The 72089-nt window shown below is 36.3% G+C and overlaps 2 protein-coding genes across 4 annotated transcripts; both read left to right on the top strand.

The window, feature by feature from the left end:
• The first annotated feature begins 8463 nt into the window (after nt 1–8463).
• On the top strand, nt 8464–27028 carry LOC135693410 (high-affinity choline transporter 1). Of its 2 annotated transcripts, none has more exons than XM_065211889.2 (7): nt 8464–8791; nt 19809–19916; nt 20342–20646; nt 21934–22059; nt 23115–23268; nt 25127–25353; nt 25881–27028. In XM_065211889.2, exons 1-7 carry the CDS (start codon nt 8611–8613, stop codon nt 26406–26408), a joined length of 1629 nt encoding a protein of 542 aa, XP_065067961.2. In that variant the 5' UTR covers nt 8464–8610; the 3' UTR covers nt 26409–27028. The 2 variants fall into 2 exon arrangements, with proteins under 2 accessions (XP_065067961.2, XP_065067962.2); XM_065211890.2 differs by lacking the exon at nt 8464–8791 and adding an exon at nt 14974–15060.
• Nucleotides 27029–45872: 18844 nt separating this feature from the next.
• On the top strand, nt 45873–65749 carry LOC135693680 (pancreatic secretory granule membrane major glycoprotein GP2). 2 transcript variants are annotated; one of them, XM_065212220.2, is made up of 8 exons: nt 45873–46118; nt 46444–46470; nt 52070–52543; nt 53530–54421; nt 54889–55242; nt 57053–57275; nt 60599–60912; nt 62422–65749. In XM_065212220.2, exons 1-8 carry the CDS (start codon nt 46056–46058, stop codon nt 62646–62648), a joined length of 2574 nt encoding a protein of 857 aa, XP_065068292.2. In that variant the 5' UTR covers nt 45873–46055; the 3' UTR covers nt 62649–65749. The 2 variants fall into 2 exon arrangements, with proteins under 2 accessions (XP_065068292.2, XP_065068293.2); XM_065212221.2 differs by lacking the exon at nt 52070–52543 and having other exon boundaries at nt 45877–46118.
• Nucleotides 65750–72089: the final 6340 nt, after the last annotated feature.

Genomic DNA, 72089 nt, shown 5'->3' with positions numbered 1-72089 from the left:
ACACGTTACACACAAAACGCTACATATGACATTGTATAAAGGGAAATTGCCACGTAAAAATTTTATAGCTTTTCCAAATGCATTTCCAAAATGGGTGTTTTCCCAAATTCTTAGAGATCTGGTCAGCAAAAATTGTCTACTCTTTGCCCTAATCAATCTTCCAACCCTGGCTACGCCACTGTTTTTGTCATCTTTACCTTAAAGTTGAAAACCAAATTTTAAAAATGGGCGTTTTCATCATTAACAAGTGATCTGAAGGGTGTGGAACCAAAATTAGTGTCTAATACCACCCCCCCCCCCAATCATTGTTGCTTAAATCCGCCCCTGACTCTATTTACAGATTTCTTAATAAAGTTTCAGGTACGTTTTGAGCCTTTGACAGGTGATGTTAATGAGAGAGGAATTCTGAAATATTTTGTAGAAATTTGAAAGAGGATATAGAATTGGTAAGAAATGAACGGTTGTTCCCCAGCCTTGTGAATTGCGTCATTTTCTTTTTAAAATGCAGGCTATCATCCATTAGAGCATTTTATTCAAGAAAACATGGGAATCCTTAACCCAACACCTGTACCTGAATCCTGTACCCTAAAGATAGCACAGCTGTCTTCTGAATCAACCTGGAAAAGAAATGCATGCTGCAAACTTTGGTGTAAATCTTTTTTTGGCTTTATATACTTTGTGACAGTTGAAAGCTTTTAGTCCCCCTCCCCCAGAAAAGTTACCCCTTGCATTGGCATGTAAATCCGTCGGGTATTGCACATTGAGCCAATTCCTCTAACATCAAGCCAGCATCATGTTCCTAAATGTTATCATCATCGCCCTCCCTTTTTCTCTCCTCTCATCCACAATTCCAAAATTTATTTCATGAAAATAAGCGCACTTCATAGATTTTATGAATATAGAATCTAACAAGAAATAATAGGCCTGTTTATCTTATCTCTAAATTAGCCTGGTAAGTATGAGATCCGAACTTCATTTTGCGCAACTTTTTTGACACAAGCTATGTAAAAGTCGAAAACTCATTGGCCCCGGAGAAAATCCATATGTTCTGGCCCGGAACTTAAAACAATTAAGAACCCCTGGTCTAGAGTGTGTGTGAGAGGGTGTCGTGTAGCTAGGGCAGAGTGACCAAAACGTTCAGCAACTTCGAAGCTAGTGTAGCAAAGACAAAGTAAAGTCAAAGTCAAGACAAAGACCAAATTGTGGCTGGTGAGTCCCTTGATTATTTGCGAAAGGCACTTTAAGCTCTTGTTGCAGTTGGGATCATTATAAGAATCATTACAGATTGAAGCGCAAGTACGAAGTGGACACTTCTAAGATATATCGAGAACTATACTACGTTGTTCTATTTGACATTGAATAAGTTTACTCTGTATTTACGCATTGATTTATTGCATTGTTGTTTATATTGTATTGCTTTGATTTTGTGCAGTAGCAATTGTTAGGTAACGCCCACAGTGTCCACTCGTGTTACCCCGTTGACCTTGCGTTAAGTAAGCGTTTAAGTAATCTCCGTAACATCGCGCAGTTTGGTAGAAGTCGTCTCCAACCTATTAGGAGACCACCCGCTCTTAAGTTTACGTCCTTAAGACGAGTTTTCGCTAAGTAGCATTACTTAGGCATTGCTATATATTTAGTAATTGATTTTGTGTATTTTGATATCTTGTTGTAGTTAATATCAGTAGTTCTGTTAAGACATTAATTGAACCTTACGTTCAAGTTTACCATCTCGTTCTTAAAGTCTTTTCTTGCGGTTCGGACTAAGGTCGGCGAGTAGGTCTTTGCGCCAAGGGTAGCGATTTTTATTGTTTGTTAAGTTACAGTCATCTTATTAGGCTATCGGTTCGAAGTGTCACAGATTTCCGACAGCCCAGCACTCAAAACAATTAAGAACCCCTGGTTTAGATATTTGTTAAGTTTAAAAATCTCTTGCGTCTTCATTCTTGGGGGGGTAAACTAAGCCTAATTTTTGACGGGGACGTGCCATTTTGGTTAAAAATTTGAACCCATAATTCCGCTCTTATAATCGTGCGCCCCTTTTAAGCAACTTGTTTAAAGATCACTGGGACATAATTTTGAAAGAGAAAAAACTAAGCAAGTATGGAAACAGCCCCCTATACTAGCATTAAAAAGACATAAAAACATTGGAGATCTAATAACCAACACTTTGGGAAACATTGGTGGCACCAACCCCCTCCCCTCCCCAGGAGTTCTGAATCTTTTCTTAAGTTGGCAGACTCGGCATTTTCGGTGTTTACTCGGCAGATTTGGCGGTTGCATCAACTAAAGAATCAATGATAGTCGATGGTATATTTGATTGTTTTTTTTCTATTTCGATTTGATCCTCTTCACACCTTGACACGTCAATATTTAAATGGCAAACCGAAGCCAGTGAGTACTCCACATTACAATGTTTCAGGGCTGGGTGCGCGAATGACGAGAATAGCGTTCCGCCTCAGGCCCGTAAGCAGCTAAATTGGATTCGGGGGGGAGGGGGGCATGGATAGAAATATAGCTTTTTGTAAAACCTCTTAAAAAGGGGGTTTTACAAATTTGAGTTCGTAGGTCATTCGCAGAAACGTACACGATAAATACGGCAAAAAATATTATCCAATTCTCTTTACACTTCTTCTAATTCATCAGTTCACGGCAAACGACTAAAAATATCTTAAACGGCTAACGGCGACAATGTAACGGCAAACACAATTCTGCAAGCTAGCGACAAGGTACACGGAGTTCGTCAATCTTACGGCAAGACTGAACCTAACTATAAAGCCACCCCTTATATACCTTATGAATAATACAATTAACAGAAGCTGATGCAATTGCAGCGCAATGATGCAATTGTCATGTGATGTCCTGCAATGAATGGGAACCCTGTGTTCTAACATAGCCCCCTCCTTTGAAAACAAGCCTCCTGGCTTGGTCTTCTTGTGGCGTTTCTTCTTCGCATTTATACAACATGCCTTGAAACTCTTTCGTTTTTGGTAATGAGAATAATGGTGATGTTGATCTGCACTGATGTGATGGGGCTAACAGTAAATCGGTGATTGACGTCATTCCTTTGAATATCGTTGTCAGGGGCGTTTTGAAAATACATGCCTCGTCGAACTCTATTGTTTGGCCCAATTGCTCTTTCATCAAGTTAGCAAGCTCCTTTGTTATCTCTTCTAACTTGCAGAACAACTTGCACAGAGCAACGTAGGGTTCAGTTGTGGTTTGGGTTGTCATTCTCGTCCAAATTTCGGCTTCAAAAACTGGGCTCATTTTTGCATTCACAGGCACAGAAGCTTTTCCTTGCAATGGTTGCTGCTTCAACGGGCGTCTTCTGCAATATTTGTCCATGTGTCCCACTCTTTTGCAGTAATTGCAAATCGGCTGGTCGTCTGTGGTTCGCAGGTATCGATAAGTGCTCATCTTCTGAGACTGGCTTCACGAAGGCGATCAAAAACGAGACTGAGGCGAGACAGATGTTCCTCGAATGTCTTTGTAAACATGATAATATCATCGATGTAGATCAAACAGATCTTCCACTCTAAACCGTGAAGAAGTCTTGACATTAGACGCTGAAAGTTTGGGGGAGCATTTGTTAACCCAAAACTCATGTCGTTAAACTCATACAGTCCTGCATGACTTATAAACGCCGTTTTCTCCTTAGATGAGGGGTGCATGGCTACCTGGTGATAAACAGATTGCAAGTCTAGAGTAGTGAAATAAATAGAGCCAGCTAGAGAATCCAGGGCATCATCTATCCTGGGCAAAGGAAAGCTGTCTTTACGTGTTACTGCATTCAGTTTACGGTAGTCTATACAAAAACGGGTTGTACCATCTTTTTTCTTCTTAACCAAGACTACAGGTGAACTCCATGGGCTAGAAGAAACACTGATTACGTTCTGTTCCAGCATTTTAGAAATGTGACTTTCAATTTCGTCTCGCTGGTTTTGTGAAACCCTGTATGGTGCTTGCTTAATAGGCTTGGAATTACCAGTGTCTATTTCATGCTGAATTATGGAAGTGTGACCTAGATCAAGGGAGGATGATGCAAATATTTCTCCATAGGCTTCAAGTAAACCGTTGAGCTGAGAGTTTTCTGAAAAGGTCAAAGCTGGACTTGGCAAACAGTCAAAAAAGGACAAAAGATCTTTTTTTTCTTTGCATTTGATCGCATCAATAGGTGCAATGAACGGCTTTGACTCAAGTGATACAACAACGTCGTCTGGGTGCATTTCCTCAAACTGGCCAACCACAGTACCCTTATGAAGCAAAACTGGCTCGTCGGATGGATTCAAAAGACGAAAGGAGACAAAGCCCTCCTCTGAAGAACGTGACAAAGATGAAGCACCAAGCAGATGGTACCTGTCTGAAAGTTTTGACGTAGTTTCAAGAAGACAAATTACTGGTTGAGAAAAAAATGTCGCCAGAGAAACTGGAATAATAACCTCGCTCTGAGCATCAATAATATGAGTTTCAGAAACCTTGACCTCTGATACAAAAGGTGGAACATCACCAACGGCAAAATACACAGTGTTAATTTCTTCAAATGTAACAAAACAACCCTTTACGTCAATAACAGCGCTAAATTGATGAAGAAAATCTCATCCCAACACAACATCATAAGACAAACCAGGAACGACAGATGCATCACATTGATACTCCTTTTTCCCAATAAAAACAGGGAAAGAAACGAAACCACAAACAAAAACTACGTGTCCATTAGCAGTTTTAACACTGTCAATTGTTCCTTTGTGCAGCAGGCTGTGACTTGCGCGCAAAATACTTTCGTAAAAGTTTTCACTAACTACAGAGACCTCTGCGCCCGTGTCTACTAAAAGTTTAACCGGCTGCTTAGCAACAGTACCCCATATTAACACGTTAGTAGGGGAAGACAAAGGAGCTGACATGGCTGACTGCATACAAGTGACCTCAACGACGGCTGAATTCTTAGGGTCACTTTCCGGCTCTGGAGTTGGTTTTGAAACACCAGGTTCCTTGCACCGTTCCGTTTTATCAGAAAGAAAGTTTTGGCTGCTCATTCTTTGCTGTCCCCATTTACCTAATTCATTGTCCATTAGGGGAGGTTGTTCATTTTTAACTGTTTGGGTCTTCAGTTCCCCAGACGTGAAGACCCGTTCCCGTTTAAATTTTGCTGAAAGGATGATTGACTTTGCTGAAAACGAGGCGAACCATATCGTGTTTGCTGATAACGAGATTTGGTCAAATCGGTCGTTTTCAAAATTAGATTGGCGCTGCCAAAAGTTGAATTGACGCTGGTTTTGACTAGGAGCAGGATATTGTTGCCTCAGATTGCAATAACGAGAAACATGCCCGACTCTTTGACAAGAATTGCATATGGGCTGACCATCAGTGGTACGAAGATTGCGACCCCTTGCACCGTTTTGGAATGAGCGCCTGGAAATTTGAGGATTTTTGTGAACTGGCTGTTGGAAACGATTATCGATGGCAGCCAAATTTATGTTTTGCAATTCGTTTTTGCCGTAAGGAACGCTGTTAAAGGCATTCGAAAAGCCATGAAGACCATTTTGAAGAGGCAAACTGGATTGAAACGCAGTGTCGATAGCATGGACTGGTTTTTGTTCCTGTTTTTGAGAGGCATATGTCATCAGCAAATTAACTTGGCCTTCAAGTTCTTTTATTCGTTGCTCCTGCAGGGTGTTACTTAAACTCGGAAAAAGGTTTTCAGATACGAAAGTGGAGGAAACTGTTGATCGGAGCCTGGCTAAATTATCAGCTTCTGCGAACGTTTTAGGCTGGTTCAAAATAACATGACTTTCAATTTCGTTTTTTAGACCATTGATAAATAAGTTCATCATCTCCATGTCCGAAAGAGAAAGACGTTGGCACTTTCTTATCACTTCCGTGTAGACTGATAAAGGCTCGTTTGGTCCTTGCTTACGTGCATAAAGTTCCTGTCTTAAAATGAAGTCCAAATTTTGGGCTCCAAACCTGCCTTTCAGGGCCTCGATCAAAGCTTGATAATCATTGGCAGTTTCATTAGTCAATGTTTGAAACCAGGCCAGTGCAGGGCCACCCAACATTAACGGAAGTGCACCGAGTTTTTTTGCGTTTGACCAACTGTAAAATTTCGAAAGTCTATCGAATTTTGCCAGCCACTCGTTTACATCTTCGTTTGGGAGGCCATTAAACGGGGGTTGTTTAAACAAACTAGAATTTGTGTTACCATCTATTGCAGCCTGCCAACACTTAATTGCGTTTGTAAATTGTCTACTGTTATCTGGAGTTGCTCAGCCATTTCGAAACGATTACCAATAAAGTTAACTACGTTAAAACACTATTCAGCAAAATTGAGTCAGTCAAAGAAAAGAAATTGCAGCGATTACGCACACACTGGACGTCCAATAAAATCTTGTATATCTCACAAAAAGAGATCTTGCAGATAAAGTCGTTCTATTTAAACCAAACGATGCAACGCAAATAAACAAAGTTCACTCTTTGCAAGGATAATAAACTGAATTTACTCGTTGTAAGGCAAATACACAAAGTTCACTCTTTGTAAGGAATTCTCTCTACTTGAAGAAAAACGGCTTTGATCTTCGAAAAGACGTGAAAACTGATCATCAAACGGCTAAAAATAATTTCTAACGTGCGGAGAATCTTAAAAAAGTTATTGCATTCAAAAAGTTTTCTCGTTCAATCGTCTTCCTCACACGGGGCACCAATGTAAAACCACTTAAAAGGGGGTTTTACAAATGTGAGTTCGTAGGTCGTTCGCAGAAACGTACACGATAAATACGGCAAAAACTGTTATCCAATTCTCTATACACTTCTTCTAATTCATCAGTTCACGGCAAACGACTAAAAATATCTTAAACGGCTAACGGCGACAATGTAACGGCATACACAATTCTGCAAGCTAGCGACAAGGTACACGGAGTTCATCAATCTTACGGCAGGACTGAACCTAACTATAAAGCCACCCCTTATATACCATAAGAATAATACAATTTACAGAAGCTGATGCAATTGCAGCGCAATGATGCAATTGTCATGTGATGTCCTGCAATGAATGGGAACCCTGTGTTCTAACATTTTTCTATACCTGCCTTACGTAATACTGTCAGATCAAGCTGTGCTTATAAGATCTTAAGTAATATGAAGAGCCGGACTCGCAAAAGCTATCGGGTTCCTTTAAAAAAGGTGTAAGGGAGATGCTATTGAAAATGTGCAAATATTTATTTTAATGTACCAAGACTTATTGTTGTGATGTGTTCACGATTCTAAACGCAGCCTAATGCGACCCCTATCTGCTTAACGGTTTATAATCTGCTGCAAAATATTCATCTCCCTTCAGGTAATAGAATAATAAAAGGATTTCAATACAGTCATGTAGAGAATGGTAGAAAAACAATTATCATAGACAAAGGAACCGGAGGGCACAGGGGGCACTACCCTGGGTGCCAGAGCCTACTCTCTGAGGCTCTGGCACCCACGGTAAGGAGGCAGATGCCCTTCCACGTTTTATAAATAGTGGTTTAGTACTTTGCAGGTCACCGATGTACCTCGTTTCTAAATTCGCCCCCCCCCTTTGAAATGCTTTCAACGTTTGTGTTCCCAAATTAGAGTTGAAGAAAAGCAACTAAATACTGTTGAGGACAGTGGCAAATCTAGCAGTGGTGGTGCTAGAAAATCTCCGGCAGAGGGGCTTGGCTTTCCGACAGGGGGGCTCGGCAATCGGAGTGAAAACATGGAATCCCAGTTGAAAAGGATGCACAAACATTAAGATTATGACAGGACATGAATCTAACAAACAAGAAAGAGCAGCTACTTAGAGCAGGATTATTATTCTTTGTGGGGACTCACTTTTTTAACAAAATGTCCCTACAAGAAAACAGACATATTAAGAAAGCTCTTTGTAGATCTTTGTTCTTGATTTTTCAATATTCCCAACGCTCTATATTTTTCTGGGTAAAAAAAAATACATCATTTAATCATTAAACAGAATAGGGACCAATTTTACTTAGGTAGGTTAGGTCTTTGCCAGCTTGCAGATGCTCGTGTCGCAATAAACAAGTACACGAAAGTTACTACCTGAGGGAACACCATGGTTGCCGCAGAAGGTGAGAAGGTGAGAAACTTTTCGAATTTTGATGTATCTACTTCGCTGGAAAATGTCTCATTGGAGCAATATTTTCTACCTTAACCATGAGGCCCGTAGGCACTGGGGGCAGGGGGGCAATAATTTGCGAAATTGGTGTCTGAATACTTTTTTCATTGAACGTTGATTTTTGTACAACTACGGTTTTGGGAAATTGGTTTTATGAATGTTGTAACCACAATCATACTTTTCCAACGAACGATTGTGGCATTTTGAATTATCTTTCCGTAGTTTGTGGTCTCTTTATATGACGTCACAGAATGTGATGACGCGTTGGTGCAAGGTGAATTCGATATTTTACAAAACAAACTCTGTCGATACGTCATAGGTCAGGCAGGGACTGCTGGGGCGACTGGGGCAAGCGTGGCTCATCAACTCTGACCTTTGAGCTCTTTGAATCGGAGCAAAGTGCAGAATTGAAAGCAGAAACACAGAACGTCGGTTGTTGCTGCTCAGAATGGTTGTTGCATTTTAGCATGGCAGTCAACATACCTGGGCTTATCGCAGTGATCGTATTTTACATCATAATATTCCTGGTTGGTTTATTAGCTGCTCGAAAAAAGAAATCCGGAGATGAAGCTGAGGGAGGGGAGGGAGAAGAGGTCATGTTGGCCGGAAGAAGTATTGGACTTTTCGTCGGAACATTTACCATGACAGGTAAGTTGCCTTAGATTTAGTAAAGCAATCACAATGTCTTTATCTTTGTAGGACACCAAATATGGCGGCAAGACATCAGCCTTTGAGCGAAGTATGGAGAAGGGGCTTACTGACGATGCCCTGGAGACTGAAAATAGGCGTTTGTTTAGCGCCACCTTGTAAAACTCAGTGTTTCGCGTCACATCTCCTGCTGGACCTTTAATGTGCATTTGCTCTACTTCATTTTTCTGCGACTAATCTGTGCAAACAAGGGAACTGAAATGATAAAGTACCATCTTTATAACCAACAAAGCCAAGTTCAATCAATTTTACATTCCAAAACAACTTTTTGATATCGAGATGGACTTTGCACGTCACGCCAGCCCTCAGAAGAAAAACAAGAAACGGTCCTCTTTGATTTAATCCCTTAACAAAAGGAATGCCAATCGCACGCAATTTTAAACAAATAAATTCAAAATTTTGAGTTGGCAGGTCATCAGCCTGATTAGTTCAGCCATCAATCAGATCAGTTTTTTTATTGGGTCCCAGCTGTGTGTAGAAAAATAATTGGGGATTTTTCCATGCTTTTGCGAGTGAACTGATAGACACAATCGTACAATTTATTCATCCATTGAAATCTGTTTGTGGTTTTCTTGTCAGAAGTTTTAGATAAATAGTAGGTGACAATCTGGCAAGTTTGGAAAACAGGTTTGAAAAATGCATGTTTGATTTTTGCCAAGCATAGATGTGAGCATGAATAGTGATACCAACACCACAGTGGCAGTAGGGGAATGCCCCACTGCCCCCATGAAATGTAAATTTTCTTCACTGTCCTATTGTTTTACCCTTATTATTGGCACTTTGCCTGACCTGTCCATGTCTTTATTGCAAAATCCTTGACTGTGAGCACTTTGTGTTTGCTATGTTTATGAGCTGTGAGTGGAACTTTAAAGAATATGACAACAGGGTGCTTTGATCCCAGGCAAAATATTTTGGAAGGGGGGTATTGGCATTGAGAAAAAAAGGGGCTGTCAAAAAAAACAATAGCCAAAGTAGAAATACTCTACTTTTGGGCCCTCTGACCCTACTAGTTCTATACCCAGTATTTTAGTTTGTCTATAACCTAAAAAATTTCTTGAGATACCATTGAGAATGATTTCAAGCTGCATGCCAGTACAAGGCAAGTATCCTTAGCCTTACTTGTAACTGCAAGTGATTGCAAATTTTCTAATGTGTGTTGCTTGTATATTATTTTCCCAGCACATTTTAATCCCATTCGCTCCTCAGAAACTCATATTGCTTTTTGATACATATACTCAGAATCATATATGTTTTCAAGCCAGTAAGTTGATACAACCATTTTGTTTTGGTAAAAAGCTGTTTCAGGAAAGACTTGCTGTTTCAGTTTGATAGTAATTTCTTAGAAATGTGCTACAAAAAGGCTGCAATATGCTATAAATAATACGCAAACATTACCACAGGCTGCATTGTATCATTGAAAATGAACTATGCATTGTTTAGAACCAGATGGATTAAGATCTTGTAGATTTTTACAATCAAGAGTTTGAGCCAGTTATTGATTTCTGCAGACTCTTTCAATAATCTTCCCAAATACACCGATTCAACTTTTTGTCTCATTTTTGAAAATTCTTCAATTTTTTACAAACCTTTTCCTCAGATTTAGATTGACAGCAATGTTTTTAATCTACCTGGAAGTTTTCATTATGGTATTGCTCACGATATTGATTTTACAATGGCATAAGGATAAAGATTTTATAAGGAATTTGACCTTGACTGAGAGTTTCCACAAAATGATTTTTGCAGTCAAGTCCCTTACAAGTTTTCAAACTTCATTTCTCTATAAAATCTAAAATGCAAGCGCAAACAATGCAAAGAATTGTAACCAGTCTAAATTTATGACGATTAAACTAAATCTGAGCTTAAAAAGTCATATAATAAAATTTGAAGAAATTCACAAATCGAGGCCATAAGTCGAAGTGGTTATGTGTTTATTGCAAAGGCTTTAAAATAATTTCAAAATAGGTAAGCTGCAGAGAAAGAAAGATTGTGGTTTTTAATCTCAAAACCTTAAATCTTTTACCCAAGAACCACTCCACCTTTTACTTAGTGTTTAATTGGGTCTACTCTCAAAGCAGGGGTGAATTAAGGGTTTGGGATGCCCTAAGCATTCACTGATCTTTTTGTGGATGCCCCTAGCCCTCTATTAACACTGTTTACCTGCTGACCAGGTCTACAATGTAGGTTGTAGCAGAACAGAAATGTCTTCATATGCACGCTGCCGTTGTGCTAACCATCATTCACCTGAAATCCCCTAGGGATATAATTGCATATGACATTTTTCTTGCAAAATTTTAGGTTATTAATGATAGATTTAAGCAGGCCTGGCCATTTGAGGAGAGCCATAGCTCTTGCTCCTCTCCAGGCTCTCCTCAAACACTGGAGGGGAGCTAGAGATTGCTCTCCTAAATTGTTCTAACAAGCAAATTTGCTCTCCTTGAAATCAATTTTTCCTTTGTTTCTACTCTTATAGCTCACCTGAATACTACTAGGAGAGCTGTTTACCGCTCCCCTGTTAAATGTCTTACAGCCAGGCCTGTTTAAGCAGACAATGATAACAGAAAAATTGTTGACACAACAATGATAACTTCAATAATTTTGATGACATTTTATTTGCTAAATTCTTAAAATAACTATTTGAAACAAAAAGCGTGTTATGTCTCAAGTCTTGAGCAAGTTTCTACACAAGTATAAACTGAACTTGTTTAATATTTCAACAAAAATGGCACTAGAAGTACAAGAAAATGTTTGCCATGTCATAAGCAGCAGTTTTCATCAACTTCAATAACGAATCCTTCGAAGAGACATTGAGGGCTGAATTCAAAAATTATTAATGGTTAGTGATCGTTAATGTCAAATTGTATCTTGTTCACAGCATTTTATGTTCCTCTTGAAATTCTAGGGCAAAAAGTTGTTGTAGTCTTCTGTGTTTTGGATTTTTTATGAAATTCCATAAAGCCATAAAAAAGGTGTAAACCTTTGGACTCATCTTTTCTTTAATTTCAGCATCATAAAAAGTGCATGACAATAACTTTCCCCCGCAAAGTAGAGATAAATGAACATCAGGAATAAATTTAGTCAAAATAATGGTGAAGATTTTTAGAAAAGTTTGTTTTGTCAAGGAAAATTATGATGAAGGGACCCACAATTAAGTTAATAATAATGAGGGTTTGTTATATCTGGGATTCTCTATTCCAAAGGAATTTATAGCAGTTGATAGGCAATTCAAGCCTGACATGAAAGTACAGTAAGTGGGTGGCAGAACGAGCTGTGGGGCAACTGCATCCCTAACTTTTTCTGACTAAAAACTTGTGCACTTTATTGATGAACATGGAACAGGGGCGGACACTTGGCCAAATATTGGGGGGGGGGCAAGCCTATTGTTTTAATAAAATGACATCACATTTCCCATTGGTTTAGAACAAAAGACCATTGTCCTCTAAAATATTGGGAGGCAGTCGCCCCCCCCCTTGCCCCCCCAAGTGTCTGTCACTGACATGGAAGTTTTCAATGGCACCCCCCCTCTCAAAAACAAATTCTTTTCACCAGACAAAATACTGTACAAACTAAGCCAAGCTTGGGCAGCATTAACAAATACAAAAAGTGCACTCATCTTATGTTTCACAAGCTTAGTGTAGCAAAGTCTGTTGAATGTTTCCAATATTCATGATCTGAAAGGCATTTTCTACACTTAATTCTCCCTACCTTACTGTTAACCATCAGTAGAGCCTTTCTTGAAGCATACTGATCTTTTTGGGCTTTTGACACATTTCTGCTTCAAGCGTTTGCCTTCATTGTCTATAGGCAATTTCAACATTTGGTACTTTCTGTTTTCTCTACTGTTATTGTATAATAAAGTTGGTTGTGGGAAAAAGCTGTTTCCTTAAATTCTGTAAGCTTAATGAAATGGTTAGTTTTTAGATTTTTGTAGATGTAATTGAAAGCATTCCAAAGCAGATCTTTGCTGGATGCAGATGTTTCCAATCACTTGCATAAATACCCATAAAATTTTATGTAACTGGGATTTATACGCAAATAGGATGTGGGGGTTGCAAGGGCAAATTAAGGGGTCATGCGTCGGATTAGGTTTTGCAAAAAAGGGGGTCATGTGTCGAAACCCATTTACCTCCTTGTCAGAGGCCATGTGTACTTAGTGAATGATTCAAGCTGTTATAACAATCAGTATTACTGAAATTATTTGCCATTAAAAGAAATGATTCTAATACCTGTACATTAAACTCACTTTTGTTGTGTTTTATTTTCATTAAGATTTTCCAAAATTTCTTGAAAATGTAAATTAAATCATTTGGACCACTACTGTCCAATCTGGAATTGAACAATTTATTAGAAATTCACTTGCAGTGATTGACATGGCTAAAGTGGTTTGAAATTATGAACCTGAGTACCAATGAATTTAGGTGGAGAACTTTAAACTCTATCACCACCCCAGTAAGGTTTTGTTGGTTGTTAGATGCCAGAACCAGCTGATAATTTGCAAAAAGGGGACAAACAGCAGGCCTGACCATTTGAGCAGAGCCATAGCTCTTGTTCACTTCCAGGCTTCCCTCAAATGCTAGAGGGGGGCTGCTGATGCTCTCCTAAACTGTTCAGAAAACCAAATTGCCCTCTTTAAAAATAATTTTCCCCACATTTCTATTTTTGTGTATTTATGAATAGCTCACCTGGATATTACAAGCAGAGCTGTTTGATAATCCCCTGCTAAAACTCTTATGGCCAGGCCTGAAGCAAAGAGAAAGGAAAGAAACAGATAGTTTTGAAGCAGACTAAGAATTTGAACATATTAAAAAGTGCAGCCATTTCACAAGAAATCGAAAGCCATACAAATGTGATGAAACACCAGTTGCTTATGTATCTAACAAACATACAGAGGCCAAAAGATGATCTGGAGTATTAAGAAAGTGCAGAGAGGAATGAAATGGAGGCAAAAAGGAACAGCAAGGATAATTATTGTGCAGGTGTATTTTTTTGCCTGTTTGGCATCAGCAACATCTATTAAGTACTCTGCCACTTGCACAATCAGTTATTGCTTTGGCGCGTATCTACGGCATACCTTTTTTAACTGTAATTACAAAAACACTGACATCAGCAACTAACGAATATGTAATAATCAAAAGATTTGAAGCTGTATTTTATATGGTCATCTGATAAATAATAATCATGTGAAGTTATGATCATGGAGACATTAAAAATTTTCAAAGTCACATGATTGCAAAATTTGGACATCATCAAACACTTACTGTGTACAGAACAATAAAAAAGCATTTTATTTAATGTAAGTTTTGTCCTCATTTGACGAATACTGACCAAATTCGACCCATTCGAAAACTGAAATTATAGCAGAATGAAGTTATTGATCACGTAACATGTGACAATAAGGGATATTCTGAAAAATTTCACATCGAAATATTCATGTTCAGAGTTGTATCTAACAGGTTCCGTCGTGGAAAATATAAGTCAGCCTGTTTGCTAGACTGATAGTAGCACTGGTGTAGTGCTATCAGAAAAACAAGGGGGGCTCTTGCACAAAATATTGCAAAAAAACCATAGCAAAAGTAGAAATTTGCCAATTTTGGCATTAACAAAGGGGACTCAGCTCCCTGAGCCCTCTATCATTACACCCCTGGTTAGGAGATATGTTCTGTTTTTAAATGCTAATATCTTACTAATTAAAAAAGATATTGAAGAAGCAAAAAATTACTGTCGTTCTCTCACTGTGCTTCCCTCACTTAGAAGTTTGAAATTTGTTGTCTCTCTTACTTACCGCATACACAGGTTTTTGTGATTCATGCTGTGGTTTCGACCCACAGATGCCTTTGTTTGCGGCAACCTCTGTTTTTGTCCCCTGGCCAAGGCCGACAAACTGATAAAGTTCCCAATAAAACGGCCAATAAAGAATGAGTACATAGTTTAAGATAACAATTTAAAGCTAGAAAGAGACATTCTTGGCGGGACTGAGATGTTTTTGGACCATTATTGCTATCGTTTTGATTGTGAATCGAAACTGAGGAGGCAAGATTCGACAAAGAAATATTATTTAAATATTCCCAGACCTAAATTATAAAATTCAAAATTTCATATCTTGAAATATGAAATTCTTGCTTTCAGACAAGATGTTGCTGGAATATTCATGCTGATACGGACAGAACGTCGTAGGCTTTGACCTATCGCCTTGATTATTATATATGAAAATAGTAAGTCAAGTTTATCTTCATAACAATAAAATCCAAGCTTTCAACAAATCGGCGGTTAAATTGGTTCTACGGAATATCTATAAAATTTTCTTTTGTTGCTGTCAAACCATTGACACATGATCCTGAATTCATGGAACATGGTAACCTCTAGAATACGAGTTAAAATCTTCATATCAAAAGTTAACTGCTGTTGTACTTTATTAGTCATCAGCCTATCATGCTATAAGCTAGTTCTTTCTTTAACGCTGCGGCAGTTGACAATAAATTAGATACAAAATTAAAAATTTCCAGTTAATAAACATAGATTTCACGTCAGACACTACATTTTTGGTCAAATCCTACGCAAGAAAGAAAAAGCGCGAGAAACTAGCAGATTTCATTTTCTTGAGAACACCATTCAACGCCTTTTGGTTTTAAATTTAGAAATACACCAACTTACCTAGTAAACAATGTTCTCATAGTTTTCATTTCTTTGCTCGAATGCTACCACCACGATATTTTTTAGAGAATATCCCGATAATAATAATAAAACCATATTTATACAGGTAAACTTGTTCAGCAAAATAAATTTGCAGTTGTCAACCAAGGACCTGTTAACCTAGTGCTCCTAAAATATTTGTTTTCCGTCCTGTTTCAAATTTCACTTTAGGGTCATTCCATATCAAATCATCAGATATTTTTAAGATTTGTAACCCATGGTCTTAGAATTTCCTGATTTTTTTACCACAAAGAGCCATTTTGGAGAAAACAGCACATACAAAATTTCATCCTTATATCTATTACGGTTGCGATTTTGTAGCCGTTTCAAAAGTGACCCGTTTTAGCCAAATATGCCACACCCAGTTTACCAAGCGATAGGCACGGCTTTCTATCAATAGCTGTAACTTTTCTATAGTTGTAAATATTTTCTTGAAAATAATGTCAATTATTGATTTGATACTATAGATTTCAAATATTGCATCAGAATTTGACAATTTTCTAAGGTGAAGCAGATAGTTATATGTTAAAGGTTATCACTTGTTTTGAAAATATTCCCAACCGATGTATATAAATATTGAAAAAAAGTCCTGTAGCTGGAATCATAGCATTAGAAGCTTGCTATATTCTGAAAGTGTATTCTTTGGGCTATCAGAAAATGTTTAAGATTACAATTGCAATTGAAGTATTTTGAGTTAATTGCACCTTACATAATGAGTATAATTTTGCAAGAATCGTGAGCAAAAACAAATTTGTAATTAAGGTAATATTGCATGAAATAAAAATAGCTGCTAAAAACATTGAATCAATCATGATTTCACATTCAGAGACAACAAAGAATAATTAAAAATTATCCATAGCCATGGACAAGCTGAGATACTGCTTTATAGTCACTGTAGCTGAAGCTCTAAGTTTGACCGGTAATTGTTTTGGATGAATCAGTTTTGCAAAGCATGTAAATGTGATACCCAGCATATTTCTGATCTGCTTGATCATGTAAAGTTCTGAGTGGGTTCAGGTGGGTGCATGAAGTTCATTTGAAAGTCCCCTTCATCTTCATTAATGGAATAGGAACCCACCCGTCATTGTCATATAGGCAAGCAACATACTTTATCGTTCGAGTCCCAATGCCATTCTCTCCCTTCTTAGAAAGAAAAGCAAAGTTTCCTGCAAAGTCTCTTTCATCAGAAAATTACTTGAAAGTAATATTTTCATCTTTAAGTGGAATAAACTGATTAGAAGCAATTATGTTTGTGGTTGTACTACATATCAAAATTCATTACTTCCAGTTGCCATTAACAAAACATACAGAGATATGATAGACATGACTGTCTGCTGCAAGGACAGTAAGCAATGCATGGACGTCTGTACTTAAAAGGTTTCTTGATCAGTGTTTACATGATGGTGATAGTGATGTTCTATTTCAGCAAGGTGATAACACTAGAAGATCAAAAATAGTAACAAGGTTCTTGAGTATTGCTGATTTTGTTGAGCTGCTGGTAAAGTGTATTGTTGCTTTGACCTCTCATTCTTTTCTTACACAATGGCAGTCAAAATACCTTAAGTGAAAGGAAGAAATGAAGATGATTCTTGTTTTTTGGCTGACTTTGCCGAAAACTATGAATTTTTCACTTAAGATGAAATTCAGTCAGCCCATTGGAACAAGCAAAATTGCATGCTACACCCCAGTTTCATCTACTTAAAGATAAAAAGATTACTTTCAAGTAATTTTCTGATGACAGAGACTTTGCAGGAAACTTTGCTTTTCTTTCTAAGAAGGGAGAGAATGGCATTGGGACTCGAACGATAAAGTATGTTGCTTGCCTATATGACAATGACGGGTGGGTTCCTATTCCATTAATGAAGATGAAGGGGACTTTCAAATGAACTTCATGCACCCACCTGAACCCACTCAGAACTTTACATGATCAAGCAGATCAGAAATATGCTGGGTATCACATTTACATGCTTTGCGAAACTGATTCATCCAAAACAATTACCAGTCAAACAGTTATACAGTGACTATAAAGCAGTATCTCAGCTTGTCCATGGCTATGGATAATTTTTAATTATTCTTTGTTGTCTCTGAATGTGAAATCATGATTGATTCAATGTTTTTAGCAGCTATTTTTATTTCATGCAATATTACCTTAATTACAAATTTGTTTTTGCTCACGATTCTTGCAAAATTATACCCATTTTGTAAGGTGCAATTAACTCAAAATACTTCAATTGCAATTGTAATCTTAAACATTTTCTGATAGCCCAAAGAATACACTTTCAGAATATAGCAAGCTTCTAATGCTATGATTCCAGCTACAGGACTTTTTTTCAATATTTATATACATCGGTTCGGAATATTTTCAAAACAAGTGATAACCTTTAACATATGACTATCTGCTTAACCTTAGAAAATTGTCAAATTCTGATGCAATATTTGAAATCTACAGTATCAAATCAATAATTGACATTATTTTCAAGGAAATATTTACAACTATAGAAAAGTTACAGCTACTGATAGAAAGCCGTGCCTATCGCTTGGTAAACTGGGTGTGGCATATTTGGCTAAAACGGGTCATTTTTGAAACGGCTATAAAATCGCAGCCGTAAGAGATATAAGAATAAAATTTTGTATGTGCTGTTTTCTCCAAAATGGCTTTTTGTGGTAAAAAAATCAGGAAATTCTAAGACCATGGGTTACATGGGTCTGATGATTTGACATGGAATGACCCTTTAAGAAACGATTAAAGTTCATTGTCCATTTTTGCGGGTTGTCTTTTAATGTTTATTTTCTGAAAGTACATTATAAAATCAATGGGTGCAAGACCGTTCAAGCATTTAAGGACCTCAGTAGCACACACTTTCTTTTTCTGATGTGGTTTATTGTTGATTTTTTAAGACTATTTCTTCTGCCATTTATAATCTTTAAAGATCGTATCTGGATGTTTTCAAATAGCTGTTTCTTAGATGGTGACAAGTCTATAAAAATGTTGCTGCAGTAAATTAGCAGTGGCAGTATTATGTATCTCTATATTGTTTCTGCTGCGTGATGGGTCAAGTTCGGTCTTATCCTGGAAATTTGGCTCTTGAGCCTGTCTTTTTTAGAGTTTTCTCTATGTGTTCAGTGTATATAAGACCTTTGATGTGTATATCCATAATGATCCCGTAATATTTATGGGCTGTTGATTCTGCAATTTTCAATCCAATCAACTTGATTTCAAGGGCTGTCGCTTTTCCTGTTTTTTTGGTTGTCCCATAAAAAATACACTCTGTTTTTGATTCAGGTTTATTATCACAAGTTATTTTCTTTATACTAGCAAGCAATCTGTTCTAATTCACTGCTCAAAATATTATCAATATCTGTACTTGTCTTTCCAGCATATAAAAAATTGCATCGTCAGCACATAGAATTATATCACACAATTTTAAATTTGTCTCGATATCATTCATCAGTAATGTGAACATCAATGGACCGTGGATAGATTCTTGTGGACCCCCATATGATAATGGGCGCATTTCAGAGCTATGTCCATCATGTACAACAGAATGCTTTTTGCCAAACTGCTGATGTCAAGAGACCCCTTTTCAATTTTTTTCACGATTGAGTTAGAAAAATGTGTAACAGCATGCTTGGTGGATCACCTATTTTTAAAACCAAATTGTCATCTCTTTAATCAGAATAAATAAAACCTAAAGTACTGACAATATAATAACTAAATAACTTAAGTGCCAAAAGTCAATAAGTCTGTGAAACAGACATGTCACATTCTCATTCATTTTTGATACTACAATTATTAACTTATTTTATTTTCATTGTTGGAATAAAGTACGACGCACAACTAGAATACTAACTCCTACAGTACTTGCTGGATTCATCCATCGTTCATAAGTTCTTGCCTTGGTTGAATTTTTTGTTTTTGGTAAGCGTTCAACTACTAGGGCTTCATCTTTGCTGCGCAGGGTGCTGTGGAAATGGAGCAGGTAGCTGATAGGCAAAAAGCCGCGAAACTCTAATGAGGTCGTTTGAATGGCAGATCGTCTCTGCCCCTCGTAAGGAGTATTTCAGGTATCCGAAGTTGCAGAAAAAGGAACAGTCATTGCCAAAATTAGATAGTTGCAACTGCAACGGTCGTAACCATCTGGATCCGCCCCTGAGCTGTGTCTGTCTTCCCGTCAAACCTATAATGCCTTGGATACAGTAGCACTGGTGGCATTATGTGATTTCTTTAGTCTTTTGACAAAGTTAATAACGTATTTCTATTCTTTGACAGCAACATGGGTAGGAGGTGGATACATAAACGGTACAGCTGAGTCCGTGTACACTTCTGGTCTGGTCTGGGCCCAGGCTCCTTGGGGATATGCTGTAAGCTTACTTATAGGTGAGCTGCTATCTTTACTACCCAAGTTTCATATAAGATTTTATCTTAATTTTCATCATTAGCGTCCAGTTTTACTTTTTTTATGTTTTACATCCGTTTAATACTCATAATGTTACAAACCATGAAATAATTCAAGATTCAACGGTTAACAGTCAACAGTCAATTCAAAATCGGAAATGACTTAAATAACAGCCTTGAATAACAGTACTTATATAGCCAGCTTTTCTCTTAAATCTCGCAGAATGTTCGAACAACAAAGGTTTGTTGTTTTCCTCAGGGAGACGACAAAATTGGTTTTGAGGGTCTGTTTAGAGATTTTCAATGAACCTAAGAATTTTATTCGACTTGGTAAAAGTTTGAATTACTCGAGTTTGATATCCTTTAATATTGAACCCTTGATAACATCAATTGTGTTTCCGTTATAGGTGGTTTCTTCTTTGCCCAAACTATGCGCGAAAAAGGCTACGTAACAATGCTAGACCCGCTGCAGGAGAAGTACTCAAACTGGATGGGCGGGTTTTTATACATCCCGGCATTTCTTGGCGAAACGATGTGGACCGCTGCCATCTTAGGCGCCCTGGGAGCTACACTTAGTGTTATTCTGGACCTCAACATTGATTTAGCAGTTATCATTTCTGCACTTATTGCTGTTGGATACACATTCTTCGGTGGCTTGTACTCTGTTGCTTATACGGATGTTGTACAACTAATCTGCATTTTTGTTGGCTTGGTGCGTATCATTGTAGAAATTTGTCTATTGTTAAACTCAATAAAGATTTGCATTTTTCGTTTAAGATGGGTGTATGTGTTAAGAGCTGATCCAGACAAAGATTAGGCCACATGTAGCAGAGATTGGTCATATAAAATATTATCTTTGTCTTTGCTTCCATAATTTCCTCCGGCCCGCCGAATGCTTTTTATCTCGAAAATATTTTTTGCCAACATTTTTTCAAAATTTGGAATTCGATTCATCTTTGGTTTTCTTTTGTCCCCACTGATATTCTTTTTTCTCTGTAGTAAATATTAAATGCGTTCAATGAAAAGTTATTAGTCCAAAAGGGAGTACCGAAAAAGGAAATGCTTTATTTGATCATTTTATCGTTTTATAGCGTTTCCTTTTTCATTTCAACAGATTCAATAGAAAACTTGAAAAATATTGCCTTGAATTTTTTCCCGTTAAAATCTATTTGAGGTGTTGTTTCTGGCCATTCCTAGATCAATATAACCTAAAATTTTTCTTGGCCTTGACCAAATACATCCGCAAACATAAGATTTTGGCCTCTCTTTAAAATACTGTGTGCAGTCCCTCGATCTGACTTCAGGTGCTTCTAGCCTAAAAATAGCAAAGAACGATCTTCTGACTCACTTCTGACTTCTGACTCAAGTTACAAACCTTTGTGAAAACTATTTTTTGGGTTTTTGCAAAGGAAGATAAGATAGGCAGGCACGAAATAAAAGGCCTGTCTATCTTATCACTAACTTAGCCTGGTAAAAATGAGATCTGAGTTTCATTTTGAGCAGCCTACACAAGGTATGTAAAAGTTGAAAACCAACTGGAAGAAAATCTATATTTTTTTCTGGCCCGGCACTTAAAATAATCAAGAACCCCTGCTTTACGTCTTATGATATCATTACTACTGAGTCAACGATGGTAGTTGTACTTCGAATCAATAGGAGTGTCTCTCGGGTTTTGTGTAACATGTGTTTTTTTGTACTTACTAGAGTCTACCATAGTTTATGTACTGTGTGTATTTCGTGTGATAAGACGTACAATATCGTTGCCAGTTGTCAGGATGACAAATTGATGAATTGTATTGGATGAGCTAGTTCCAGACTACGTTTCTAAAGCTCTTCTTTTTATATAAACAAAGATGTGTTTATATAAACAGCCACAATTAGCATGTCGTTATGTTTAGGTTATAGTACACCAAGATAATACGATTTATGTGATGGTGAAAGTGAACTTAAGACTGCTTTTCAATTATACACATCCTAACAAATTGTTTGATCTTTTCAGTGGATCACAATCCCGTTTGCGATGACGAATAAGCACGTGAAAAAAATTGCAACAACAAGTTCCACGTGGGTTGGAACATACGATGATAAGTATACAGGGGAGTGGCTTGACTATGCAATGCTTCTGGTAAGGGTCATATCTATTGTTTTGTCAATGGCAAGCGTATTCGATTCACGAGCGGGCCGATTTATCCGGGCTCTATAACTTTTAAATCAACGCATAAAATTATATATTTTACTTTGGAAAAAGTTTTTTTTCTAAAATGTGCCTGGGCCAACAACTAGGGTGGACAGAAACTGTACAAATGACTGTGAATGAGTGTCATTTCAATTTTTACGTGCCATAACCTTGAACAGCGTATGAAACAATCAATCAGTTTTTAAAATCTTGCCCTGAAAAGTTGATTTGTCACAAAACAGGTTCAGAAAAAAAAGATTGATTTTAGATGTAAATATTCTTTAAAAATTTGCAGCAATCATACGAGAGAACATGTATATACTAAAATGGTCAGTTTCTTTCGTCTTTTCATGCATCAATATGTAGAATTACAAATATTATCTTTCACAAATTTAATATTCAATCCAAAATGCCGCAGGTTTATAAATTTTTTATGAAAAGCCATTGCAATCGATTCCTTTGCTTTGAAAGCAGTAAGAGTGCAGGAACGACAATCTTGTCCAGTCTTTCTTTCTCTTTCTGTTTTCCTTCTCTAGCTACTTCCAATATTTTGAGTACCCATGTTATTTAGCTTTAGTATATACAGACTTTCGTTGCTCTCTCATTTGTTACGTTTTTACGTTTTCTATCAATCATATTTTCTTTTCATATGGTCCTAGCCATAGACTATGGCCTAGCAAATTTCTAAAAATGCAACTATGATGTTTATACAACTAAGAATAGGTTTTTACGGTCTAATCCTTCAATCTTATTATTCAATTTACCCAATGTTAGGTCTTTAGAAGCTAATTGTTCTATCTTTTATATATCCCCTTCAATAACTAAATATTTTTTCAAATTCACAGTAAACACTTCCCTCTATTGAACCCCTTTCTCCAATATACGCTGCACCGAATTGATCAAAACTTTGATGAACTTCATTGATAATACCAAGGCAGATGATCCAAGGCCTTTTATTGCCAAACAGCGTTCCTATCTGAATTTGCCTTTTGTATCTGTTTCAGTGCTTTGGCGGTGTTCCGTGGCAGGTTTATTTTCAAAGAGTCTTGTCTTCCAAATCAGCAAAAAATGCTAAGATTCTGTCAATCAATGCGGCTTTTGGCTGTATTGTAATGGCCATTCCAGCTGTCTTGATTGGTGCCATTGCGAAATCTTCTGGTATGTGAACATTTTTTCATTTAAATAGGTAAAATGGATACTGAACTGCCCTAAAGCACCAAGATTTTACATTTCTCTTTTGCATGCTACCATTGATGCTTCCTATTTCCTCTCCCTGACAAGAACGAAATTTGATAATTAGGCGAACTTCATAAAAGTCCAACGAAAAACGTCATAAAATGTCATAAAAGTCCACGTTTGCTTAAGAAAGTCGTCACTTCGTAGCGAGAAAAGAAAGGCGAGACAGTTTAGTATAACATGTTGTTTCAAAACTCTTTTAATTTTTGTTTCTTGCATTAACCTAAATTATTTCAATGCAGTTTATTTAAACTAAAATGAATAAAACCAATGGTGCAACATGCGTTCACAGGGAACTTGACTATCATGATAAATAGCAACTTTGCTGCAGTTTTTGTTTCTTTTTGCTTTGGAAGCAATATTTTATAAGGGTATATATTTTACCATATAGTAGCATTTTTGTTTTAAATGGTTTGTGCAAGGATAAAAGCGTGCTTTTGCAACGAGCAAAGAGTCTAGGAGTGCAGTATATCAATCCAAATGTGATCGATCCAGCCAATAGATTAAGCATCCTTTGCAGCTAACGAAAGACGAGATAATCCCTCAAAAATTAATATAATCCTCAAAGGCTCATTATGTTAAGATCTCCCATCTTATCATTGCACAAATTAACGAATTTTTTAAACTCTTATGAAATAACGAATAAAGTCTTTTTAAAAAAAATAGTCAGGAACAAAGCAACAAGTGGACGAGAATCCAATATAATGAGATACAATTTTAAAATAAATTTAATTTAATGAATACTATATAATATTTCAACTCGGCATACAGGGCTTCATCAGAGTCAAAAATGAGTAACTAAGTCTTTTATCTTACTTGATAACCACAATAATTTTTTCTTAAAGATAACTGCTTCGTGTTCGGTTTGTTTTCACTATCTGAGTATTGAGATTTATATTCTTCAAATAAAAATGCGGTAAAAAGTTGCAATTTACAATTCATAACCCATAGCTTGCTGTCTCGATTACAAACAAAATCTGTAATTCTTGTCAGTTCTGGTCTTTCTTGCATCTGCTAGCTTTTATTTCGATCTTTTAGACGCTCATTGGAAAGTTTAACAAACACTGCTTTCTCTGACGCCCCTGCCAAACAAACTTAAAACCTTACCGAGCAACTCTAAACGTTTGCAAATCTTGCCCAGCGTTGCTCAGCGCCCTTCTCAAGACGGTTTGGTTAAACGCACTGAACCTTGCAAACAACAATTCTATGAACAAGCAGTGGTTATTGTCAGTAAAAAAGTTTCGCCATCAATATTTGAAAGAACAATGTTTACTTGTAGAACTGTAGAATGAGATATTTGATTCCATCTTTAAAATGCCAATGACAATTCTTCTTTCATTTCCTTCTTGTTTTCTTTGCTTGCACCCTTTCCTGGCCTGTTTTTTCCTTTTTCGTTTTTCTTACCAGTAGCAACTCCATGCTTTGATGAACTTTTATTAATCTTATTTGCTCAAACTCTCTATAACTGCAATTGAGGAGAATTTTTGTTTTCTTGATTGCTTTCACAGAAGACATGCGTGAAATTTTTAGGACCGACATAAAATAAAATATCAGTTTGAAATTATATATCTTTACATTGGATTCTCGTCTTCGTATTGCTTTGTTCCTGACCAGTTTTTCATAAAGTATATTGTACATGAATTTAAAAAGAAATCATTTAGACCATTATATAAGACTATTAAATCAATCTCATTTAAAAACTAAACGTTCTATTGGTAGATGTGACACACAATTATTGATATTTTTATTGTCATTGAAAATTGCATAAATTTTCTCCTAGATTGGTCTGACGTCGAAATTCCCCATGCCTTAGCCAGTGATAATAGCACATTAGCTGACTCAAGACTTGTACTGCCGCTAGTGTTACAGTATCTTACCCCAAAATGGGTGTCATTTTTTGGCCTAGGCGCCATCTCGGCAGCTGTCATGTCATCCGCTGATTCCTCTGTTCTCTCAGCAAGCTCCATGTTTGGTTATAATATCTATAAACAAATTCTACGGCCTAAGGTAAATCAGAGACCAATTTTGCAGTTTTTAATTCTTCCCAACGTTAATGATGTTTAAGAGATCTCATTAATTATTTTTACTGTAGAAACATTCTCACAATGCATTTCTCAACTAGCATTTCTCAGCAGGTTGAATTTCATTTAATGCTATTCAGCCCGTTTAAATTTCCCATGATTACATCCTGCCATCGGAATTTCTCCTGAATATTCACTTAATTGAATGTTAATAAAAACTACAAAAAGTTAACCTTGCAAAGTAAATTAACAAATCTTTTTTTTATTTTCAAATTTGTAAATTTCAATTTTCAAATACTTGGCGTTTTATAGCTAACGTGTCTTTATTAAGCTAGTTTCTTTATTTCTATTCTATATTATTGTAAGCTATGTTTTATCTAATTATAGACTTGTATATTTAATGTGGTTGACTATAATTAGCATTAGCTAGAAAATTATCCAACCCTAAATGAAGAAGTTATTGTTATCATTATTATTATATTCTTCTTGCAAATGTATGCTTTTTCTTTGTAGGCCTCTGACCGTGAGCTGATATGGGTTATAAGAATTGGCATCTTCTTTGTTGGTGCTCTCTCGACAGTGATGGCCCTTACAATCAAAAGCATATACAGTTTGTGGGCTTTATGTTCTGATCTTGTCTTTGTTATCTTGTTCCCGCAGTTGCTTTGTGCCATTTACGTGCCATTCGTTAACACGTACGGATCTGTTGCAGCGTATTGCATTGGCCTCATCCTGAGGCTTGGTGGTGGCGAGGCTGTCATTGGTCTCTCTCCATTTATCAAGTATCCTTTGTACGATGAAAAATTGAAGAAGCAGCTCTTCCCGTTTCGAACATTGGCCATGCTTGTGTCATTATTGACACTTATCTTGGTTTCTTTATTGTTTCAATTTCTGTTCAAGAAGTGCGAACTATCAAAGAAATTTGACCTGCTTCAAGCTTTTGAATTGAAAGAAGGTACCAATGTGAGATCAGTATCATTAAGAGGCAACAATTACGAGGAGCATAAAAATGAAGACCAAAAAGATAGTTTGTCAAAATAGTATCCTTTTTGTATGATTTCTTTCATTCATATATAGACTATTTAACATTTGTATATGCAAAGTAAATGTCATAGATATTTCATTGACATAAAAAAGTTTAACGATAAAAAGAGCTGTTGAATGATAAAGTCATCCTATTTCTAGAATTTAACTATGATATAAGAAAATAAACCACGAAATACCTCGAAATGTGCATATCAGTTGAGAATGCTACAAATTGACTGAGATGTAATGTTATGAAGATGCCTCATGAGCCCATGCTCGTTCCCACCAAATTGGTAAAAACAACAGTAATTCGTCGAAATAATAAAATACAGGTCTTTTACATTGTAGCCAATTCGCAATAAATTTTGTTGCTTTTTAATAATTAGAGGTATTTCATGGTGTTATTTCGGGTTATGAAGTTTCGGGTAAAAATTTTAAAAAATGTTCTATGATGTCAACATTTATCTCTCTGCTGAAACGCATAACAAGCTCTTGATTGATGAATTCTTCTTTTCACTCTTCAATAACCATATTTATCTATGATTATAGCATTTTGTCGTCAGGTGATTTAAGTTGATAAGCAACGTAAACAATGTAACGGTTGATCAATATTGGATATATACGTTTTATCAAAATCTGTTGCAATATATTCTATGTTCTTACTTGAAAATAGTGCATTCACCGTATCAGTTTGTGAATATGCAATTGGCAATTGTCTAAGCAAATATTATTCAGATATATGCAAGCCTCACTTATCTGTCTTTACATACGATAATACTTGAACATCGTGATAAAATATAACAGCTCAAGAAAAATACGTGATTTTTGGACGACGAATCGGTGATCGTTTTCTTTGCCTTGCACGTAATTATATTGAGCTGCATCAATAGGAAGGCGTTGTTCAACACATGTTGGAGAAACTGAAGGGTTGGGAAACATACGCTGTCGAAGCTCAGCAAACCCTTAGGCCCCTTCAAAAACCCACTACTACATCGTCATTTTGTTTTAAATTTAGCGTTGATCTCTGCAAAATTTCAAAATAGAAAGAAACAGCGCCTGAAATTTAAATTTACTTATTAACCTTTGATTATCACTCCCAAATATACGAAAATGCGGATATTTTTCATGTAACATGTAACATGATCTGAGCAGAATTTCTTTGTTAATCCCATGAACATTGAATATATAATTGTGCAAAACTCGATAGCTAGGAGTTATTCTTATAAGTGCCAATAGATATATCCACAAAACATAGTATTTTGTGACATTATTTCGTAGTTATATGCCAATACATAATTACAAGCTAGCCATTATATTTGCCTGCTACTGCACCAATTCCCTTGCCTATTAGAGATTGTTGAGATGTGAAAATACCTGATGTTTATTTAACATAATTATAATGTTTATTTAACATAATTATTATGTTTATTTAACATAATTATAATGTTTATTTAACATAATTATAATGTTTTTTTAACATAATTAATGATAATATCGTTGCTTTAATAAGTAGCGTATTAGAGCTACAGGCGTATAGCTTTAACAAGTAGGAAAGGAAAGAAAACAAATTAAATTGAATAAATTGATATTTGATCGAAACCCGGGTTTATTGTCAATGATGCTTGCCTCAGCCTCAAAATTGGTCAAAGCACGAGAACACGGGCCTCAAAATTGGTCAAAGCACGAGAACACGGGCCTCAAAATTGGTCAAAAGTTAAGAACAAAGTAAGAATAAGCTGAGGCTAAGCTTCTGCAAAATGCAATTTTTAACAACGTTTTTTCTCAAAATCGAGGATTTTCAGCCATGTGTGGGTGCTTTTTCGGTGAATATTCAAACCTTTCGACCAATGAAGGTTGTCTCGCTTACTTTGTTGGCAAATGAGGCCTGACTACCTCCCTAGAGCAAAAAAGCTAGCACTCGCACTGTTTACACCCTATTAAATTAAGAAAAAATTAAGAACAATCCAGCCTCAGATTTTCGAAAAAATTAAGAACAGTTAGCCTGAACTTAAATTTACAGAACAAAGTAAGAATAAGCTGAGGCTAAGCTTCTGCAAAATGCAATTTTTAACAACGTTTTTTCTCAAAATCGAGGATTTTCAGCCATGTGTGGGTGCTTTTTCGGTGAATATTCAAACCTTTCGACCAATGAAGGTTGTCTCGCTTACTTTGTTGGCAAATGAGGCCTGACTACCTCCCTAGAGCAAAAAAGCTAGCACTCGCACTGTTTACACCCTATTAAATTAAGAAAAAATTAAGAACAATCCAGCCTCAGATTTTCGAAAAAATTAAGAACAGTTAGCCTGAACTTAAATTTACTGGTTCTTGTAAAAAAAGAGTGTATTTGAAAATGGCTTTGAAAAAAGCAAACATTTCACAGCACACTACTAAAAGCTTTTCGTCCGATACTCCTCAGAGTATAAAACGTCGGAATAAGGTTCCGAAAAACACGATTGAATATATATATATACCCAGTTGTGGATCGAAATAGGCCAATCAGAAAAATGTAGCACATCACCGGCATAGTTTTCCAATCAGTGCCTCGCTCCTATAGAAAAATTAGGCCATCACAAAATTTTTCTTTGCTGTCAATCATTGTATACACGATATAAAACTTACGGCCTCGTTTTGGATTTGTTTTTCTAAATCTGATTAGACGACTTTTTTAAGGTCAGATTGAGTTTTATCACCATTCTTTGTCAAAGTCAACTCAATCTGTCCAATCCAGTTCAAAGGAAGGTGTCAAATAGTTCGCTACACATTGGGACAAGTAAAGAGCAATAGGCCAGTTTCACGACACCCCCCTAGTCGCCAAACACGATCCAATCACTTATAAAAATGTTATCTTTATTTCGTCATAAAATCAATATCGCAAGGGTGGATCTACAAAAAAATTTGAGGGCAGCTCAGTTTCGGGTGGGACTGGTGCCACGCCCTTCAAAATTTATAGTGATCATAATTTCTTTTGGACGTTCAAAGAGCAAGGTTGGCAATACCTGTTTTTTAAATAATTGATTTGAAAATTAAAACAATTATTTTTTCAACTTCTGGCAATGTGCTATTTGAAATGAAAAAATCACATAAAATCCAACAAAAATGACAATAATAAACAATTATAATTGCTTTTCTCTTACTTTAAAGGCAAACAATTTCGGACAAAATATTTTAGGACGTTTTTCAAAGTTATTTCGGACGTTTCCAGAGAAATTTCGGACGAATAGATATCTTAAGGTTAACTCTTTCAAGTTCGTTTAAATGGTTCACTCAGAACGACATATGTGCTTGTATTGTAAGTTCATGATGATATACAGTTTCATAATTTCGAAAGGATTTATCCCGAAATTCGTTCCAGATGAAACTTTTCACCTTTCCGCCATGGCTGATCATGGCTTTCCGCCACGACAAGATCCCTTATAAAATGTTCAACTTTATGTCGTTATAAAATCAATATCACGACTCATGTATGACGCAAAACTTAAATGTAGACTAAGATCCTGAACTCAAGCTATTGATTCTTGAACTATGATGCCCGTCCAAGACCATCCCTACTACGGTACTGGAAGGTATTTGGCAAGGCGATTTTACTTGGTATTGAGATTGAAGAAATTCAAAACTTTGATGCCATTAGATTTATTAATGGGATACCGTCAAAGAAGTATTGTATATTTGAATTGTAATTTTGTAAAGTAGCGTAGCTTGTAAATCTGTCTTGTAATCTTTTAGTGGATATATAAATTAAGTAGCCAAAAAATTTCTTCAACGCTGATTCGAGTTTTGCTTTTGCTGGAAGTAGCACGAACAGAGCGTTAATGCGTCAGCAGACTGCGTTTTACAGTGCGGATTTTCGTGACCAATAACGTTTAAGCGCAGAAAGGATCTGGAGGATCTTGAAATAGATTTAGAGACACTATTGTTCGAAATTTCTGGACAGAATAAAAATAATAATTTACTATTTGCAGTTTTTTATCGCTCTAATAAATTATTACAAGCAAATGAATGAATAGGTAAGACTAAGAGCTTCCTCAGCAATATCGTATCTCAATGGAATGGTCTTTAGTGGTCACAGGCGACATGAACATTGACTTTACTAAAAAAGGGACAATCACTGAAGGCATTAAACCTAGAACAGCATGTTCCGAAGCCAACTAGAACAACTAGAAACTCGAGCACTCTAATCGACAATATAATATCGAACAGCCCCTCACGGGTCACCTTTACAGATGTGGTTCCATGTAGTAATATCAGCGACCACGATGCTCCATATGCCTGCCTCAATATAAGAGTGAACAGATATGTGCCAAGGCTCAAATATATAAGAAATGAAAAGAAGTTTTCTATTGCATCATACATTAATGATTTTTCCTGCTTGCCGTTCAACCTTATTTACTCTACAGATGAAGCAACTGTTATGGTAGAATATCTAAAAAAATTAGTCAAAGAGTGTATAGACAAACTTGCTCCTTTAAAAAGAACCAAGTAACACGTCCTCCAGCCCCTTGGTTAAAGGATATAAATATATCATCTCTTCAACAACAATGAGATCAGCTTAGGTATAAAGCACACAAAATAAAATCAAATGAAGTCTGGCAAGCTTTCCAAAATGTCAGGAACCAGCTTAAAACAACAATTACAGAGACAAAACGCAAGTTTTTAAAATCAGCTTTGCCATCAAGACGATCAAAAGAAGTCTGGAAAACTTTACACAGGGTGCTGAATCCCAGCCCACAGCCAATTAAGCCTGATGTCAATGAACTCAACAACCACTTAAATAGTACAGCACAGAGAATACTAGAGTGTTCACCTGCTAACATCGAAAATCTTTCCAGACTCGTCGAGAATTTACCATGTCCAGACAACTGTTTTGCTTTAGGCCCGGTCACCTATAAAGAAATCTTAGCTGAACTGAAATCTCTACGAGGCGATTGCTCACTAGGACCAGATCAAATCCCTGTTAAATTCATCGGACCAGTCGCAGAATATCTCGCTTCCCCAGTGTGTCACATTATCAATTCCTGCATCGCAAAGTCCCCTTCACAATGGAAGAAAGCTCGCATTTATCCAATGCCTAAAATTAATAACCCTAAAAGCAGTGACAACTATAGGCCTGTTTCCATCATACCAGTTTCATCAAAATTCTTTGAACGCGTAGTTATGAAACAAATCGTGAGCTTCATCGATAAAGAACAGCTTATGTACGAAAGAATATGTGGGTACAGAAAAGGACGTCCCAAAGTTACAGCACTACTTGGAATAAAAGATATGATCATGCAAGCTATAGGAAGAAGCGAAGTTACCTTCATGGTTCTTGCGGACTTCTCAAAAGCATTTGACACCATTAATTATAAAACTTTGATACAAAAGATGCATGCACTTCGTTTCTCCGACAGTTTTCTTAAGTAGTTACTAAGCTACTTGGACAATCGTTACCAGTTTGTTCAAGTAGATGATAGAGCATCAGAACTTTAGAGTGCCACAAGGATCGATTCTAAGTCCTGACCTGTTCAACTTGTATTTCACCGACCTCCAAAACAAAATCAAACTACCATGCTTTCAGTATGCCGATGATACGACTATACTTGCGCATGGAAAGCCAAACGATCTGTCGTCTCTTGAAACTGCCCCGAATGAAGATCTGGCAAAGCTAACTTCGTGAACAATTTTTTGCGGTACAGAATTTGAAAATGGCTTTGAAAAAAGCAAAAATTTTACCAAATACTTAAAGCTTTTTTTTTTTTTTTTTTTTTTTTTTTTTTGAAAAAGCTTTAAGTATGTTGTAAAATGTTTGCTTTTTTCAAAGCCATTTTCAAAAGCTAACTTCATGGTATTCATCTACGAATCTTGCTCTAAACCCAAATAAGACAAAGATTATGGTCATGAGTACAAAACAACTCTCAAAGCATCACAATCTCGAAGACTACAATCCAGTTCTAAAGATTGGAGAAAAGTACCTTGAACGAGAACATTGCAGTAAAATGCTTGGCGTAGTCTTTAATGAGCATCTGTCATTGGATGACCACATAGCCAAAGTAACATCCTCATGCTTCTATACCATGTCCGTACTACGAAAATTGAAATATCTTATGCCATATAAATTAAAGCGACAAGTTTTTGAGCTCCTCGTTTTATCAAAGATGGACCATGTAGATGCTGTTATTCGTCCTCTTCCGTTACGATTCTTAAAACGATTGCAAAAGATTCAAAACGCTGCTGCAAGTTTTGTATTAGGTTGCTACGCCAAGGAGAAAGTCGTGGTGACACTTGGTAGGCTGCCAATGAAAGAGCGCCAAGATTGGCATCTACTGAATCTTTCTCATAAGTACGTTCATGATGACAGAAAGCCAAAATATATTGACAGATCACTGAATTGAAGAGAGGTATCCCTATATAAGAAATCTTATTCATAACAATGATCTTATTGTATTAATATTTTAGATGTAGCAATTTTAATTAACCATTTAGATTTATGATGTTTTGTTTTGCTGTAGTGAATTAAGGGCCATTTCGGCCTATACGTCTATTATCAATAATGAAAAAAGAAAACGCCCGAAACTTAAGTTATAGTTCTGTGCCTTTTATTGCGTCATCGCCTGCTTCTAACACATTCAGGAACGATGCAGCAGATCTCTTCAATAAACTGCCGGCAGAAATCAGGACAGCGAAGACTACAAGCGAATTTTCGAAGCAAATATGCAATATTTTTTTATTCAGATGCAAATAAAAGACTTCCAGTACAACATTAGTTTGACATGAATTTGTGTTCTACTTTTTTTAATTAATTACCTTTTATTTTGTAAATAATTAAATTTTAAAAACAAATAAAGTAATTTTAGCGACCAGTTGAAGAGCCACTCTGTGGAGAAACTGGTCTTGATTTCATATTATTATTATTATTACTATTATTATTATTGTTATTATCATTATTACTATCATCATTATTATTATCATCATTATCTCTATTACTATCGGTCTCACTAAAAATCTTCACATCTTGCCTCCGAGATTCTGTATTTGATTTTCTCAAACAAAATGGTTTCATAGAACATCAGATTCAAAAAGGTTTTACCCATCAGATATCGGGTACACTCGAACATACTGCGTTGATGAGCCATATAATCGACAAAGCTCGAATAAAACAACGGTCTCTAGTCAAAACATTATTGGATCTAAAAAATGCCTTCGGAGAGGTTCATCACAATCTAATCAAATCTGTTCTGTCTTATCACCAAGTACCAGAAAACATCCAGTCCCTGATTTCAAGTCTCTTTTATCACAGATAAATTTGTCACCCCTGCTATTCCTGTTAAACGTGGAGTTCTTCAAGGTGATTGCCTCAGTCCCCTTCTATTTAACATGTGTTTTAACACTTTCATTCAATACATAAAGGCAGAAAAATTCAAACAACTTGGTTTCTCTCCCCATATGTTCACCAGACTGTATGTTCACCCCAGAGCACTGGTTTCAGTTTGCAGACGATGCTGCAGTCATTACAAACGGGGAGAAAGAAAACCAGCTACTCTTAAACTGCTTTACAGGATGGTGTCAATGGTCTAACATGATTATAAGAGTAGACAAATGCACAACCTTTGGTATTAAAAAATTCTCAACACGCTCCCTACAATATCAGCCAAAGCTCTTCATCAATAATGAAATGGTCCCTCCTGTCATAACTGGAGAGTCTTTTAAGTATCTTGGGCGTCACTTCGACTTTAATATGAGCAACCAAGAACATATGTCTAAGCAGCTCAGCTCCATCTTCACAGAACTCCTAACGCAAATTGATTCTTTACCTCTCCATCCAAAGAATAAGCTGCTTCTTTATAACAGCTATCTTCTCTCACAAGTTTTGTGGCACCTCACAGTGGCCTATCTATCAAAAACCTGGATCGTCGAAAACCTTGTTAACCACGTTTCTGCATTTATCCGCCATTGGCTCGATTTACCCATAAGAGCTACCTTAAGTGGCATTATTCTGTCAAAAACCCAGTTCGGTCTTAACTTGATTCTTCCTTCTGTTGAATTCATGCAGTGTCAAACTGTTTATAGTAATGCACTGAAATCCTCTCCCAACAAAAACATCAAATCTTTGTGGAAGAATACCAGCCAGAGCATGAGCATCCAATATGATGTTTACAGGAATACCAGAGAAGTATTGAAGGCTGTTAGATCAGAACATAAAGAGCGCCTTCAAAATCATCTTATATCTCAAGGTACCGTTCTCTCCTTCATCTTTGACCACTCTTTTCCTATAGCCTCTAAAATATGGACCACGGTTCAAAGCAACATGCCCAAGAACATTTACAGTTTTACTATCAAATATGTTAGCAACTCCCTTGCCACGCGAAAAACCTATCTAAATGGAACATAACTCAGTCGTCCGATTGCTCTTTTTGCCATATGCCAGAAATGTACTGAATTATAGCTTAGACCCCATGACTCCATTTTGTTATAGCCTCGTTTTGATTAGAGACCACGTTTTTTGTAAAAGTTGATAGTTTTGTTGATCGATATAGCTTGCACTCGCACAAATGTTTTTCTCTATCGTAAAGATGTTCTCCGAATGTGTTGATTAGGATATTTTACGACAGAAACGTTACTTCACATTGTTGCAGGCTGCAAAACATACTTTGAAGAAGGCCGTTACACATGGCGCCATAACTCTGCATTAAACTTCCTAGCACAGTCTTTAAAAGCTTTACCTAATTGCTCTCTTTACGTAGACCTTTCAGGTTGTCTCTCACCCTCTATCATAACAGGAGACTCTTTACGTCCTGATCTACTTCTAATCACTTCTGACCATCGGCTATTCATACTCGAGCTTACAGTAGGATACGAAATTAACTTGGATGTTAATGATAACCGCAAATGAGAGAAATACTCCCATCTCATTCACAGCCTAAGCTCAGCCTATTTTTCTATCATGTTTGTTAATCTTTCTATCAGTTCCCTAGGTATCTTTGGTCTCTCCTGCTCCTCTTTCATCGACATGTGCAACGCTCTAGATATCAGCGAGAATCATCTCCGCTTCATGATCTCCAAACTATCCAACTTAACTATCCGTACTACCTATTACATTTTCTGCCGCAGAAATAAGTCTCAATTCTAACGATCTCTGCTACTAAGAACTTCTAAAGCAAACAATGACGAACATACTTTTTCCTTTTTTTGTTGTTGTTAATTTCTTTTGTTTGTTCTTGTAATAGTTTTTTTTGTGAACCCAGGCTAGCCAATTGCAAATTACCTTTGTAATAGTGAAATTTGTAATTGTAGTTTTAATTGAATTGAAAATGAAAAGTTTCCATTATTATTTCTATTATCATCATATTATTATTATTATTATTATTATTATTATTATTATTATTATTATTATTATTATTATTATTATCTTTCACCATCAATCATAACTGGAGAAAACCTTCGCCCAGATCTTCTCTTGAAGACTAACAACAATTACCTATACATCTTAGAGCTTACTGTTGGTTTTGAATCTAATCTTGACTCAAATGCAACAAGAAAACATAGCAAGTATGCTTCTCTCCTATCTGACTTACAGCGGAAGTTCAAATGTGTCTCTTTTGTGAATCTTTCTATGAGCTCTCTTGGCATCTTTGGCAATTCCTGCATCTCCTTCTTCAAAATGTGTGACTCTCTCTCCATCGATCAACAACAAAAACGGTATCTCATCTCTAAACTTTCCAACATTGCCATCCGTACTACGTACTACATATGTTAGTGCGAATAGCCCTTGGTCGTTGTAGTTTAAGCTATTTTTATCTAGCCTCGTTTTTACATTGCATTGTTTTCTTTACGCCTCTTAGTATACGTTTCATTAGCCCATATTTGGTATTTCCGTTTTTGCGTGTTCTTGCTTTTCCTCGTTTACTTCCGGTAGCTATAAAGGACTTGCACCCCACGTTTTGGGTGGTTATTTACTCGCCTTGCATTGCGCTGTGTTGGGGGCAGTTTTTCTTTATTTTCCCCATCCATCAAATTGCTTAATTTGTTTACTGGTCTTAGCAACTCTGTGTTCTTCGTTTTTCCTCGTTTACTTCCGGTGGTTATAGATTCATTGTTTTCTTTACGCCTCTTAGTATACGTTTCATTAGCCAATATTTGGTATTTCCGTTTTTGCGTGTTCTTGCTTTTCCTCGTTTACTTCCGGTAGCTATAAAGGACTTGCACCCCACGTTTTGGGTGGTTATTTACTCGTCTTGCATTGCGCTGTGTTGGGGGCAGTTTTTCTATCGTTTACATGCAATTTTTGGCCTGGTAGTTTCTATATGCTGTGTTTGGCCGTCGTGCAAAATTTTTATGGCTACGAGGACTAATAGATTCGAACTAATGTAGTCCACAATTTGTAATTCTGACTACTTTGGTATATCGAACGCACCACACCTAAATCCCCAGCAGATAACACAGCAAGAAACAACACAGGTTCTGAGGTGATGTGTTAAACGTGGTTCGCTAAAGAAAAATGTTAGCAATTAACATACATGAAAATATTAAGCTTCTTGTCGTATTCTCAACTTATAATCTTCATGTATGTTAATTGCTAACATTTTTCTTTAGCGAACCACGTTTAACACATCACCTCAGAACCTGTGTTGTTTCTTGCTGTGTTATCTGCTGGGGATTTAGGTGTGGTGCGTTCGATATACCAAAGTAGTCAGAATTACAAATTGTGGACTACATTAGCTGTGTTTGGCGCAACATATTTTGTTGCAAAAATAAACCATGGACAAATCCGGAATTACATCCGTTTTAATTTTGGTTGTTTTATTTTTCTCAGTTTTTCCTTTTACCTTACGATTGTTATAGTTTTTTCTTGTAAAACCAGGCTAGCCAATTGCAAATTACCTTGTAATAGTGAGATTTGTAATTGTAGTTTAAATTGAATTGAAAATGAAATGTTTCCATTATTATTATTATTATTATTATTATTATTATTATTATTATTATTATTATTATTATTATTATTATTATTATTATTATTATTATTATTATTATTATTATTACTAAATTTGTATCCCGCCTTCTTCGATCAAAACTCAGCCAGGATCGTAACATATGCAGCTTTGCAACAACATCCCAAGATTACGATAAGCTCTGGAGTTTCGTAAAAAATGTTATCGAAAAACAATCTGCCGTTCTGCCATCATTCTCTGTTAACCGATGTACACAATTTTTCGTTAAAATGTTTTCAGCAGTCTTCCCAGACCAGCAATTTTTCATACCTCCATGGATTCCTTCTCTTTCTCAACCTTCACTTTCATTTGATGCAGAACCCCCGTCTTGTGAAAAAGTGACAAAAGTTATTCGCAAAATAAAGTCAGCAGGAACTCCATGCCCTTTGGACAAGATTTCTATTATTTGTTTCAAGAGGTGCCCTTACACCCGGTCATTTCTGACTGAAATAATACGTGTTGTGTGGACCACGGGCCACGTTCCTAGCGAATGGAAAAAAGCTTGTCCAGTTTTAGTCTTTAAAAAAGGCAGCATTGATGATCCGGCAAACTTTCGACCTATTACCCTCGAGTCTGTACCGCTAAAAATATTTACCTCTTGCCTGCGTGATGCTCTGTTTTCTTTTCTCAAACATAATAATTTCATGAACACGAGATCCAGAAAGGGTTCACTCCTAACATCTCTGGAGTGCTGGAACATACTTCACTGATGGCTCATATTATCAATAAAGCAAGCATAAAGTAACGCTCTGTGGTTGTTGCTCTTTTTGATTTAAAGAACGCATTTGGAGAGGTCCATCATAACTTAATCATTAAAGCTATGGACTATCATCACATCCCTGCTCACTTTCAAGATCTCGTGTCTTATCTTTATACTGATTTCCACACTTCAATTATAACCGATAATTTCAGGTTTACGGCCATTCCAGTCAAAAGAGGAGTACTGCAAGGGGACTGCCTCAGCCCTCTCCTTTTCAATTTATGTTTCAACACCTTCATTCAGTTGGTAAAACAAGACAAATATAAACAACTTGGATTTTCTCCTCATGACGGCAATGATCGCTTGTTCAACCCGGTTCACTGGTTTCAATTCGCTGATGATGCTGCAGTTGTCACAAGTGAAGAACGCGAAAATCAATTATTGCTAAACTGTTTTACAAGATGGTGCCAATGGGCAAATATGATTCAGTGGTAATAAATCGAAAAGTAGGTGAACAAAAAAAATTGACGTTAGAGGAGTAGCGATTTTGTCTGTTTTATTTCACCATGTTTACACCAAGGGACAGTAAAAGACATGCAACGTGACGCTGAGCAATGTTTTGCAGCTCAAAATTCTCCCAAACAAAAAATAATGTGGGTCTTACACAAATATAAAATAAAAATTCACCTGCGTAAAGGGAAACCATTTTTACAACGATTTAATTCCGAACAAGAAGATTTCAAGCTTTTCCGTGGCGTCGTTCAAGTCCAGATTTGTACATTGTTGAAAATGTTTGGCTTCGTATCAAAAACATTACGAACCATGATTTAAAAATTTCACAATAATACGTTGCCCAATTATATGCAACCAATTCAAGAAGGCATAAAGCGGTTTCAAAAGTTCATAGCTCCCGTCAAAATATTGAAATTTGAAACTGTTAAAAGACGTTTTTTGGAACTGTTATTTTAAAAAAAAGTGCTCTAAAAAGATTGAAGTTTTGATTGGTGGTTGTTTCACTTCCGACACACTCCCATTCGCAACTTAAAAACAATCAATTCGCGCAACAATAGCTTTCGATAATTCTTGCGCCATTTTCCCTCCATCGAGGTGGTGCAATACTTTTGTGAGGGGAGTTTAATTAAGACTCTCTAGCAGCCAATTTTAGAAGCAAAGTGCTATTATTACGCGCAGTGAAAACTTAGATCAGCTTGTAACAAAATTCGTTCGACAGTGTCTCGAGCTTCCAATATCTTCGACACTGAGTGGCATAGTTCTTTCTCGTAAACACTTTGGTCTTGAGCTTCTGCTTCTTTCCGTAAAGTTTCAACAGTGCCAGATTGTTCTTCGAAACTCACTCAAATCTTCGCCCAACGAAAACATCAAATCCCTATGGATAAACACCAATTATGGGCCTAATATACAGTTCGACGCATACCAGAACACTAAGGCGGTACACAAGGCTTCGTCATTTCATTCCTGCTTGAGCATTCCTATGCAAAGCTAACCGCACTCTGGTCTGCAGCTCAAAGTAATCTTCCAAAAATCATCTTCAACTTTACGATAAAATACCTCAACAACACATTAGCCACAAGGAACAACCTCAGCTTATGGAAAATTAGCTCTTCTCCAGATTGCTCATACTGCCTTCAGCCTGAATCACTTCTTCATGTCGTAGCTGGATGTAACAAATACCTTGAGCAAGGGCGTTTTACTTGGAGGCACGACTCTGCCCTGCACTTCATTGCATCGTCATTTCATTGTATCCGAGATGTAATCATATGCTGACATTCCCATTTATTTATCACCATGTATCATAACTGGCGATTCGTTCCGTCCCCACATGCTTATCAAATGTTCCGACTGTCTATATGTCATCGAATTAACTGTTGGGTTCGAGACAAACCTGGATAATAACGCTTCGCGCAAAGCTGAGAAGTACCGTTCCCTTTTAAAGGAACTACGCCCAAAGTTCAAAAAAGTGAACTTTGTTAATCTATCCATCAGCTGTCTTGGTATCTTTGGTAACTCCTGTGATTCTTTCATTGATATTTCTGACAAACTAAAACTTGATTACCAACACCATAATTCATTAATTAAAAAACTGTCAGCAATAATTATATGCACATCTTATTATATATTCTGTATGCACAATAAGACTTGGACAAACCCTGAACTGCTCTCCTTCTAAAGATTCTTTGCACTCATATGATTTTATCTAAATGTTATAACTTTTGTAAAATTAGTAGACTTGTCACCAGGCTAGCCGATAGTAACTACCTGTAAAGTGAGGTTATTGTTGTAAGGAGAAGAATATAAAATAAAAATGTTTTCATTATTACTAGCAAGTTACAAGTTATTAACGTTTACCGCCTATTTCATCAGAATAAGGGACCCAGGTAATACATATTTTTGAAGGTGGAGTTGCTACCTCAGTTGAAGAAATGGTCGATGACAATGTACCGAATACTGTTGAGAGAAAGTCAAATAGTTAAATACTGTCGAATAGTTAAAATGAGAGAACGTTTTAATGGTGGCAGGAATCTTGACCTGCCTGTGTGTTGGGTGAGCATTTAATCAATAGATGTTTAAAACGTGCTTAGATTCCTGCGTCTTTGGTAACAATAAAGTTAGACGACTATATTGTCAGTTACAGAACAATCCTATATCTTATTTACATCGAAACGTATTCCACTTCGTTTTTGATTGCAACTAAAGTTAACATTAACGTTGGTGTTTTTGATATATAAACATTTGAGTTACTCTTTTACCGAACTCCTTCCTATTCGAGGCAGCAAACGGGTTGACAAAAAACAGTTGTAACTTGATCGATCTCCTTCCAAAGTCCAAAGAGTTAGTTTATCTTTCCTTCAGTAATTTGCGTCCCTGGCCAGAGATTTAGCAGTGTCATGTTGAAAGAATTCAAATTTTTAATGTATACAATGATAATATTTTGTTAGGAAGGTGAGTCTGTACCTATTTTCATATCAGTTTACTGAACTTGATATTTATTAATGGAACTGGAACAATGATGTTGAGACCCTGTTTACAAAGCTTGTTAAAACAAGAGGATTTTTTGTCAGTTTCAAATTTTTCCAAAGTAAAGCAGCAAAAAGTGCTTTAATTACATGTGACATCGTTTGTGCATGGTAAAAGCACTGATTGTTAAAGGGCCTCTCCGGCAAATTTTGCACTTGCATTTTATTGGCTAATCGAAAGGAGTTGAACCTGCTTATCACGAATTCGTTTGTGAGATATAAGCTCTTGCATAACAATAATTGAATTGAATTAACCGACAAAAATTTTCGGTTTGATGACACTGTGATGCAATTTTGACGTCACTGTGCATTTCGTTAGTCTCGCCTCAAACCGAATAGAACGACGGCGATTCGCAAATTGGACATTGCAAACAAACAATCATTGACTCTGTTTATAGTAAATACTTTACACTTTACAACATGTCTTCAGCTTTTCGTCTGACACTCTTCAGAATATAAAACGTCAGAATAGGGGCCGAAAAGATCTCGTCGTTTCTCCTCGAAGTTGTCCGATCTTGGAAAGTGAAGAGGGACATGGTTGCTTTTTAAATGTAAAACAGTCTTGAAGATATCCATCATGGTTTTGATGCGCAAGGTAGAGCCAACTTGAAAAGAGAGCACAATCTTCTTTCAACCCTGTTACTATGTTAACTAAAGTTGACAGATTATTTCTGAGGAATATTCGATTTAATTTCTTTTAAAATTCTATTACACAATATTGAGGCAACTTCCCTATCGAAAAAGAAGTGAAGTGAATCAGTGTTGCAAATTCAGGCTTTCGTTTTGGGGGGGGGGGGTGCTCAGGCTCACAATTTCGACGAGATGATAACATCTTTAATGGGCTTTCGCTCGTTAAACGTTTGCCAATTGTCCGGTGAAATCCCGAATCTTCCGACGAGAAGGCTGTTTGGGAGGGTGGCCTGAGCCCCCCATGCCCCCATGCCCCCGTAATTTTTGCCACTGAAGTGAATACAATGGATTCCTATATGAATACAATAAATGCAGCCACTATAGCAATGTAAACATGTAAAAGAAACTTTATCAATTTTAGATTTCTTAATTACAGGGTCAAATCCAGAACTTCATGAAAGGAAATTGTACGAAAAGCGATAGGGAGTCTGGGGGATCCTCTAGTGTAAAGTTCTTTGATTCATGGAATTGACTTTTGTTAGTGAAAAACGAAATGATCTTCAAAAATAGGATAGTTGTACATGCCTCCCGCCACCTCTTTCTGAATCCAAGCTTCCGTAAAAACCCTTGGGAGACACGAGTTTCAGCAGAGAGAATCAGGCTGCATAGTCTATGGTAACAGTAAACCACTAGAAGCAAGGCTTATTTAGTTTTCCTTGAAAATCTATTCAAATTTGCTTAATAGGAAATCTTTGGAAATCCTTTCATTTTAATGGGAACCGCGTATGCCGTTCTGAGTGGGATTCCTCACAACAAAAAGGCTTTATTGAAAAATTTTTCAAATTGTTTTTACTAACACTTTATTTACAGGAAGCTGCAGTTGCCTGCAATAGAGGAAAATCCTCTAATTGTAAAGTCTGCACGCAGGTTACAGTTATCTTCAATGAAGATCATGACATCGCTTACGAGTCCAAGCAGCTCCTGGTGAAGAGTACAAGAAAACTTATTTTATTGTCGCTATGGATGTTCTTTGAACAATTCTTATTGATTTTCAATTGAATCAACAACTGAAAGAAGATCTTATTCAAGAGAGTGCTGACAAAGAGAAGAATAAATCAGTAATGAAAATGTTGTTTGATGTGGCAAAAACTTCGGAAAGAGAGTACTTTGCATTGAGAGGCCATGCCAAAGATGAAAGTGCAAATTTTCTACAGTTTATAAATGTATGTCTCCTCATACACCAATTCGACTTACGGCCTCATTTTGAAAAATTCTTCGAATTCTTTTGTACAAAATTTTTGACCTCAGATTCGGATTGACAGCAATGATTTTAGTCTACTTGTAAGTTTTCATTATGATATTGCTCACGATATTGATTTTATGACGACATAAAGATGAAAATTATATAAGGGATTTGACCGTGATTGGCAACTAGGGGGGTAAAGTTTCTACCCTAAATGATTTTTGCGGTCAAATCCCTTACAAGTTCTCAAACTTCATTTCTCCGTAAAATCTAAAATACAAGCTCAAACCATATGAAAAATGGTATCCCGCCTAAAATTATGACGATAAAACCAAATCTGAGCTTAAAAAAGTCGTATAATCAAGTTTGGAGAAATTTCCAAAACGAGGTCGTAAGTCGAATTGGTGTATTGCCAGAACTAGGTTACCCCCTGGGTAACAGAGTCTCCATTATTAAGTCTAAGAAATAAAGTTGGAAATTAGTCATTGCCATTGCAGTTGTCTACAATAGTTTATTCACGGATTTATGAGACTCTGGTACCCATGGTACAAAATACACGAACCCTTCTTCATAATATGAAATCATTCAATTTCCGGGACAGATAGAAGAAAGAAATCAAGGAAGCTAAAATGTTTCCATTGTCGACATACACGACCGCTGACACTTCAAAGTGACATCCGATCATTGTTGCTCAAAATTATCCTGCATCTGATGGCATTGTAATATAGCGAATAATTGAAATAAATTAAAAGATTGCAATGATAAGCATGGAGACAAAATGTCAAGATCGATTTGGTTGCTCTAGAATCTAATTAAATTCATGTTGATGGCCTATGCTTCCAGCCAGACCTATGACTTTGCCTCAACAATATCATGGAGAATAAATTGTGCCTTAAAGGTCTTGCAGGATTTTTTACAGCTTCCTATTACCTGCATACCAAAGTTTAACATAATTTGATTTGCACATTTGATTCAAGGCAGAATCTAACTTTGTCAATGCTCATAGGCCGGTAGGGTAGGATAGCATGGCACGCAATTATAATTTCATGTTAAAGGAGCATTTCCAATGAGCATATAAAACTTGAAGATAATATTTTGTATTGTTCTAAACAATATTTCGATATGGAACTTGGCTAACCTTTTGGGTAATTATCCAAACAAATCGCTATCTGGTCTTCTACTCACTCACCTCTGTCCACCTGAAATCTTAGCTATGTCAATTTACAAACATTTTAGTATTTGCTTCCGAAACAATTCTTTTACTTTGCATAACAAGAGTGTGTATCAACAATTTTGGGTTAGGTCACTGAACCCTTTCCTGCGAAGTTTTAAAACGATTTCTATGAACTAAAAGACTTTGGTAAACAAATGACGTCAGCTCTTCCGGAAGGCAGGGGAATTCAAAATGCCTTGGTCGCATACTTACAAGAAAACAATACAAAGTCTTCTCAAATAAGTAAGCAAAAATTAAGCACTACCTCCAAAATCCGGTGCCCACTCCCAATACCTTTATTCAAAAGCTCAGCTCACAGCGTTTGCAAAAGCTCCAGATTTTCCTTTAAATGTGGCTCTCTAGAATGAACGTGCATATTCATTTGAATTAGTGAATTATCTGTCTTCTCCAATTTTTTAAATTACTTAGTGGTCGCCTAAATCAGTATCAGTGTGCATTACATTATTGTAAGAAGAAACCTTACTGAAACTTTTCTAAAGGGCAATCATTCAATTTGAGGGGGGTGGGGGACTAGCTCATTTCAAAATCAATTTTCCAAGGGCGCAAGTTTAATATAGGGTCTTGATTGATAAAGAATTACCAGTATGAGAGACCTTTTAATTCTCTTAGATAATTGAAGGGGTGTTTGGGGGGATCTAGAAACCGTAGAACCGCCTGAAACTTTTACAAAAATAGTAAGCCCGTGCATTATTTTTCTAAAAACTGCATAACCGAGTGAAAAATCATCTAAAACCGAAAATTAGGCTATTTTAAACTACGTTTTAATGCTATGGTACCTTGAACATCATCGTAGATAAGTTTAATATGTAGAGTTTTCTTTCCAGAACTTTTTCTAAAGAAAATTTCTAGCTTCACAAATTATTATGATATATTTTAGCATTTTCACGCTTTAAAGGCGGACTTTCGCCATAGCAAATACTCCATTCTCCTTCGCAATTCCTTCCCCCGTTCTTCATCCTTTGACTCTGAGGCTCTGGCACCCAGGGTAAGTAGATACAAACCAATCCAGTTGCTATTTTCATTTTAGTAAATCAACTTGTTGGCATGACCGCCAAGAGGTTTAGGAGACTCCTGGGTGTGGGTTGAGTTTCTCTTACGATCTACCGTATCCTGGATGTATTTCCTTTGTCCAAAATTTACAAACAGAAACTTTTATGCCCTACAGTAAAAGTCAATAGCAAAAATAAGACTAAGGTGAGAAGTCTTGTCATTTTCTACGATAAACAGCTGAATCAGCCACATCATCTGATCGGGACAGTGTTCAGCATCAGCACAGTCGATCTATTTCATTCGAATAAAATGTGGTTAGAAAAATATTTGGAAATGAAAGCCTTTCCTTATTGACTTGTTTGAATTTTCCAGCTTCATATAATTTCAAATCCACCTCCACATTTCAATTTCCAGCTCCAAAAAGAGCCCAAATCCAGCTTAGAATAAGCTCTGTTTCTTTCATGCATGCAAGTTGTAGAGTTTAGTACATTGAGTACTTGCATTGGGTACGAACCGAAAGCAATGGGGCTGACATGCGGCTGGTCCTTTCACTAATTATTGCATCAATTCAATTCAATGTTTGTTAAATGTAACCAAAATAGAGTTCCGGTTGTCAAAAAAAGAAACTTGTTGTTGCATGTTACCTACCCTGGGTACCAGACTCACAATATATAAAACCAGAGTACATCTTACCGTTCTTGTAAATGAAATGTTTTCTCGGAAATCATCTAAAAATACACATCTCAGTTTGATTCGCCAAAATGACAGGCTGTCAAACTGTTTATAAAAAGAAAGGTTATGCGTGCTGGGCGTTTGGTGAGAATTTGTGAAGAGCAAGCGCAGCACAAGAGAGCTATTCGACGAAGAAAATGACGTTTACCCTATCTAGAGGCTGCCTGCATGCGCTAGCCTTGGCTACATTCATAACAACGGTAAGTGTACAAACATTTTTATTTCTAAAAAAGAGAATTTCTAAAAAAAATTGCAACTTTTCTTAGTGTTGGCCAATGAAGCTGTCTGAAATCGACTACGAAATTTCACCCCTAGTTTTGAACTTCGAGCATAAAATATTTTTTGTCTGTGGTCATGTCTCCAATGAGGTTTGTTTTGTATTCCTTTAAGTTTCTCAAGACCGTAGAACTAGAAGCATTTTTAAATTCTATATTAAATCATATAAAAAATCGGTTGAAGATACGCAATAAAGAGAACTACCTACGTTCCTGAAACCTGACAACTCTTTTCATGCTCTATTTTCAGGTTTATGGACAAAGCGCCCCAACAAATGTGAGTAGCTTTATTAGAATTAAAATGTTAAACGAAATCGCGACGTAATGATATTCAGCTATTAAAGTATTCTGATTTTTATAGATTGTAAGAAAATGCATATATGTTATGACACAATGACGTTATAAGGGGATGCGCCAGTGCGGACGTGCCCCTTGGTAGTTTAGTAGTGGCACAGTTTGGCAAATCATCATTGGATAAGCAATGTTCAACTCGTTAAAGTCAGCCATAGGAATGCCTTTCTTTATGTCGAGAAGCATCACCATGCCCCATCTTAATAAACTCTCTTCGATTTATGGAATGAGGTGTGGGACAAAAATGCATAGTGCTTTTCGTCGTGTGATTTTAGTGCATCATTGTGTGGCTTCAATGTATCATGTTAATGTGTTGTATAGCCAGTAGCGCCGTTATTCAGCCAGTTCTGCGCCCCAGGGTCCGGACCCCGGAAAGTGGCCGGACCCCGAAAGAGGCCCCTTGCTCAAAATTAAGGTGATTTTTCTTTAAAAAGGATAATTCATCATTCGAGGTAAAGCTTTCTCCGAAAGGGCCCCCCGAAGGCCTGAAATTAAACATTAAAGTATTTGTTTAGAACGTCTTCGACGATCTTGAACTCATGCTCGCATATTGGGTCCGTCAAAATGACAAGAAAAGATGCCTTTAACAATGAGCCAAGGAAGATTTAATGACTCTCATGTGTTGAGTATTGAAAGAGGTGTTGCTAAACAGATTGTCTTTAATGATGTTATCGACGCTTTTCCCTTTGAGAAGCTCGTAAAATGGTACTGTAAAGGTTTTTAAAATTAGTGGATAACTGTTTGAAGAAAATAAATCGGGGAGAGAGGAGCTCTGAAGCTGACTCACTTTTAATTTTCACGAAGCTAATTTTTGGTTTTAATCTGTAACACCGCATTCATACCTTTTTAGGGCCAAGTCAAGAAAAGTTTAATTTGGTCCACGCCCTGTTTTCGTTTCTAAAAACATCCTTATTTCGAATTTGGAGGCTAAATGAGCTTTATACGTTGTTTTATGGCTTGGTGAAAATGTTACTTCTTTCTGGTTACCAAACAAAAACCGTTAGCAAACAAGGGTAAAATGGTCCGCAGAATGTTTGACCATTATCAATCAGAAGAATGAAGATGGCGTTTTCTCATCATTTGGTCTATTTATTTTGGGCTGTCGGTGTGCCAGTTGCAAAGAAGGCCATAAATAAAACCCCAACCATTTTGAGGGGGTTGCGGAGTAGAAACAATGACCTTCCTCTGCCCACTAGCAATACCTTGTTCATGCAAAAGTCGCAAGCCAGTTGGTTATTAACTAATACACGAAGAAACGAAGTAGAAATTTTTGGGGAGATGAATCATGCTCGTTTTCCAGACATACACTAGCCCCCGTTTCAGGGTTACTGCACATGCGTATTATCACTTGAAGCTCTAGGGGAAGTTCAAGAGTTGTGTGGTCCCAGACAGAACAGCTGTGCGAATACTGTTATTAATGCGCATGTGCTATAACCCCGAAACACTGATTGGTTTAAGACAGTATTGTTTTAAAACAAAGGACTAAGGCTTTTGAAAAACTCGAAGGTAGATCTGGAAACGTGACTTCCGGCCATTTGCCAGAATGTTCCCAAGGCTTGAAATAATCAGTGTTCTTTACTTTTATGCTCAGGGACGACGGGGCGGGGGCATGAGGGAGGCAGCGCCTTCTTGCCTTTCACCAGGAGGGGCAGAGGGGGCAAATGTGCCCTTTTTAAGAGAATAACAATTTTAAATACAGTTATTTTTTATTTAAAGATTTAACGTTAACCACAATTCCCAACGGAAAATATGGACAATAAGCACACAAATATTTTCTTATTTTTTGTTTCTGTTGAAAACTGAAAGTACTTTTCAAACATTGGCTGTTTAATTGCTGCTTGTTCTACCTGGGATAGCAAGCATACCCCTGAATTCTCCTTTAAAGGGTAACTTTACGGCGCACATATGCGCTGATCTAGCCACTGAAGATGCCCTTTCTAAATTTCTGTCCCCCTTGCCCTTTATTGTCTCCGGCGTCCCTGTTTATGATTAAGCTTTAAAAATATTTGTTAGGTAGTTTGCTAGATTGTGCAAAATGCCCTGTTTATATTCGGCTCAAAGTTTAAATTCTCGGAGTTATTTTCCTTTGTTAGGTTACAACGCTTACAGTTGCGCTTTTCTCGACTTTTCACTCGACAATCTGTGCGAGGTTTGTGAGGAATTTCAAGGATGTGTGACGCATATAGGTTTTACAAGTCACGAAATTCCAAAAAACTCGAAAAGAGATTTAAAATTTTGCCTTGATTTTGGGAGGGTTCCAAATCAAGAGAGCTTTTGTGACAATCTATAAAAACGACGAAACAAAGTTGGTAGTGCACAACTTCAATTTTCTTATTTGTAACTACACAAAACTCTAAATCGGTTGGCACTTTCTGATCCTGCTCATGTAATCACTGAGTTTAGCAGCAGTATTTTTAACTAATCAAGCAAACTTATGATTTTATCAGAGCGGGAATGTTTGTCAGGTATTTTTTCCGCGACTGATTTTTTTTTCACTTTTTTATCTGAACAACCTGGATTCAAATCCAGCTTGTGAAAAAATAGCTAAAGATGGCATTATTCAGCGTGGGTCTACATCCTTCCATTTTCAGCGTATCTTCACCAGGTTTTATGGTAGTATCACTTTTTGTACAACTATCAAAATTTTTCTTGCGAACAGACCTCACTATGACAGAGTCAACCCTCAATCCCCCAACCCCTAAAAATCATTGGAAATCCCAAATTGAAAAAATTAACTTTTCTCGAAATCAATGGTGTGTGATTTTTAAGAACCAACAAGAAAGTTTTGATCTTTTTCATTTAGTAACACTTAAATTCTTCAGATTTTGATTGGGGAAAAAGGCTTTGTATTGTATTTTGTATTTTATTGTAGATTATTTAATGTTAGTTTCTTCAATAGTGAATATACACTAATTAAGACTAACATGAAGCAATTTCAAGGATTGCATAAGACAGTTCATTTACTGCGAAATGAGCATGCGCACTTGTTTTCAAGGAACCAAGTTTTGATCAAATTCTTAAATTGTCTAGAATTTTGTGCTGTCTTTATTGATTCCGGGAGTGAATTCCAGATTTTAGGCCCTTGAAAACTTAATGATCTGATACCATTATTGGTAGTTCTGGCTTTTGGAATGTCAAGGGGGTTTTTGAGTCGAAGGTTATGACCTGTTCTTTTGGGTACAAAATAGTCTTTCATGAAAACAGGATTAAGGTTGTTAAGTGTTTTATAAACTTCGAGCGCTAAAATTCTAAATGATTGGAAATGTATGGTAGTTTCTTTTGAGTTAGCAAGTAAATCTTTGTACGAAGATGAATAGTCCGAATAGGCTAGTCTTAATGCCCTCTCGTTAATTTTCTCTAGCTTATCCTGACTTCCTTTTCCACATAGCATCCATATCAATGGACAATAATTGAAGTGAAATAGTATAAGTGAATTCATAAATATCTTTTTCTCTCTGTCGCCCATAAATCTTGTCTTGCCAGTCTTTTTAAAGAATTTAACTTTTTAGCTGCTCTTTTACAGATCTTATCGATATGAGCGTCAAACTTTAAATTTTCATCAATCTGAACACCAAGCAAAGTAACGTTGTTCTCTATTTTAATTGCAAGTTTTTGGTCAATTTCAAACTCATTTATGCATTTATCTTTGCTGCCGATTGTGATAGCTTGAAATTTAGAGGGATTTGCAATCATTTCATTAGATTTAAGCCAATCAAGACATTTTTGTTTTTTTATTTTTACAAGTTGCAATAGTTCATCAGTATTTGTTGCAGTGACAGATATCTTGTTGTCATCAGCAAAATTACATAAAGACCCTTCACCAAGGCTGTAAAAAATATCATTTAGGAAAATATTGAAAAGTAGAGGTCCAAGTATTGAACCCTGTGGCACTCCTTGTCCAAGTTTACCCAAGGAGCTGTAATGAACTTGAAATGCATTTAAACCCTCTCCAAAAATGCAGACTGTTGCTGAAGGAATATATATCTTGACAGTAACCCATTGACTTCCTTCTTTATTGATTTCAATTAATATTTCATCCACGATATTCTTTTCGGTATTAATTAAATCTGTCCAAGATATTTCAAAATTTTCATCCATTCCAAGTTTATCATAAATCTCGTTATGAAAGGCAAGGATAGTTGAGGCGATCTGAGTGTTGTCTGTTGTGAATGAGTAATGTGCTTGGTTTTTGAACTCATCAAGAAAGAAGGAGGGATGTTCTGGCGGAATCCTCAGATCTGTTTTTATGCTGTAAAGTTCCACCACACTATCGATACCAGTAATATGGTTGGTGGCTAGTAGAGGTTTAATCTCATTTTTCGCATGTTCTGTTCGACCATTCGTCTGTTCCTTTCCTTTTCGTTTGCTTCCCAAAGACTTTGATGAAGTATCACTAGATATGCCGATCGAGAAGCGAAGGTCGTTTCACAAAGAACAGAGCATCAAATCCCCTTGACGTAAAGATCCCTTTTTCAATTTATAATCCTGGCACGTTTGCACTGACATTGTGTTTGGTCATGGGTTTATTTCGACATCGCCACTTAAGATTAAAAGTAATAAAAGATAAGTTTTACTTCCGTGCGACTTGTTTGATAATGGCCTAATTCTCAGAGGAAATTTTTTTACAGAGATAGCAAAATGATACAAATAATTGCCAAATGCTCCTTCTGATAGTGTACATAACATATGCTTTCACCAGTATCATAGCTGACTTTGGTATATAGACTTCTCCGATACCGTTGTACCAAAGCTAAAAACACGAGAAGCGTGACGAGCTTAGCACAGACAGCCATCGTCGCCATGATCGATTCTAAATGTTGTTGATATTGTTATGCCTGATTCGTTGCAAAACGAGACCTCTTTGACTGCAGTTGAATCGGCAAATCGAATTCGATTCCATGAATCTAAAAAGCTAGTTTTTTTCAGAAAAACTCTTCTTCCTTAGAAAGTTATCATTATGGGCTATTCTATTGTCCATTTCTGAAAATGATATCTGCTGTATTGAAGTAGCTATGCCCTTCCAGATTGAAATGTTGCAAAAATTTAAATTTGTCTGTCTGACTATATACATCAATATACTGTAACATTGGACTGTCTATTATTTTCAGCAATTCAGGGTTAACCTAGCAAGAGATGAAACTGAAAGTTAATAAGACACGGGAATCTTTAAAATTCTGTTTGTCCCTACAAATAAATGTCACCTCGTTGGGTCTATTTTGAGACAGCCCAAATATAACAACATTGTATCTGTGAGCATTGCACCTTTTGGAATGGGATTGAATTACTAGAGAACATTAAGAAAGGATAAGAATCTCATTAACGAATTTTTCAGTATGCTTGAAAGATGTTTTCATCAAACATTTTTTAAGGCCACACCCAAATCTTGCCAATAATTTTCAAATCTTTGCAGATATAAAAATTCCTTAAAATAAATCCTGCTAAAACTATTTTTATTAAATTAACTTTCCTTTATATTATTTCACTTCACATTGCACTTATTATTGCTTGTCTTCATTTCATTTAAGGGCTGTTGGAATTACCGCATGCTCAATGACGGCAATCGCAATGTTCACAGCACGGCAGGCAATTTTTATTGCGATAACAACCTAAGAAGTGGATGGTACAGATTCTCTGGCAGTGCTGGCAGCGACCTATTGAATAAATGCCCACATAACCTGAGAGGTTCATACGGGAATAGTTACTGTGGTGCACATTATGGAGGCTGGATTAGTGGTTCCGCACCAAGTTATTACGATGGCCCTGTGAAAAGGACGGTATATTTTGCTCGATACGACCACTGTTACTATGATTTGATTTCGATATGGATGCAAAACTGTGGATACTTTTACCTGTATTACTTTCAGCAGAATGCACTTCGCTATTGTAACTACAGATACTGTGGATCCCATTTGGGCGTTTCTTCTATTGAAGTTTACAGCCCAACACCTTCAACATCAATTTTGACCGTATCTACCCTGGTGATGCCAACACCAACTGCTGTATGTAATCCAAACTTGTTCGGCTTTTTTTATATCATTGAAAATTATAAAACAGCACTACACATTTACTCAGAATGTCAATCCCCAGAAGAGCAGCCCCTAGCCTAACCCTCGCGGGTTTTGTTGAAGAACATATTTTGCATGTACTCTTATAGATAATTCTGCTTTTTTATGAAGACGAAGCCGAGTAGTTTTTAGGGAATATTGTCTACCTCACCTTTTTCCCTTAGAATGTTGCTACCATAATGCCCAGAGGTAACCATTTTTTGCACTCTATTTAATTTAACCCATCTCTATGATTTATCTACACATAACAAGCTGTGCATGTAGATGGTCTCGATTTGATGACGTGGTTTCTACAACATTGCAGTAAATTCTTAATAGCACGTACTTTTAATTTGCATGCACATAAATAAAATTAGCATTCAAGCTTTAGATTTGAAAATAATTCTACTCAGAATAGTTATAAGTAAGGTAAAAAAAATTTAATCTGCATTTTTGAAGGGGGGGGGGGGGGGGGTGGGGGATAGTTTATGTCGTTTTTTATTGGGATTTTAAGTTTTCTAGATCTCTCCACCAGAATGTATATGCATGCTTGTTATATTATAAAACTAATTAGCTTTTGTACCTTTTCTGTCAGAGCTACATAAATATTTTTACTGTAAATACTTTTATTTTTAAATAGGATTATTATTGAATACGTGCACGGAAATAGCAGATAGAAGCATCTCTGCTCCTCTGCTCCTATCTTCTAATTCCGCATTCAAACTTTTGTGCCAACTTCCTAAAGTGAGGGGAAACGCCTTTCACCTTTGTAGAATGATAGTGTTTTGCCTTGAGATAAGTGGAAATCCTTCTGTTTCGTTAGAATAACATTTTTTTTTCTTTTTTCAAGAGGGAATTTTTCCTCAGGCTTTGATGTCCGAAAATTTTCCAAATCTTTTTCAGCACTTATCTAAGGATGATATCTCATTATTCCATCATAGGAGGATCCTTGCCATTCGTACACGTATCTTTCAGAGCGGAATCGAAATTTATATTATCAAAGTTATGTATATCTCTGCGACAATGGACTAAACGGTTGGTTCAGGTTCGGAGGTGCAGCTGGCTCAAAAATGTTAAATCGATGCCCTATTGTTCATACCGGTAGCCACATCAATTGTGGCACCTATTACCAAGGTTGGATTTACGGTTCAGAGCCCTCATGGTACGATGGAGTTGTCCAACGTACCGTCATGTTTGCTTATTTCGGCGATTGCTATAATCACAGAGAGACAGTCAACGTTCGAAATTGTGGAGGCTTCTTTGTATACGGTTTCTCGCGCCCTTACTCAGTTCCCTGCAACTTTAGATATTGTGGAATGGCAGATCAAGTACATGTAACACCTAGCGCAGTTGAAACCTCAGCACTATACGCTCTGGATACGATATCACCATCAGCAAGTATTACGTCCCAAGCTATAGAAGCAACATCAATAGCTGCTGCATCCACCCCAAAGCCTCCACTGGATGGCTGCAAGTACTACCAGGTCCTATCAGAGTCCAACCGAGCAGATTATTACTTCAAGCGGGGTTTTCATGGTTGTGACAAACATTTAAACGGATGGTACCGCTTCATGGGTGATGCTGGCAATAGGATGCTTACCAAATGTCCAGCAAGAAAGGGCAGCTTTTGCGCAGCGGAATTTCAAGGCTGGCTGACAGGCTCCAATCCGGGCATACATGAGGGAGAGGTTTACAGAACTGTCTGTTTTTCAAGATACTATGATTGCTACTGCTATTATCAGACATATATCAAAGTAAAGAACTGCGGGACATATTATGTTTACAAATTAGACGGTGTTCCTTCCTGTAATCTCAGGTACTGCGGAGCCGAAGGTAGGCAGCCATGATAAATTTTTAATCGATTTGATAAGCAATTACTTTAAAAATATTTCAAATTGCTCCCTTTTCGCTTAGTATTCCTTTGAGCTATTTTTGGATTAGGACTAAGTCGAGGATGGACCCAAATTGTCAATTTGGAATCGTGGAGAATCGTTGACATATTTAAGGACTAAGAACTATCAAACAGTTTTATTGGGAGGACTTTTCCAAGGGGCACTTTAAGGGGAATTAAGAGGTACGGCTTTGGCAGTAGAAAAGACATTAACAACTTTTGTAAACATGGTGATTTTGAAAGAAATGAACTGGCCTATAGAGAGATGTGGTTGAATTGACAGGAATCTCATTCTCAGTTATGGTCATTGTAGCCTTGTTCTCGTGTGATGATTATTATTACCTTTTTTTCATACCTTAAGTGGACATTTTATTTGTTGCGGAGGGTTTGAAATTGTGCTTTATTTCAGATCAAATGGCCAAAGTTGAATGCAGCAACAACTATATGCGTGTTATTTTGGATACCAAATACTTCAATGCGTCTGAATTCTCACGCATCACTCTACGTGATCCGTATTGCTCTGCGTATATTTCGAGCTCTTACATATCACTGGGCAGTGCCCCAAATGGCTGCGGAGCTTCAAGAGAAGAGACGCAGCGTCATATCATCTATAGAAATGAAGTTATCATGACTGCAAAGCAAGAAGAAGGCATGATTACAAGAGATCATGATCAGTCGATTGATGTATCATGTATTTACGATAGGGATGGCTTTGGAAGCAGTGTATCTTATGATCCAATACGAAAAGTCAGTGGCAATGAAAGTAAGATTTTTCTGCATTTAAAACTTCATGTCATGATAACATATCAAGTCTTATAAAGTCAGAAAATATGTTATTGGTATCAAACGTATCGGCAATTCAACCTAACAAATCAAATATCAACCACAACTGGAAAATGCATAAAAAAATTCAGTAGTTCCCATATTCTTCCCTACTTTGAAAGCCAAAAAGTCTAGACAATCAAATTGTCAACAAGAATTGTCTGTTCGATACAAAAAAAATTTAGCAAAGTTGAAAACAGAAAAAAAAACACGCAAGGGTCTCTGCTTTTAGCATAGCTAATTTTAAGTATACTTTATTAAAACATAATGATATTCAATTATTTCTTATCTTAATCAGCATCAACATTTGCAGGCTCTAGTCAATTTTCATTGCCTATGTTATAAAAGTGCGTTTTACAAGAAAAAGATCACAGAGACGATGTCAAAGGGAGCATGATAAGCATGGCTACCCATTAACCTTAACAAAAACAACACAGTAGCACCTAATGCTATATAAAAATTCTGTTTAGGACGTTATTGCCCATATTCACCATAGACGCAAAGTTTTGGTACTCCTGTACGTAAAAACTATCAGAAACACTCTATAAAAAAGAGGAGAGAGGCTGGTTCAATGCTCTCAGGCCTTGATCGGTGTAAATCACTTGAACTCGTTTGTAAACGCTTTATGCCAAATTGCAAGGCTGTATTCATATTCAGCCCTCTTGAATTAGACTCTTGAATAAATAAGAAAGATTATATTTGTCTCGCTTCTTTTTCGTAGAGTGTGTCTGGTACCCAGGGTAAGAAATACTCAAAGCTCAGTATTTTTTTCATGGAATGAAAAGCTCATTTGAATGAATTACCTGATTAAGTCTAAATTACATATAAAAATGAAAGTTGTCCTTCTCTAGGCATTTTTTCAGCCGACTTAGGTCATTCCTTTTGAAAAAACACAATGTTTTTTTCGGGACGAGAAGCCAGCCACGTAGCTGCAAGGGGGCACGCTGTGCCCCCCCTCCAAAATGAAAATTTTGACAACAGCTTGCACCCTCTGGCTATATTTTTTCCAAATTATATTTTGAAAGTTTGGCATATTTATAATTCTATGACCTTGATTTTGTCCAAATATATCTGTTTGTTATATATCTATTTTCTTGTTTTAAAGCCTGCCCCCCTCAGGTATGGCTCTTGCTCGAGTTTGCCCCCCCCCCATAGCCGACACCTACAGCTACGTGGTTGCGAGAAGCATTAGGCAAACTGCTTTATACTTTGCTTAGATTCAGTTATTTAGAGGTTTTTTGGATGCACTGAAATTCATTTTTGTTACCTGCCTCCAAGTTCCCAAAACAGGTGTTTTCAAGTCAAAATAGCTAAAACAATATTGAGAATTTTTGGAGTACCAGAGACTTACCAGATTAAAAGTGCATTTCTAATTTTCACTTGTGACAGAGAGACTCTGAAAGGGAGGAATAGTTTTCCATCCTAAGTGTGGCTAGGATTGCTTTTCAGTGGCGGAAGTTATGGGGGCATGGAAGGAGATGCCCGTTCCCAAATCGAAAATTATCGCAAAATTCGGACTTTCATCGGATAATTGACAAACTTTCAATATGCTGAAATCCCACCCAAAACGTTTTCTTGTCAAAAATCATAGGTCTGAGCACAACACTGCCCCCAAACAAGCCCCTACCCCCTTCCCCATCCGTATGAAAGCTGAATTTCCGACACTTTTGTTCTTGACAAAATCTTTCTGTATTTCTAGAGATTCAAATTTAAAATTCGTTTTTAACCTGTTTTTGATGTATTCTTAAAAGGTGGTGTTGGAAGTTTCACATTCAATTTCGGAATGTTTCGCAACAGCTTGTTCAACAGTCGCTTCTACTCGTACCCAGCAAAGGTGAAATTGAGAGACTATCTTTACTTTGAGGCCAGCGCAAGCGTGCAGGACAACAATTTGGTATTACTTGTTGATCAGTGTTATACGACACCAGACATGAACAGAAACAGCCATTCGAAATACATGTTCATCAATAATGGGTGAGTTAATAATCTACAAAGTTCGTGAGTAAAATGGCGAGCAACAGTAAGATTGTGTTTACTTCCTTTTATCGTTAAATACTTTGGTATAAAAACTTAAATTTCTGCGGGATGTTTCAGTGCTCGAGTACCCGTTTTAAAAAACCGTTGATTTCATAAAGCCATTTCAAACTTTTGCAAAGCTTCAAATTTTTGCCTGTTGCTTACCAAAATGTTCAGTTTTGGAGACAAAATACACCTGTAAACTTTTTTTGAAAGAATTCTGCTTTAGTCAGCTGTCGCTAAATATGGATACCAAGGTTCTGTTTTCTGTCTCGAAGTAGAAACAGCATTTTGTGCATAGGACTGCAACTCCTTTTTGACCAACATTATGAAGAGAGAGCCTGCCTTTTTGAATTTAAAGCAGTAAAGAGGAAAGCAATTTTAACATGTCGTAAACTGATCATTGTAAATTGATGTCTCAGTAACGGATACCCAGGGCGTAAGGGTCTCAACAACTTTAGTCTCAAAAATACTAAAAAATCTAGTCTCAGGCATTTATATTTGAGTCCTCACTACTGATTCATCGCCATCACATCGATATATAATACCACAAAGCCCTTTAAGGACTTGGTACCCAAGGTAAGAAATAGACCAATAAGCTCGTGCAGCAATGGAATGATCGGTAACGAATCACTTCCTCTGCCAATTTGCAGATGTGGGTAATGAACCGTCAGCCTAACACTTTTGAGATCTGAGGGTTTTTGTTGGGGATACGAACGGCCAAAGTTCGAAATGCAAACGAGACTTTTGAGAAATGTATTGATGGAACATGCGCAGTAAGGTTCGGGAATGCCAGCGTTTTGGAGGGAAAGCTTGTGAAACTTCTATCTCAACGCAAAGTGAACCGAGGAGCGATTCTAAGCGAGGCATCAATATTCAACAGACGAGCAAGGGAAAAAGTTTCAATTGACCATACACTCTTACAATTGTTCTCTATGCCCGGATGCTGTCAGTCTGCATAAGGCCTGTATCGCAGCTACGCGTAACAACCAGAATCGCAAAATCACTCCGTGGAAATCAGATGCACCTTTGGTTAAAAATCCCATTGTTTTATTTTTGAAAGCCCCTGGAAATCCGTTTGTTTTCTTGGAAATCTCGCACTTGTGATAATGATGATAATGCCCCTTCTCCTTTATCTATTTTTATTTGTTTGAAACAGCTGCTTTGCTGCAAATTGCATAGGAGCAAGAATCTTTGTAAAAACGGTATCCAGATTGAAATATCATAATTTTGTGATTTAAAGGACCCTGAGTCCCACATACAGCTAACAACCTGATAAAGTTTTTATATTGGGCAAGACTATTTGGAGTTGTTGCACAAAATTGTTGCTTGTGTCTTTTTCTAAATAAACTCCTCATGCCAAGAAGCAAAGGTCTTTTGCCAATGGCAAGTTCTTACAATTTGTTTAGAGGAAGCATAAATTTGGTTACTAGTTTTTTTGCAAAGTATGTCCATAAGGTAGTCTAAAGGAACCCAATGTTTGTTATTTGTAATAAAAGGGAAAACCTAGTTGATTGCCAATTGCATCAAGTACAAAGTAGGTATTTGGCAAAATTTCAGAAAAATATTTTGCTATATCAATAAAAAAAACAAATGAACTTAGAAAGTTACCAAGGGATGCATAATGCAATTTCTCTTTGAATCTGGCGTACTATAAATAATCGATATAACGATAAGTGTAAAATGTGAACGAGAAATTTTTAATGAACGCAATTTTATCTTTTAGGCCAGAATAAAGTAAATGGCTTTGGTCGAAGAAATTGAAATTATTTTCTTTTCAAATTTTAAGCATGTTTCACATTCTAGCAATTTTAATCAATTTTAAGTATAGAATGTTACTCATTTTATTTAGTTCGCTAAATATCACTTAAATGATTCTCTCAAATCTGGTGTAGATAAAGTGTGTTTCCAGCAAAGCTAAGCGATCTCTTTGCAATTAGTACCAACTTATAGCTCAAAATTGATTTACTTGATAAATTGGAATTTATATATTTAGTTTTGCTAGCTCTAAGTCATGCCCTTTCCTTCCTAAAGCCCTTTCACAACTTGGCGCAATGATCGTATATATTACTAGCCTAAATGAGACGTGGCTTTATAATGATACAAGAATTGACTCTAAAGTGAGCATTATCTTTCACAGCCTCTTTAGAAACGACTGCGATATATATTCTGTGGGTGTTGAATTATTATCATAAAAACAATAAACTAATACCTACCCCCAGCTAGAGCATGTTATAAAATATATAAAATTTAATAAAAGTTTTTGCATCAACTATTGACAATTTAGAGTTTTAAAATTATCAACAATGTAAACAAAAAACGAATAGTAAACACGTGACATTTGTATTTATATAATCGGCCTTCAAACAGCAAGAAGTAAACAACAAGCAAGAAGTTGAAGTAAACATACAAATCCGTTTCTCGTTGTCTGTTAGTATAGAACTACAATGCTACAACATGATGTGATGGTATATGGCAAAGAAATTGTATTTGTTAGGAATTATACACTGCGATAAAAAAATGAACAAAGAATAAACACAAAGAATTGAAAAAAATAAACTTATCAGCAAGGAGTTTTTCAAAAATAAACTTTACTCTTTTGATAAAACAAGACATTAGAAAGTAAGGAAAAAGAGGAACGCATATTTACACTCTTTTTTATAAGTACGAGTAAATTTAAGGTCAGGCTCACTGTTCTTAATTTTTTCGAAACTCTGAGGCTGGATTGTTCTTAATTTTTTTTTATATTAGTAGGTTGTAAGCAATGTGATTGCTAACATTTTCGCTCTAGAGAGGTGTTCAGGTCTCATTTGCTAAGAAAGTGAGTGAGAAAACCTTCATTTGCTGAAAAATTTAAATATTCACCAAAAAACATCCACACATGGCCAAAAATCTTCGTTTTAAGATAAAACGTTGTTCAAAATTGCATTTTACAGTAGCTCATCCCCAGCTTGCTCCTAATTTGTTCTTAACTTTTGACCAATTTTGAGGCTCATGTTCTTATATAATTATTCTTATAAAAAGAAAAGAGTGTACATGTGTTCGATGATAAAGCTTAAAAGAAAATTTAATCTAAAATGCGACCACATTATCATAACCTCGCTGAAGAAAAAAAATAAATTTTTCGTGAAATTTCTGTTTTTTTTAATATATTGTTATTATAGTTCAGATATGCATAGCTAATAGACCTGTGATTTTTTTGCTAATGTTTTTAATCGAATCTTCAATCTTGGTTGAGATCAGGTTATGTTTTGAATGGATGAAAAAACTGTTCTTTTCAGGTGTCCTACAGACAGCACTGTTCAATTCCTTCCTGCTGATGGTCAGAGACAGCGCTTCAGTATGCAAGCGTTCCGATACCTAAAGAATGGAGGGTCTGTTTACGTTCACTGCCTCTTCTTGTTGTGCCAAAGAGCATCACGTGACTTCAGATGTAGATCAGGTTGCCCTGGCAACAATATTGGGCGTGTTAAACGAGACGTTGATACAGCATCAACATTTGCAAGTGATGAAGATACCTATTCAAAATATTACTTACTGGAGGCTGGTCCTGTTGTTGAAGAAAATGATCAAATTGGTGATAACAAAAACCAAGGTTAGAAATGTGTTGCTTTTCTTCAATAATTTGAAGCATTTAAAGACAGCACGCTTTTGAAAGTTAAAGTGAATTTATTAGTTACGGAGAGTTTTGAATTTATACCTTCTCGGAGTCGATCAGTAGTGCAATAGACCTTTTTTGATAAAATAAAATGTGTTTTGGCAAATGGTAAACATTTACTCAAAAACCCAGAGTGTGCCAAAATGAATATTTACGACAATTTCAAAATCATTTAGCAGCCTGTCGTTTCATTTAGGAATTTTGGAATCTGTTTACATCAAAAATGGATCCAGTTTTGTGTAGACAGAAGAGTTCGTTTTCTCTCTTGGACTCTTCAATTAGGTGAGAGGTTTGAGGTTGCTGATTGGTCAAAGCAAGATAACCAATCAAACGCATCTTTCTTTCTTTCGCGTTACTTTCGATCCACACCTGGATATAAATTTTCAGCTTACTTTTGGTCATTCATTATCCGTCGTTAATACTCTGAAAGGTGTCGGATGAAAACTGCTTTAGTAAGCAATGTTTCCGGTATTTCATGCCATTTTCAAATAAATTTTGTGATGCCGGACTAATTACTGGCATGACTCCCTTTGATTACTGCATAATAACTACTGAACACGAAATGCTAAACTAAAATATGCTGCTATGTAAGATCAAGCAGGAGTGCCATCCTAAATAGTAAGGAAGGGGGGCTGTGCTGTAGACAAATTAAAGAGGACACACCCATGACCCCACCCCAACTGCACCCAGTATAATTGCATTTGTGTTAAAGACTCTCCGTAGTGTGTAGAAGTCATCCAACCTTTTCGATGACACAAAAAGTTTGATAAGAAATCGCTCATTCATGAGGAATCTATAGTATAATAAAGGTTTGCCAACACAGAATTCATCCAAACATGGGCTAACTTGTTAAGGAAGGCTGAACCCCCCAAAATCTTTCTGAATTTTAGCTGAGCCCCCCTCCCCTCCCCCTCCTCCACGGCACCGCTGAGGCCAAATTGATTTTTATGCAAGAATAAGCTTGAAGGTAAAAAAAACCTTCAACATTATAGGGGCCATTTTCAGCACAAAGCACAGTTATGTCTTGATATCATGTGCTCGGTCTCGTAAAGGCAAAGTTGTACATTCTTTTGCATGTCCAGCTGGGTGTCTCTTAGTTGCAGCTTCGAGTTTGATTCTTAATGTTACATCTAAGCAACTCTTAGTTGAATTTATAAGTAGTGAATTACCAAATGCTGAACAAGCAATAAAATTGAACTTGCACATTTTGTCTGTGAATTAAAACAGAAATACCTAAAGCTGTGTAAGCCTTTTACACACATAAATTCTAATTTTTAATTAAAATCCTTTGAAAAATGGGAATAATTACCGCCTTGTTAGAAATTTGAATCTTTATAGAATAGATGAAATAGTCCATAAATTTTGCATTTTATTAATATTGTGTTTGTGCAAATTGATATATCAGATAAACGCTTGCTCTGACGACTAAATATTGTCTGACAACAGGTGGCGAAAAACAAAAACAAACACTACAAAGTGTAGTAATTGGTTTGGTTGTTGGAGTTGCTGTATTAGCCTTCATTGTTATCGGACTTGTTATAAAAATGAGGCGGCGTGGACCCGAGGCAGGTAAAGTGGATAAAGCAGAGGATATCGGGATTGATAATGCTCCAAATGGCAAAGTGTATATTGACGACAATAAAGAGGCGGATGAGAAAGAGAGTGCTATGTAAGAAACCAACATTTTCATAGATTTTTCTTACTTTATATATCAAAGACTTTAGCATAGCTTGAATATAATCATTTTGTACTCTTCAAACAGAAAGACATTTGAAATTCTGTTTTCTTTTGTATACTTTTATTTTTTATGTTTAACAGATTATAGATTGTATCGCAAAAAACATTGATGGCCAGCAAAGAAATTTTCATATGACTTTTCCGTACTTTCATGCGCCTTTTCCGTACTTTCACGCGCCCTTTTCATACTTTCTATATGACTTTTCTCTACTTTCCACATGATATTTCCTTACTTTTTATGTGACTTTCCGTAAATTTCATATGACTTTTCCGTACTTTCATGCGCTTTTTCTGTACTTTCACGTGCCCTTTTCATACTTTCTATATGACTTTTCTCTACTTTTCATGTGATTTTTCCGTACTTTCCACATGATATTTCCTTACTTTTTATGTGACTTTCCGTAAATTTCATGTGACTTTTTTGTACTTTTCATGCGCCTTTTCCGTACTTTCCAAATGAATTTTCCTTTCCTTTCATGTGACTTTCACGTACATTTTATGAGCCTTTACGTACTTGTCTGGTAACGTGACTGCTTTTCTTGTTTTGTGACTTGGATGTGTTCAGACACATTACCCTAACTTACAAATTTGTATATCTAAAGCTTTTGCATAATGGCAAATTTGTAAGTTTTTTTCTGTCATGTCAATATTTTTGCCGATTTTTCCTCAAAATACTGATTTTAGGATCAGCCAGTTTTAATGATCATTGCATAACCATTTCCTTTGGCGCAGAGCGTGGCAAAGTCTGTACATTAACCAAAATGTTTCCTTGTGCATTGATGATTCGTATATACTTCTGTTTTCGTTATTCAAACGACTCCAGGGACGCAGTGGCTGGGGGGCAGGGGGGGGCAGCCGCCTCCCCCTGGCAAAAATTTTGTCGGATAGTCGGAAAATCCAACGTTTGTCGGAAAATTTGAAATATTAGACAAAATGTAAGGTTTTCATCGATCCTGTCCAAAAGGTCGCATATTTTTTAAACCTGTCGTAAAATAGGGCATGCTCAACCCTTCTTACTTATTTTTATTAGAGTATTTATCGGAATCATCGCATTGCTGAAATTTGTAAAGGAAATTAACGCTCTGGTCTCAGTTATGTTATAAACTCCCATTTCCGACAGTTAAAATTCAAATCAGTTCATTTCGAAATGAATTCGCTGGTGTTGTAGAAGACGCAAAAAGTTTATATTTTCACCATGACTTAGAAAAGGAAAATTTTGTCGAGCGACGAATACGCAGAAAGAAAAAGATGCCAGGGGAAAATTGCATAGATGAATTGGAGGGAGATAGGGAATCCGTATATCATCGTGATAGTAAATACAGCTATCAGCTTAATGAATACAAAATTCACGTCTCATAAGGCAATTTTGACAGATTTTGCTTGTGTGCAGTGTCATTAAAAAAGGTTGCGAAGAATTACGGCCTGGATGACGAAAAATAAAGATATGAGTACAGCTTTTTCGTCAATAATTACCGCAAATTTAGGAAAGTTAGAGAGAAGATCAGCTCTCAGCCGGTTGCAGGAGAAATTTTTTATTCAAGCCCCGGCCAAACCACTCGATTTTTCACTCGATTTTTTATTCGACAAGAAATCGAGTGGAAAAATAGAGTCGTTTGGCTACCTTGTCGAGCAAGTCGATTGGCGTCGAGTGATGTCGAGTGAAGTTTGATCTCTATCAAAAAAGTCGAGTGAAAAAGGTGTTGTCAAATGAAAATCGAATCGTTTGGCCACCTTGTCGAGTGAGTCGAGTGAGCGCGTGCGCAGTTATCATCTCTTATGCTGGGCAGGGAAGCATACTACCCTGGGGCCTCGAGGTCCAGGGGACCTTTTTAAATGATGTATTTCATTTTAAGAATGGAATTAGTCGAAAGAAACAAAATTTTGCCTGAAAATAGAAATTTATTTAAACGAAATAAGTATTTAATGGCGGTTCCTGCATGAAACGGACGAACAGGGTCTTATGTCGCTCGAGTTCGTCAAGATATTTGCACACAAGATAAACACGGCAGCCGATTTGTGTTTCTTTGCCTACATTTTGTTGGCGTGAGTGAAAAGTCGAATGAAAAATCGAGCGAAAAATCGAATCATTTGGCCAAGACTTTGAATAGAAAAAACTTCCATTCAGTTCTTCAGTTGATGATAAGTACAACCTGCAAAGTGCCTTTCCACAGCTGGTCCTTCTTTACAAGATTCTCGTCACTTTGCCAATAGGCTCAACAAACTATGAAAGAGCTTTTTCAAAGCTGGGGATTGTGAAAAATCGGCTATGGTCAACGATGGGACAAGACCACCTTTCCTCTCTGATAACAATCAACGTCGAAAGTGATATTTACAGTCGATAGACTATGGTGACATCATCGATTTGTATGCTGCCACACCTCTTTTGAGAAAGATGCTGCTTGAGTAACAGTTTATATAAATATCATTTGAAGGAGAACTAATATTTTGGACGCGTTATATCTATTTAAGATTTAGCATAAATAAGTGCAAAGTAATTATGATGCGATTTAAAACTTGCCAGAAAAAACTTTTTGCTATAAACAGTTAAAAACACTAACGTGACAGTTTATTGTATAGCGAGAAGACTTGTAGGGTGTAAATTTATAACTAGTTGCAGTTTTGTTCATAGCGATTTATATTTGGTAAGTTTTGTTAGAATAAAGGCTATTGTTGAACTTGAAGGTGTATAACGAACGATCCATTCGTTAACGATTTCCAGATCCATTCGTGATATTGTAGTATCAAGTGTTGCAGTATATGCAGCAAGAGTAGTCTTCAAGAAATGTATTGAGAAAAATTTGTCGGAAAAATCATAGTTTTATCGGAAATTTTTCAGCTCTGCCCCCCCCCCCCAAAAAAAAGTTAACTCCCACTGCGCCCCTGAACGACTCCAGCTAGATATCTCGACAAAAGGGTTGGGAAAAGTGTCTTACAGACTGTCGTTATTTCTGGTAATCGGCTTTCAGTTTTTCATTGCCAGTGCAGGTTGATTAAAAAGATATAGCTTTATTTTGAACGAATCCAAGTGCTCATTTAATTACAACCATTTGTGTTTACCTATCTACGAGAAAAACTATGGCATCCACAAGTCCAGAGTTTAATGAGTCTTTGTCTTACTTGCGGATTGAACTTACATGTTATGGTTGGGTTTATAACCGAACTGACCATGACCAGGGTCCAGGACCAGCACAAAAGGCTGTCAACAAAGTGACTTCTATACTGAAACAGGTTTAGTGCAGCAATTATCATCACTGGTAAATGACAAAAGAATATCGATAGCATAATTAGGCAACCGGCGAGTAGAAGGCTTCGATTTCTGTTTGTTGTTAGCTGTGTATTGTTCCCAAATCTTGCCATTTCGGTATCAATTCGTTGACGAGTTTTCTTTGCGTGCCATAAAATACTGATGTAACAAAAACTGTTAACGAATGTTCCAAGTGAGGTGACAGACGCAGCGAATATGATCAGCAAATGCCTATTTTTGGCATCCACGGATGGCAGTATAAGAGCTACCGAAGCAAACCACATTAGCAAGGTCGTGATGGCAACTGATTTTGGACTAACCCAAGCACTATGTACAAAGGGATAGAAAATATTCAAGTACCTCTCGACTGCAATCATCGAAATTGTAAGGAACGAGGCAAACCCAAGAAAGATGCCAAATGGTATGACAAAAACTGCAAAGTGGCAAGGGTCCTTTAAATAGCCAATGTTTAGGAAAATAACAGCCAGACCTGGCATGCCAAGTAAGCCAGCAAGCATGTCCGTAAGCGCCGTGTTTAGCAACAGTATTTGCCCTGGTACGGTAAGTCCATTCGTCAAAATTATGGCAAAAACCAAGGAAAGGTTTATTAGTGCTGTTGGCAAAGCCATAACAACGTTAGCAAAAGAACACGCCATGTTGCTGGACTGAACTGACGAAGCATTATTTAAAGCAATGCCAAACTCAGGACACGAGAGCTGCATGGTGAATTTGTTTCAGATCGTACAATGTTTCAAATGGTACAGAACCCAGCAAAGTTTTCAGTTACAGCTAATCAAACGCAATTTATAGATGTTTGAATTATTAACATTAATAGATGGCGGTCCCATTGTCAATGAAATGATTCTCATCAAGTCTAATCTTTCTTCAAAACATTACTGTAATGCATCTCGGTCATCAGTTTACCAAGCATAAACCTTTACGTGAACAAATTAATTTTCCTCTCAAACCTAACAGATTAGCTGAATTTGAGCATTGAGGTCTTAATTAAACATCGCCCTTCTCACTTGTTATATTCAAGTTAAAGGTTCCGCTCATGACAAGACCGACGTTTAACATAGACCTAGCATGCCCTTTATTTTGTCTATTTTCTTCAGAATGAGAAAAATATGATTTACAAATTGGCTTTCTAGCAATCAAAGGTAAACGAGAAATGCACAAATGATTCTCTCTTCGATGAATTGTTCCGTTTTCAATTCATTTCAGTATTAATATAGGAAGGAGTATTTACAAAGTTGAATCTGAATTCAACATCATACTTCCTAATTAGCATTTTTTAATGAAATTGGTTCTATGACTATTTACATTCGAATCTGCAGTCTTGATGGCTAAGAACAAGAAACAAATTGTAGTCTTTCCATTTAATAAAAATCTGTAGTCTTTTAAGTCAAAATCAGCCACCAAGCGAGCATTGTATTCTATTTCTTTTGTTGGAATCAAAACATGCATCGGTAACATGTGAGTTTTACAATGTACTTCCCCATAACAGACCTTTGTTGAACCTTTTAAATGATAGAGTATTATACATTTCTTGGCTTAAACCACCCTTGAAAATAATTGAAGTACATGTATCTACACACTGTTGATGATCTACCTCTTTGTAAGGTTTTCTTGAAGCATCTTCGAACAGCTGATCACACACGAAAGTTATCACAGGAAAATAAAGATATTCGATAATCAAAAGGATAAAACGTTGTCAAACAGAATCAGCTGAAATTAATTTTCTTAATTGAAATTTTTGATATTTTAACGAGCATGAAGACATAATATTAAGTTGGAATCTCTTGGATAAAAGAAAACGTAGATTTTGCATTTTAATAACAAATAGAACGCTTTGTTGAATAGAGCAGGACGGTCTAAATTTTACTTCAATTTTTTTGAAATCACCAGGCATTCTTCGTCACTGAGCATCCTGCTACAGATTGATAAGCAGAAATCTTTGAGATTTAGAGATGTTTTAAATTCTTTGCTGAAGACATTATCCACAGATGCAATGCTTGCTTACAAAAAGTTTAGAAGCTGACAAAAACCTGGTAACTTTAACTGACTTTAAGAAACCCATAGATAAATGGAGCGATTAGTTGATCCAAATTTATTATTATTTATTATTTTCTCTCAGATCTTGTTTAAACTGTTTATGTTATGTGCTCATTTTGCCTGAATCAACATGAAAACTTTTCATCACCCAATCAAAAAAATCACTGCCATCTAGTACAAACAAACTATAGAACCGGTCTCAATAAGGTTGTACATTCATTGGATCCGAAAAACAAAGGAAAATATATAGGGTCTCAAGTGTACACTATTTTGAATAAAAGCAAGGCTATCGGCCTGTCAATTTTGACCCTTTAAACAAAAAAGCAATTTTATCAAAAAAGTCAGCTCCTTTAATCTAAAAGAAAAGTAAATTAGCCAGAATGATGTTTTATAATTTCTGGGAGCCGATCCTTTGAGAAATATTCATGTTCCAATATCACCCATACTCCCCTTATTACACTTTTTTCATAAAAGACGTAGGACTATATGCTTATCAAATTACAATCTTTTTAACCAAAAAAATTTTCTTCCAAGTAACCAATCCCTTGCATTTCTATGCAAGAAATAACAGTTCTGAGTAATGAATTACTGATATTTGTAGTCTATCCTTCGAGAATTATTAATGTTTCAATCACTAACTTTCTTAACAAATGCGAGGCGATAGGCTTATCAAATTAGACTCTTTTTAACCGAAAGCCTTTTTCATTTAAACAATAGATCTCTTGTATTTCTATGCAAAAAGAAACAGCTATGGGTGATGAATTACAGATATTTGTAGTCTATCCTTCGAGAATTATTCATGTTTCAATCATTAACTTTCTTAACAAATGCAAGCCTATAGGCTTATCATAATAGACTCTTTTTAACCGAAAGCCTTTTTCATTCAAACAATAGATCTTTTGTATTTCTATGCAAAAAGAGACAGCTCTGGATAATGAATAACTGTTATTTGTAGTCTATCCTTCGAGAATTATTCATGTTTCAATCATTAACTTTCTTAACAAATGCAAGCCTATAGGCTTATCAAATAAGACTCTTTTTAACCGAAAGCCTTTTTCATTCAAACAATAGATCTCTTGTATTTCTATGCAAAAAGAAACAGCTCTGGGTAATGAATTACAGATATTTGTAGTCTATCCTTCGAGAATTATTAATGTTTCAATCATTAACTTTCTTAACAAATGCGAGGCTATAGGCTTATCATATTAGACTCTTTTTAACCGAAAGCCTTTTTCATTCAAACAATAGATCTTTTGTATTTCTATGCAAAAAGAAACAGCTCTGGGTAATGAATTACAGATAGTTGTAGTCTATCCTTCGAGAATTATTAATGTTTCAATCACTAACTTTCTTAACAAATGCGAGGCTATAGGCTTATCATATTAGACTCTTTTTAACCGAAAGCCTTTTTCATTCAAACAATAGATCTTTTGTATTTCTATGCAAAAAGAAACAGCTCTGGGTAATGAATTACTGATATTTGTAGTCTATCCTTCGAGAATTATTAATGTTTCAATCACTAACTTTCTTAACAAATGCGAGGCTATAGGCTTATCATATTAGACTCTTTTTAACCGAAAGCCTTTTTCATTCAAACAATAGATCTTTTGTATTTCTATGCAAAAAGAGACAGTTCTGGGTAATGAATTACTGATATTTGTAGTCTATCCTTCGAGAATTATTAATGTTTCAATCACTAACTTTCTTAACAAATGCGAGGCTATAGGCTTATCAAATTAGACTCTTTTTAACCGAAAGCCTTTTTCATTCAAACAATAGATCTTTTGTATTTCTATGCAAGAAATAACAGTTCTGAGTAATGAATTACTGATATTTGTAGTCTATCCTTCGAGAATTATTAATGTTTCAATCACTAACTTTCTTAACAAATGCGAGGCGATAGGCTTATCAAATTAGACTCTTTTTAACCGAAAGCCTTTTTCATTCAAACAATAGATCTTTTGTATTTCTATGCAAAAAGAGACAGCTCTGGATAATGAATAACTGTTATTTGTAGTCTATCGTTCGAGAATTATTCATGTTTCAATCATTAACTTTCTTAACAAATGCAAGCCTATAGGCTTATCAAATAAGACTCTTTTTAACCGAAAGCCTTTTTCATTCAAACAATAGATCTCTTGTATTTCTATGCAAAAAGAAACAGCTCTGGGTAATGAATTACAGATATTTGTAGTCTATCCTTCGAGAATTATTAATGTTTCAATCATTAACTTTCTTAACAAATGCGAGGCTATAGGCTTATCATATTAGACTCTTTTTAACCGAAAGCCTTTTTCATTCAAACAATAGATCTTTTGTATTTCTATGCAAGAAATAACAGTTCTGAGTAATGAATTACTGATATTTGTAGTCTATCCTTCGAGAATTATTAATGTTTCAATCACTAACTTTCTTAACAAATGCGAGGCGATAGGCTTATCAAATTAGACTCTTTTTAACCGAAAGCCTTTTTCATTCAAACAATAGATCTTTTGTATTTCTATGCAAAAAGAGACAGCTCTGGATAATGAATAACTGTTATTTGTAGTCTATCCTTCGAGAATTATTCATGTTTCAATCATTAACTTTCTTAACAAATGCAAGCCTATAGGCTTATCAAATAAGACTCTTTTTAACCGAAAGCCTTTTTCATTCAAACAATAGATCTCTTGTATTTCTATGCAAAAAGAAACAGCTCTGGGTAATGAATTACAGATATTTGTAGTCTATCCTTCGAGAATTATTAATGTTTCAATCATTAACTTTCTTAACAAATGCGAGGCTATAGGCTTATCATATTAGACTCTTTTTAACCGAAAGCCTTTTTCATTCAAACAATAGATCTTTTGTATTTCTATGCAAAAAGAAACAGCTCTGGGTAATGAATTACAGATAGTTGTAGTCTATCCTTCGAGAATTATTAATGTTTCAATCACTAACTTTCTTAACAAATGCGAGGCTATAGGCTTATCATATTAGACTCTTTTTAACCGAAAGCCTTTTTCTTTCAAACAATAGATCTTTTGTATTTCTATGCAAAAAGAAACAGTTCTGGGTAATGAATTACTGATATTTGTAGTCTATCCTTCGAGAATTATTAATGTTTCAATCACTAACTTTCTTAACAAATGCGAGGCTATAGGCCTATCAAATTAGACTCTTTTTAACCGAAAGCCTTTTTCATTCAAACAATAGATCTTTTGTATTTCTATGCAAAAAGAAACAGCTATGGGTAATGAATTACAGATATTTGTAGTCTATCCTTCGAGAATTATTCATGTTTCAATCATTAACTTTCTTAACAAATGCAAGCCTATAGGCTTATCATAATAGACTCTTTTTAACCGAAAGCCTTTTTCATTCAAACAATAGATCTTTTGTATTTCTATGCAAAAAGAAACAGCTCTGGGTAATGAATTACAGATAGTTGTAGTCTATCCTTCGAGAATTATTAATGTTTCAATCACTAACTTTCTTAACAAATGCGAGGCTATAGGCTTATCATATTAGACTCTTTTTAACCGAAAGCCTTTTTCATTCAAACAATAGATCTTTTGTATTTCTATGCAAAAAGAAACAGTTCTGGGTAATGAATTACTGATATTTGTAGTCTATCCTTCGAGAATTATTAATGTTTCAATCACTAACTTTCTTAACAAATGCGAGGCGATAGGCTTATCAAATTAGACTCTTTTTAACCGAAAGCCTTTTTCATTCAAACAATAGATCTTTTGTATTTCTATGCAAAAAGAAACAGCTATGGGTAATGAATTACAGATATTTGTAGTCTATCCTTCGAGAATTATTAATGTTTCAATCACTAACTTTCTTAACAAATGCGAGGCTATAGGCTTATCATATTAGACTCTTTTTAACCGAAAGCCTTTTTCATTCAAACAATAGATCTTTTGTATTTCTATGCAAAAAGAAACAGCTCTGGGTAATGAATTACAGATATTTGTAGTCTATCCTTCGAGAATTATTAATGTTTCAATCATTAACTTTCTTAACAAATGCGAGGCTATAGGCTTATCATATTAGACTCTTTTTAACCGAAAGCCTTTTTCATTCAAACAAT

The sequence above is a fragment of the Rhopilema esculentum genome, chromosome 11 (assembly GCF_057945365.1).
Source record: "Rhopilema esculentum isolate cy_ngs chromosome 11, ASM5794536v1, whole genome shotgun sequence".
In the NCBI taxonomy this organism is placed as follows: domain Eukaryota; kingdom Metazoa; phylum Cnidaria; class Scyphozoa; order Rhizostomeae; family Rhizostomatidae; genus Rhopilema; species Rhopilema esculentum.
The sequence above is the reverse complement of the archived record's forward strand: the minus strand, read 5'-3'. Positions and strand labels throughout refer to the sequence as shown.

What these genes read in the sequence shown, in the direction of transcription:
- LOC135693410 (XM_065211889.2), top strand. Translation starts at nt 8,611, where the DNA reads ATGGCAGTCAACATACCTGGGCTTATCGCAGTGATCGTATTTTACATC. An exon ending in TTGACTATGCAATGCTTCTG is followed by an intron (nt 22,060 to 23,114) that starts GTAAGGGTCATA and finishes TATCTGTTTCAG; the next exon opens with TGCTTTGGCGGTGTTCCGTG. An exon ending in AACAAATTCTACGGCCTAAG is followed by an intron (nt 25,354 to 25,880) that starts GTAAATCAGAGA and finishes TTTTCTTTGTAG; the next exon opens with GCCTCTGACCGTGAGCTGAT.
- LOC135693680 (XM_065212220.2), top strand. Translation starts at nt 46,056, where the DNA reads ATGACGTTTACCCTATCTAGAGGCTGCCTGCATGCGCTAGCCTTGGCT. An exon ending in TGGCTACATTCATAACAACG is followed by an intron (nt 46,119 to 46,443) that starts GTAAGTGTACAA and finishes CTCTATTTTCAG; the next exon opens with GTTTATGGACAAAGCGCCCC. An exon ending in CAGGTACTGCGGAGCCGAAG is followed by an intron (nt 54,422 to 54,888) that starts GTAGGCAGCCAT and finishes GCTTTATTTCAG; the next exon opens with ATCAAATGGCCAAAGTTGAA.